This window comes from Pinus tabuliformis, chromosome 4_1 (genome assembly GCF_031772625.1).
Source record: "Pinus tabuliformis cultivar Carrire ecotype Pingquan chromosome 4_1, CPIR1, whole genome shotgun sequence".
Lineage (NCBI taxonomy): Eukaryota > Viridiplantae > Streptophyta > Pinopsida > Pinales > Pinaceae > Pinus > Pinus tabuliformis.
The window spans coordinates 192,600,829-192,672,917 of record NC_142303.1 but is presented as its reverse complement, the minus strand read 5'-3'; positions in this window follow the sequence as shown (position 1 = coordinate 192,672,917).

Below are 72,089 nucleotides of genomic sequence, written 5' to 3'. Positions count from 1 at the left end.
CGCGAGACCAATGAGCGTACGCTGGAAAAGGCATAAGCGGATCGAATCATCCGAGATGGAATTTGAAGCACACCAGAGGTGGTAAGTCATCACATGATTGGACGAATCCTCTCCAGACTTACCTTCGAACTTGGGTATATCACTGGGAAACTTATTTGGCATTGGCGGCCAGAACGGAAGATAATTTATTGGATCGTTCGTTAGGCGCGACAAGTCTGGTAAATCCAAAGCTGCGATAAACAGTAACTGCCGATTAGGATCCCTAAAACTCTGGGTCACAAGACCAGTCCCAGGAAGAGGATATCCAGGATAACTTGGAATAGGAATTGCATTCGGGATATTGTATCCTCTTGGAAAACCAGGATTAATCGGACCATACTGGGGTTGCTAAGGTTGTTGATAAGTGTACCCAGGATATGGTTGATACTGGTAAACTTGCTGTTGGACAGCAGGCCCGTATTGGTACTGTCCCTGGTACAGTTGATAAACAAATTGAGGTTGAGTAGTGACAACCGTACTTAAACCAGGTTGCCCCACAGGCATCTGAACCGTAGTTTGAATCGTGGATCCAGGCAATGGTAAAGATGACTGCGGAGTAGTGGCAGAGACAGTAGAAACCGGAGTTGTCGATACTCCAGAAGCAAGTGTGGTAGAAGGAGCAGATGTTGCAGTAGTTGCAACAGTCGTTTGAGATGGAGTACTAGGTGCAATTAGCGACTGAGTAACTACCGAAGGTACAGAAGTTTGAACATTAGACTGGACCGGTTGCTGGGATGGACCAGCAACTGAAGGTTGCCCAGCTTGAGATGACAACTGTACACTTGGCTGCAATACCTGTTGAACTTGCGATGGATCCCACACTATGTTTATTCCGGGGTATTGACCCATGACAGGTTGAGGATATTGAGACCCATAACCGGATTGAGGGTAGGATTGATAACTGAAAGGCACAGTTCCTGTACCTTGAACATATGATTGACCTTGAGGTGGTTGATAACCTTGAATCAAGTATTGACCTTGAGATTGATAACCTTGAGGTAAATATTGATACTGGGGTTGACCTTGACCTTGAGGTTGATACCCTTGAGGTAAATACTGATACTGAGGTTGACCCTGGGGTACATATTGAGGCTGGGGTTGACCTTGAGGAATGTATTGTACTATGGGTACATACTGTCCTTGAGGTTGCCCCACAGACGCAATTTGTGTACCTTGAGTTTGCCCCCCAGGCGTTAATTGAGGTTGCCCCCTAGGTGGTAATTGACCACTTTGAGGTTGAGAACCGGGAACTGAACCTGACATCATGTAAATGTCTCCTACACCCAACGGTTTATTACCATTGTTTCCAGCTAATAACCCATGTTCAATGGGTTGAGGAGATGCTCCCGCAAAAGTACCAGAAAGTTACTGATACCCGGAGGGAACAGAAGGACCGCCATACAAGAAAGATTCAGGAGATTGAGTGAACATGGATGACTGACCAGACATATTTACAGGAGTATAAATGCCTCCAGGTGGAAAAGGAGTACGAGGTGGAGAAAAACTTATCCCTGAGTTGTCTAAATAATTGGTTAACGAAAGGTACCAAGTAGTACTTCTAGGAGGATTGTAAAAGATAGATTCACGCTCCCTTAGATCAATAGTAGGTTGATCTTCAAGAATAGGGCCGCCTACTTCTTCTTCTGGAGCAAGTTCTTCAATAGCTATCAAACCAGAAGGAAGATTTTCGGTGATGACTCTTTCTACCCTAGGTGAATCAGGAACACTGGAAGTTGGAGTAACAGGTTCAGATATTTCAGGTTCTTCACCTATATCACTAGTAGATGAAAAACTACCAGCAAGCTCAGAAACTGCAACAGCTTCAGGATTATAACCTGTTTCTAGAACTTGGTAATCTAGATGGACTACCAATGACGATTCTCCTTCTTCAGGTGAACCTACTTTACTGCCACTAGGAGTTACAAGGACCTTCAAACCTTCGTAATGACTCGGGACCTCTTCAGGAGGTTCGCCCCGCAATCTACGGGACTTCCTCGACAAATCGGCCACGGTAACAATCTTAGGAGACTTTCCCTGAAGTCTACGGGACTGTCTCGGTAATTCAGCCACAGTTAAAAACTTTTAACTACTGCACACGCAAACAAAGTAAAATCTCAAAGCAAACCACCTAAAGTCTCTAAAGAACCAAACAAATTTGAATCACATGCCTAAATAATCTAGGGCGTCAAACCATACACAAACAGTAGCCTTCCAGACCGAAAACACTAGTTGGAGATGAAACCCAACATCGCCGAATTCAGTACAGAAGTGTTCCTACCCTGGCAACCTGCTTAATGAATAGACCGGCACAAGTTCCTCCACTTTAACCGTCTCGAGTGAAGTGAACCCCCTGGAAAATCCAAGTGAGTCTAGCCGATGTTTGCTCCAGGTACAGTGGGATCTTCCCTCCACCGTCACCTCGGTAGAATCCTAAAGATAATGGTCACTAAGGTTACCAACAACAACAAATGCACCTGGGGGAACAGTCTACACTCCGACAGCACGCAAGGGCAGAGTATCAAGCTCAATCCCCTTGCCGGCTCCTTGACAATAATCCAAGGTTTACCGACAAGTGACCCCTGGCTCCTCGACAATGGTTAATCCGAGGTTTACCGTTTGTAATACGTGCGTGTCTGGCGTCGTTCCCAATGAGGGAGGATTGATCCCCTCACTAGTTCGGACACGAGCTCGTGCTTCTCCTTTAAGAGGAGCTTTCCGAGAGTACAAATGAAACAGTTGGATTTATCCTACCACAAGATGAGCTACTTGTTTGGTTTTGCTGTCTTGGAGAGTTAATTACTCTCCTACTCCAAGACACTAGCTTGATCTATATTGGTGTTTCAGAGCCCTAGTAAATAAAAGTTACTAAATTGATTTTACTTTAAGCGTCAATTTTATGGTTTTTCTTTAAGACAAAAGGTAGTGGAGATGAAACTGATGGTGTGTAGACTCAACCAAAATCCACTAAAAAGATGCACTTAGGATGATTTATACTAATTTTTCTTTTTCAATGAATTCCCTAGCTAAGAGAGTTGGAGAATGCAAATTTGATATAAAGACAACTTTCTTGGCAATGAAAAACAAAGAAACAAACTCTTTATCTTTTCAAAACATACGACACATGACCACTAATCACTTCACGAAAATTCCTTTTTCTTTCAAAGACTCAAATGCTACCAAAGCAAACCTTCCTTCAAAAGATATTTTTGTGTTTTTTCCTAATTAATAAAGCATGTAAAACTTACTTTAACAAAAGTCAAAGTTAAAAAAGCTATGGCAATCAAATCAACTCAATTTCACTCAAAATCGAATCTAAGAGAAAAGCACCTAGAAGTAAATCTAACGAGTCAAAAGCTTACTAAAGATGATTCCTGGATGTTTTACTCAGTCAAAATGTAACTAAGGACTAGTTAATGCAGAACCAAAAACTAGTCAAAAACAAAAATCAAAATCTTTTGTTCTTTTCTTAAGAATAAAATTCAAAGTTCAAATAACAAACTTTTTCGAGATTCGCAAAGAGAAGACACAAATGTAGGTCTCTCACAAGGGTGAATTCTATGACACGACCGACTCCTAAGAGGACTGAACTAAACCAAGGAGATCCAAAGTTTGACAACCTCTAACGCCAAAGTCGCTACAGGACCAGTTAAAAATCAAACCCTAAGGCAAAACCTCTATGAATTTCACTAAACCTCTCGAAACTGATGAAACAAGCTTAGGTGAAGATTTATGGTAGAAAACCAGTGGATTTGGGCAGAAAAAACAAATTAAAAACAAAATCTAAAAGGCAAAAAGAAGAAAATTGAAATTTTCTTAATTTTGACAGGGTACGCAGGCGACCCGTTTGCACAGGTGCGGGTACGCTCTGTGCACAAAGCTACAGTGCGTACAGGTATGCACTGTGCTCAACTCAGAGGCTGCGTACTTCTAGCAAAAGAAAGAAAAACTAAAATCTAATTTAACCCTAAGCTAGCCCACCCAAAAACACAGTCAGACAGCAAAAAACCAGAAAACAAATGACTTTTCTCATATCAAAAATTGATACAAAGGAAAAAACATTCACATCAATGGATTCCCCAGTAGAGTCGCCATTTTGTCATGCGGAAAGAGTCGATAGTGAGGACACAACCGACCTCCCTAAAAGAAAAAGCTTTCTAGTGACAAACAAGACAAATAAACACTACCTTTCTCTAAACATGCATTGAGAATACAAGTAATCAGGGGATCTTTAACATACCTTTAGTCCAACGCTTTGTAGTAGTCCAGCCTCGCCGATCCGGATGAGCTCCTCCTTCTCTTCAAAACCTGCATTCACTAACAAGCCAAAAGATTAAATAGCACCTGATAAACTCATAAAACAATACATATCCAACATACAGACCAAGGAGTATATGAAACAAATCATGAATAACAATCTGTTGAGAAAAATGAGTTCATTTGTATTAAGAGGAAACAAAAGGAACCATTACAACCTGAGCCTTAGTGTTGTGCAAGTCCCTCCTAGGGTCCAGCAAGAGTGTTCCTTTACTTTGATCAGCTCACCCACTCTCAAATAAGGCTAGGAAAGGATGGGAATCTCTCCTCTCAAGCTTTACAAGGGAGTCCTAATTCCAGCAGCATCTACCCTTAGGAATGTTCAGCTTTCAACCTCCCCTCCCTCTGGCCCAATGCCTGTATTTATAGTGCTCTAGAGGAAGTTATTCAGGTCCATCATCAATGGGATAAGCCCCTCTTTGGATGGGATAGCTCCCCCCTTGATGGGATAAGTTCCTCTTTGGTAGGGATACATGAACCATCTGGAGGTGCTTCATACACGTCAAACAAGCTTTTAGAATGCTCTAGAAATGACCACAAGTAACTTTTTGGAAGTGAAACTTGCGCCTTTTGACCTTTACAGGAGTACGCACCCATTGCTTTATAGACAGAGCATACAAGTATGCAGGTATTGTGAACTTGGGGTGCGTACACGCAGGTAAGGCTAAGAGAAACTGCGTACCCAGAGATATATAGATTTTTAATGACTTTCTCTCTTTCTTGGAGTTTGGCATGGAGAGCAGAGGTATGAGGCTTGCCAAGGAGGATAGTATGACAGTTGATGAAGCCATACTAACTGCAAATAGTCATGGTGACAAATTTTAGTGTAACAATTTTCCTGAGCAAGCTTCACCCAGAAAATTGCGCAATCCTTCCTAGCTGGGCTGCTCAGCCCAGAATTTGCACAAATTTGGGCAACAGTCAGCTGCTCTGCCGAAAAATTGCGCAAATCTTCTGGGAAGCCAGCCCAGCTCCCATCAAGAAATGTGCATTTTCTCCTAGCAGTTGCGTAGCCTCTTGCATGTGTAGCTGACTTGACCGGTTCCCTCCTCATTCCTCACATCAACCATGCAGCTCTGACATCCCACATTGCATATAGGAGTTGTTGACACATTCAGCTCAACTGTTTTGGGGTAAGCTCGCTTTCCATGTCTTGTGTCGCATTTTTTGTGCTTTTTGTGTTTCACTTCATATGAACAATGTCTTCTTGATTTCAGTGAGCGCTTGCTGTCGTTTTGATACATACTATCACGTACAAGCACCGTTTCAGTGTTCATTAACATCTCACTATTGTCGCATGCATGAAACTGTTTTTCACAAACAGTTGTCAATTCGGTGACTCACCTCACTCACATGCATGTTGTTCCATTTTTTGAATCTGTCATTCACCATTTGCATGCATGATAATTCACTTATGCTTACACTCAACATCACCATGCATCCGCATTCACTTTCTCTTTCAGTTTCCCATCGGTGAATCTGGTAGCCTTGGCCCAGACTCCGCCTCACCAAGACAACATTGTGCAATCCTGAGAGGGAAGGCTCTATCTTCCTCTCAGGAAATGCACATTTCTGCCCAGTAACTGTCCTCCAGTATTGCATTGCGCAATTCTGAGGGACAGTGGTTGTTGGCCAAGAGAATTGTGCAATGCAGTCACTAAGCCTACAACCATTGCCAGGTGAGATTGCGCATTGCGAAATTCTAGCAGTTAGCACCCCGATTGGTTTGTGCATTGCGTATTTCCAGTAATCAGTCAACCTCCTAGCAGCCCAAACTGTGCCTTGCGTAGTCTTGGAAGTCAGTCTCCCAACCTTCCAATGGAAATTACACTACCTTCATGATCAGTCACACAATTATGTTGCAAGGTAGTTCTCAAGTTCATTTTGCACATGTTCATATTCCTCTCAGTAGCACAGGTAAAATGGTTTCCAGGAGAGAAGATTCAAATGCATTGTTCAGAGCACACTTGGGGATGCATTCGATCAAGTGTCTATGAGCTTGCCTACTCACGAAGACATCAAGATATGACAACAACAACATCACAGTGAGCAGCATCATGAACATCAGCTGAAGGCACCATATCGAATGCAACAAATGCAAGAGGAAGGTTGTTGACAACACGGAGGCGAAACAAAGTTGCAAGCTCCAATAGATCCACTAATGATGAAAGAAACTTTAGATACTCAGGCTATGAGGTGATGACGCAATCACGCGAAGATAGAAAATGGAAAAAAGAAGGAGTTGCATGTGTTGAAGCAGCAACTCAAGGAAGAACATGAGTTTCACAGGTAAGCGAATAAGTTGCAGGAGGAACAGGAACAGTTGGGAGTGCAACATGAACTCATGGATGAAACTATGCCCGTACAAGTTAATATCCATCCCAATAGCTGGCACTGAGCAAACATGGTGAGCGGAGTTGTTGATCGCATGTAGGGGATTCAGCAGAATGCATATCATTATACGCATGCATGCGATCCAACTCCATTCAACACACTCACCAAATCGAAGACAAGAAGAAAGTACGACTGGGCATGAGCATGTAGTTGATAGTTTATGCGCATGACCGCCAGCACACACTGGAAGATTAGCATAGATGCTATGCTTTAGTGTGTTGTCAGTTTGGTGGCACCAAGAAGACCATGCACATGCTAGTAGATGAGTCGGATGAAGGAGCCACACAATGCACCTGGATGCAATGGAGGCAAGAGTTCTCTTCAAAAGGATGTCACCATGGGGTGCATGCACACCATCATGGACAACCAAGCTTGGCATCACCTCACCACCTTCACCATCAAAAGCATGTCAAAAAGTTGGTCTCACCACAACGGACTGAGTGTCAGTGATGTCTTGCATGGATTTCTCAAGCCATTTTGTCTCACATGAGCACATGTGCATTGTAATGTAACGTCATGTCAAGTGGAAGTTCAAGTGTCAATAGTTGGATGTAATAGTTGATGAGCCCCAATTTTTGGTACAATTTGGGCTCATATTGGCCTACATACCTTGCTCAACCATTCATATTTTACCACTTATACATTCATTTCTTAGTATATTCCTGTTGTTTGTAGGAAGAAGGGCGGGCATTATATCTATGTGGCTAATACATGATGATTTCAGGTTCTTGGCATTAAAGAGAGCAAAAGACCACGCAAAAGGAGACAAGGAGACAGAAAAGGTGGCATTGCATGTTTATAGGGAGGTTTTCTACAGCTTTAAATGACTTCCCTCGTGCTTTTCACCTTAACTCCGAGCTCTAACAGCTCTCCCCACCGAGCTCAAAGGCAGCCAACACGTTCTACAGGATCAGCAGTTTTACAGCAGTTTGACTTTCAGTTGGACAGCCAAGCTCCACGAATGAAGGCAGCTAGCTTGATCCTCATTTTGTATAAATATGGAGGCCGTAGCCTTTGTTAGAAGCTTTTTTGACTTTTGGAATTACTATTGTAATCTCTGAGCACGAGTTACAACTCGGTTTTTGTTATTTTGTAAGCCAGTTTTGGCATGACATTAGACTTTTGATTATGAATAAAGGCAAGCAGATTTGGATCTAATTCTGAGTTTTTAAGGGAGCTATAGCTCTCAGGTTAGGGCCCAACCTGAGAGTAATAGACCTCCTCTGTTTTGTAGTGTTATTTGCCTTTCGTTCTAGCACTTTGTTTCTTTACTTTGACATGCAATTCGAATTTATAGTCTGCTGATTTAGTTTTTATGTGATTGAGTAGGATTAGCTTATGGTTACTTTGCTTTCAGTTCTTTAGATCAGAATAGGAGGTTTGTAATCACCGGAGCTTCAAGAAAAAGGTTGTTAGTTTCTTCACTGCCATCTCTGTTTAGGGATTGGGGTGCAGTCTATACCAACCACCAAAAAAAACGCAGTCTTTTCTACTCTCATGCAAGCTGCAACACAGTCGGTTTAATCATGGATCCTTCCATGCACTTTTGCTCTTGAGCCATACTTCATCATTGCAATTCCATGCACGACTTTTCTTCATGATTTACATCACTGTTTATTGATTTAATATCACAGGTAGCACTGGTTAATGAATTCTCGTTTTTGGTGCAAGACGTAAGTCATTTGTTTCATTTACACTCCTCCATATCATTCCACTTCCTTCTTCTTCTTCTTGACCTCTCCTCAAGCCACCTACGCGGCCTCTGTGCAGCTCGTTTACCCTCCAACTCATCCATTGCCACGTAGCTTCATCTTTTTGACCTTTCGTTGCTGCCATCCTTCTATCCACCAACCAACTCTGTGCACTCTCTCTCCATCTTGTTCCTCTACCCCTGAGCCATCACAAGTTCCATCTCCACCTCACCTATCCACCCAAACCATTCCATCCCTTCACCATCACCCAAAACTTCCACTTACAGCACATCCTGTAGAAGTTAGCAGACTTCCTGTAGAATTCCTTAGTTTTCTGTAGGATCCCCTGCAGACATCCTGTAGAAGCCTACAAACTTGGTTGCCGAGCATCCGAATGTTGTAGACCTCTGTGGACTAATGCTAGGGACCCTCTGGGACCTCTCCTAGCCATCCTTACCTTTCCCGAGCTTTCTCTCCCTTCGCACCACCTCTGCACAGCCAAACCCTAATAAGAGACAAATTCATAATCACTCCATCCACTTAAGCAAAAATACAAAAACAATGTTCTTTTTCATAGCAGTAGTTTGAGTTCATGCATTTCACATCAATAGAGGTAATGGCATCCTTTTTAGACATTTGCACTTTCACCATTGCATCATACAGGTTAAACTAGTCAGATTAGGGTTTACTAGGGTTTCCATGCTTTGGTTGGCTTTCAGTTCATTGTTGCAAAGTAGATCAATTTCCCTTGAGATAGCCTTCGTCCATCATTTAGAAAGCTTCTTCTGAGAGCATATAGAAGTTGGCTTGAGCCCTAGCGGACTTGTGCCAGCTGACCAAGAGACAACTGCGACAAGAGCTAGTACTTGTGCATACAACACCGTCGCTTCCAAGTTTGTACAAACTACCGGGTTGATAAAATTAGAGATAGGAAGCTCCAGGAGTTGTAGCATTATTGCTACAATACTGGAGCCCACCATCTTTTTGGCGCCGTTCCCAGGGAAGCGTCAGAGTATTAGTAATTGTTGCTTTTCTTCTATTTTCTTACTCTTGCCTTCTGCTAAGTAGTTTATTTCATTTCCATTCTGCAAAAGTAGCATAGACATTTCCTGCTTTCATATATTAGCATTTCCTGCTTTCATAGATTAGCATTTCCTTTCTGCAAGCGTAGACTAGCATTTCCATTCTTGCAATTTCATTTGAGCAAAGTAGATTAGTTCTTTCCTGCTTTCAGTTTAATTCTGCATCTTTTATAGTTAGTTGTAGATCAATATGTTTCAGTTTTGCAGGTACCAAAGAAAAAAGCAAAAACAATCAAAAGAAAAAGAAAGCCTTTTCCCTTTCATACCTCGTAGGAACCGAGATAGATCAGGCAAATTCCTACCAAACACCCCCACCACATCACTGAGTCACCCTTCTCTCTTCTTTGGTGACAGTGACCCAGAAGAACCTATAGGTGAACATCCAGAGATATACAAAAATCCTATAGTAGAAGAAGAGTTAGAAACCACTCCATCTGAAGCTATGGCTGACAATAGAAGAGAAGATGAGAGAATAGAAGGTGCCTTCCCCATCCGAGAGACCAATGGAGAGATGAAAATGAAGAACATTAGCCCCTCTGCCTTACCTCACTTCCATGGACTGACTACTGAAGATCCTGATACCTTCCTGTTTGAGTTTGCTGTCCTTTGTAGAACCTATGATTATACTGAAGATGAGCAAAAGCTGAAACTCTTCCCTTCAACTCTTAAAGATGCAGCATTGCGCTGGTTCATGGGATTACCTGGGAATAGTATCACCACTTGGGCTCAGATGCAGCAAGCTTTCAATACCAAGTACAGGGATTACTGTAGGTCCAAGGAAACCAAGGGAGAAATCTTTAGGATGACCATGGGAAATGATGAGTCCTTAGAGGATTATGAGGAGAGGTTCCAACTAAACTATAAGCAGGCCAGGTGCACACTTGACCCTGAATCCCTCAAGTTGGTCCTGCTCAGAGGAGTCCCTGAAGACCTCTTAGATACCCTTCACATGTTAGCTGGGGGGGACATTTACTAACTGCCTTATGAGGACATCAAAACTGTGTTTAGAAACCACTCCAGGGCAGCTCGGAAACGAGGTAGAGGAAACGACCCCTCAACTAGTGTCCCTTTCTCCAAACATGAGCTTGCAAATCAATTAGAAGATCTCAAGAGTGAGGTGAGGCAGACCATTGCCATGCAGCTGGACACATTCAGGATCCAGCAGAAGAAAGAAGAAGCTGAGAGAGCCTTGGCTGTGTTCTGCCCTAGGTGCACAAGGAGACACCCTAAGAACGAATGCCCATTGCATTCGGTTGAAGTGTGTTTCGTTTGTGAGGAGGACCATCCCACAAATCAGTGTCCACCCTTACCTGGGTTTAAATCCATGTACCAAGGGACATAAGCTCCCACTGAACCTCTCTATTACCTCAACCAAAGGAGGCCACAAGGATCTAGACCCTATCAGCAGGGAATGCAAGGGGCACCTCAAGCTTATTACAACCCCAACCAATCGACTCCTATGCCTTCCTGGGGTCCCCCTGCTCATCCTTCCTGGTCCATGCCTCCGCCATGGTCTTATCCACCTCAGTACCCCACTCAACCTACTTCTCATTCATATCATTCACATGCCCAGCCACAGCCTCAGCGGAATGCACCTCAGTCGGGGTGGAGGCCCCAATACAACACTCCTCTGTAGGTTTTAACCCTGTACAGAAATTACCTGCATACGAATTCTTAAACAAAGAAAATAAACAATGCGAGAGCATAACCCATAAAACACATATGCACAGAGATTTTTCCCTGGATCCCAAACTGGGACTACCAGCTTGATTTTTCATTATATTCCTTTCAATGTTACAATACATATTTATACATGTCAAAGCATCCAATACCATGGACCAAAAAACCATCGCGTCCAATACCATGTGCGAAAAACATGCACAAAACCATAGTAGGTTCGCCCAACCTAATATAGGGTCCAAAAAAAATTTTCCCGGGGCGCTGCCCCAGACCCCGTAGAGGGGGGCTACCCGCCCCCCTCTAACCCCCCGGAAAGGGGGGGCTCCCGCCCCCCTCTAACCCCCCTTTTAACTACGTAGGTTAGTCGTGGAAAGAATATAACACAACCCAACAATCTCCCACTTGTTGTTTTCTTTCCACAGGGGGCCACAGGAGAGCTTAGTCATTTTTCCAGCCCTGAAACACCCATTGTTTCTCTACACCAAGAGAACTTCTCAGAGCTCACAGATTTTGTCAATGCATCTGCAGTATTCTTCAAAGTGTCCACCTTTACCAACAACACCTTTTTGTCTTCTATCATATCCCTCACAAAGTGATACTGAACATCAATGTGCTTTGTCTTTGAATGATAAGCAAGGTTCTTTGCCAAGAAAATTGCACTTTGGCTGTCACAGTCTATTCTTATAGCTCCATGTACTAACCCCATACTTGAACACAATCTCTGCAACCAAACTGCTTACTTGCTTGCATGAGTGGCCGCCATGTATTCTGCCTCTCTAGTTGATAGTGCCACTACAGATTGTTTCTTACTCATCCAACTGACTGCACCTCCAAATAGGTTAAACACATACCCACTTGTAGATCTTCTCTGATCCAGATCTCCAGCCCAGTCTGCATCAACAAAACCATGAATATCCAACACTTTGTCCAATCCTAGTCTTCCTTGGTAGCACAAACCATAATCACTAGTGCCACGCAAATACCTGAAAACCCGCTTCACTGCTGTCCAGTGCTCCTTCCCAGGTTTTGACATAAACCTGCTCAATACTCCCACTGCATGTGCAATGTCTGGTCTAGTACAGACCATTTCATACATCAGGCTACCGACTGCACTTGCATATGGAACACGGGACATGTCCTCTTCCTCTTCTTGTGTCTTGGGACACTGTTCAGCAGATAACCTCACACCTACAGGAATAGGAACCTTCACCGGTTTACTATCCTGCATATTAAACCTCTGCAGTATTGTCTCGACATACTTCCTCTAGTTTAACCAGAGCTTCCTCTTTGCCCGATCTCTTTTAATTTCCATGCCCAAAATATAGTTTGCAGCACCAAGATCTTTCATGTCAAATTTGGAGGACAATTGGGTCTTCAAATCCTGGATAATTTCTTTGTCATTTCCAACCAGCAACATATCATCCACATACAAGACCAGATAAATAACACGGTCACCAATTAATTTAAAATACACACAATGATCTGCTTTGCTTCTGGTGAAGCCAAGTCCCCGTATAAACGTATCAAATTTCTGATACCACATCCTTGGTGACTGTTTTAACCCATACAGAGACTTCTTTAACTTGCATACCAGTTCTTTCTTACCCTTCACCGCAAAGCCTTCAGGTTGCCTCATGTAGATTTCCTCTTCCAAATCCCCGTGAAGAAATGTTGTCTTCACATCCATCTGTTCTACCTCAAAATCAAAAGTAGCAGCAACAGATAAAAGTAATCTAATAGAAGCTACCTTGGCAACAGGAGAAAAAATATCACCAAAATCAATTCCCGGCACCTGGGAATAACCTTTTGCTACCAACCGAGCTTTGTATTTCTCCACCTTTCCTTCTGCATTAGTCTTCTTCTTGAACACCCATTTGCTGCCAATGGGTTTCCTTCCAGCCGGCAAATATACCAGATCCCAAGCCTCATTTTGGTGCAAAGATGCCATTTCATCAACCTTGGCCTCTTTCCAGAGTTTTCCATCCTCTGAATCCACTACTTCCTTCACAGTTCTGGGATCATCATTAGTAACAGACAAAGCAAAATTTGAACTGAAAGCAGATGGACTATACCTTTCTGGCTGCCTTCTTTCTCGACCTGATCTTCTCACAGCCGGAGTTTGTGGCTCTTCATCTTCTGATTCCTCCTCTGCTGCAGAGTCTGATTCTTCCTCCTTTGGCTCAAACTCTATCTTCTCAGGTTCCTTTGGTTGGACTTCAGATTGAATAACATCTTTTACCTCTCTGAACACCACATCTCGGTTGTACACAACCTTCCGTGTGACTGGGTTCCAAAGCTTATAACCCTTTAAACCATCCTTATACCCAATAAAGATGCACTTTTCAGATTTACTATCCAACTTGGTTCGTTTCTCCTTTGGAACGTGTACATATGCATCACATCCAAATACCCTCAGATGTGAAAGAGAGGGTTTCTTACCAGTCCATACTTCTTGTGGAGTCTTATCCTCCAACGCTGATGAGGGTGATCTGTTGATCAGGTAACGTGCAGTATCCACCGCCTCTGCCCAGAATTCCTGTCCTAACCCGGCACCACTGAGCATGCTTCTTGCCCTTTCCATCAACGTCTTGTTCATTCTTTCTGCGACTCCATTTTGCTGAGGTGTATATGGAGTAGTCTTCTGCCGTGCTATACCACACTTCTTACAAAATTCTTCAAATTCCTTGCTGCAAAATTCTCCACCATTATCTGTCCTCAGCACCTTTATCTTCTTCTCTGTCTGATTTTCCACCAAAGCCTTAAATTCTTTAAACCTGCCAAAGACTTCAGATTTCTTCTTAAGGAAATATATCCATGTATTCCTTGAGAAGTCATCTATGAATGATACATAGTACACAGACTTACCCAGTGATGGAACCTTCACAGGTCCAAACACATCACTGTGCACAAGCTCTAATATCTGTTTCGTCCTCTTACCACCAGAGGGGAAACTCACTCGATTCTGCTTCCCATACACACAATTTTCACAGAAATCAAAATCCAGAGAGCTATCATTCATACCTTATACCATACCTTTACTATGAAGTATTCGAAGGCCCTTCTCTCCAATATGTCCAAGCCTTTGATGCCACAACAGGGTCTTCTCTCCAGAGACCACTAGATTTTCTACTCCATTTTCAGGAACCATAGAACTATTGCACCCATCAACAACAGTGCTACCTTGCAGTTTTTACAGAGTTCCAGTCCGAACTCCCCGCATCAATATCAGTGCTCCTCGAACCATCTTGCAGGTATCTTTCTCGAACACCGTCTTTACACTTGCATCATCCAACTTGCTTACAGAAATCAGATTTCTGGCCAATGCAGGAATATGTAGAACACCCAGAAGTGTTCTAACCCTTCCACCTTGCAACTTCAACTTTACTTTTCCCCGACCAATGATTCTAGCCTTCCTATCATCTCCTAAGAAGACATCACCACCATCGTATTTCTCATACTCGCAGAACCACTCTCTATGGGGAGTGAAGTGAAAGGATGCACCTGAGTCAATCAACCATGCCTCATGATCTACATGTGTACTTGAAGAAGCCAAGTACACATTCTCACCTTCATCTGAGGTGGTTTTCGCCTCTGCAGAAGGAGCATCATCAAATTCCTTTCCTTTATCAGGAGCTTTAGATTTACAATCCCTTCTGAAGTGCCCTTCCTTTCCGCATTTCCAACACACCACCTTTGTAGGTTTTCGTGGAGATTTAGATCTCCCTCTAGATTTAGATCTCCCACTCGATGACTTATTTTTGTTTCTGTTCTGGGACTGTCCTCGTACAGACAAGGCATCACCATTCTGGTTGTCCATATTCTTCCGTCTCATCTCCTCCGTCAACAAGGCTGAGACTATTTCATCAAACTGCAAAGCAGTTGCATTGCTACCTATTGCAATAACCAGACTATCCCACGAATCTGGTAGAGAACACAATAGACTGATGCACTTATCTTCATCTGAAATTTTAATATCAACAGATAATAATTGACTTACCACAGTATTAAACGCATTCAGATGCTCTGTCACCGAGTCTCCATCTTTCATCCTCAGGTTATACAGCTTTTTCCGCAGGAACAGTTTATTCACCAGAGACTTAGATTGGTACAAAGTCCCTAACTTGACCCACAAAGCCTTTGCCGTAGCTTCCCAAGATACATTCAGCAATACTGAATCTGAGACACACAATCGTATTGTGCTCTTTGCCTTCCGATCCAATTTCTTCCATTCTTCATCGGTCACTCCCGATGGTTTAGTACCCGGATCTACCGCGATCCACTGATATTTATCGACCAATAGATCCTCCATATTGAGTTTCCACAACTCAAAACTCTGACCATTGAACTTCTCAATCTCGATCTTTCCACTGCTCGCCATCTTCTTTCACCACCAGAATCGATCTCGCAGATCTCCCACTGAATAGGGTCTACCACAGGCCCGAGCGAAACCCCTCAGCAACAAAGGCGTCCCCTTGAATCCAAAACAACTCTGATACCAAATGTAGGTTTTAACCCTGTACAGAAATTACCTGCATATGAATTCTTAAACAAAGAAAATAAACAATGCGAGAGCATAACCCATAAAACACATATGCACAGAGATTTTTCCCTGGATCCCAAACCGGGACTACCAGCTTGATTTTTCATTATATTCCTTTCAATGTTACAATACATATTTATACATGCCGAAGCATCCAATACCATGGACCGAAAAACCATCGCGTCCAATACCATGTGCGAAAAACATGCACAAAACCATAGGTAGGTTCGCCCAACCTAATATAGGGTCCAAAAAAAAATTTCCCGGGGCGCTGCCCCGGACCCCGTAGAGGGGGGCTACCCGCCCCCCTCAAACCCCCTGTGACCCCCCCGCTGCACAATCGGCGCAACGAATATAACACAACCCAACATCCTCTTGCCATCTTGCCTCCACCACCAATTCAACCTCAGCCATTACCTCCTGCTCCTCGAAGGCAACCTCAAATGCCTGCTCAACCGAACCCCAACAATAGACAGGCCCAGCAGGTATACACTGGGGAAACCTCATGCCCTACCTATGCTGTGGATATCCAGGAGATCAATCTTCAATCTGGAAAGACTCTACCAGATCGCCAACCTCCTCCCCCAGAGGATGAGGAAGATAAACAGGAAAGTGAACCAAAGGCTATTCCACCCTTTCCTGAGAGACTAACAGCCACCACACAACCCAACCCAGAGGAGGATGAGCTTTTGGGTGAGCTCAAGCAGTTGTGTGTGAAAATACCACTTCTCCAAGCCATCAAGGATGTGCCAATATACAACAAACTGGTTAAAGAAAAGTGCTTCAAACGCCCAGGCAAGCAGGCAGAAGAAAGATGCTTCAACCATTAATGTCATAAGACAACTGTCTGACCTGATGCTAGGACAAGTCATCTGCCCAAAGTACCTAGATCCTGGAAGTCCTGTAGTAGATGTCCACATCAATGGCACCATCATACCTCACACCTTGATTGATCTGGGGGCTGCCATTAATGTGATGACCAGGGATACCATGCTCAAACTCAATCTTCAGGGTTCCTTGAGGAAGACCTCGACAGTACTGCAATTAGCAGATCGCTCCACCGTGACTCCCGAAGGGATTGTGGAGGATGTCTTGGTCTCTATCGACTCTTGGGAATATCCTGTAGATTTCTTGGTTCTGCAACCCAAGGCAAAGCTTACTGGATATCCTTTCATTTTGGGAAGGCCTTGGTTGGCCACTCCAGATGCTTACATAAGTTTTCGTGCAGGAAATATGACCATCAAAAATGGTCCTATGTCCAAACAGCTAGTCCTATACCCTCCTGCCCAACCCTCCTTAGAGCATGACTTACCACTCTGGTTAGAAGAAGGTTAGGAAGACGAGGTGTACTCAGCACCTCTGTGCACCTTAGAGACCACTAGAAGAGACCCCCCAACCGAGGATGACTTGATTGAGACCTTGATCCAGAATCCACCTTCCAGTGCACTATCCTTAGAGAAATTGGTGGAGGATGCCCAAGCTAGCACTTTAGTGGATCTTTGTACAACCAACCCTGTCACTCCCAGAGTCAAGAATGTGGAGTTCGGCCCTGAGAGAACGTTGAAGATCAGCTCCTCCCTATCTCCTTCCCAGGAAAAGGAGCTGTGTAGCCTGTTGGCCAGTCACCTAGATGCTTTTGCTTGGAGCTATAAGGAGATTAAAGGAGTCCATCCTTCGGCTTGTACCCATCACATATACATCAAAGAGGATTGTAAGCCGGTTAGGCAACCCCAGAGGAGAATGAATCAAGCCCTTAAGGACATTGTCAAAGAATAATTGCAAAAACTGTTGGATGCCGGATTCATCTACCCCATCTCAGATAGTGAATGGGTGTCCCCTCTGGTGTTGGTTCCCAAGAAAAATTGGAAATGGAGAATCTGTGTGGACTACCAGGAATTGAACAAAGCTACCAAGAAAGACCATTTCCCTCTACCTTTCATAGATCAAGTGTTGGATGGATTGGCAGAAAAGAAGTTCTTCTCTTTCCTGGATGGGTTTAGCGGGTACAACCAAATCCAAATCAACCCGGAAGACCAAGATAAGACCACCTTCACTTGCCCTTGGGGTACCTTTGCCTATCGAGTTCTTCCCTTTGGGCTATGCAATGCTCCTGCTACCTTCCAGAGAGCTGTCTTGAGCATCTTCTCGGAGCTGGTCCATGATGCAGTGGAAATCTATATGGATGACTTTACTCCTTATGGGGCCAACTTCCAGGAAGCATTGTCCAATCTGGGAAAAGTCCTAACCAAATGCATTGAGATGAACTTGTCCCTTAGTCCTGAAAAATGTGAATTCCTAATGATTGAAGGGACCGTGCTAGGCCATACCATTTCTTGCCAAGGGTTGTAGGTGGATCCTAACAAAATTGCTCTCATCAAGAAGGTCCCACCTCCTCAAAAGGTAAGGGATGTTCGGAGTTTCTTGGGATTAGCAGGATACTACCGGAGATTCATTAAAGATTTCAGCAAGCTAGCCTCGCCATTGTTTGGCCTGTTGGCAAAAGATGTGGAGTTTAAATGGACTGACGATTGTCAGAGGGCTTTAAATGAATTGAAGGACAAGTTGGTGTCAGCCCCAATCCTGAGAAGTCCAAACTGGGCCCTACCTTTCCACATCCACACCGATGCCTCAATCAAAGCCATAGGTGCAGCTTTAGGACAAGTTGAGCAAAAACTTCCATATGCCATTTACTTTGTTAGCAAAAACTTGTCCAAAGCTGAGCTGAATTACACTGTAACCGAGAAAGAATTCTTGGCTGTGGTCCATGCACTGAACAAGTTCCGACATTATATTACTGGCTATCAAACCTTTGTACATACAGACCATGCTGCAATTAGATATTTAATGAATAAACTAGATGTGATTGCTCGTATTATTAGATGGTTACTTTTGTTGCAGCAGTTTGATTTGACCATTGTTGACAAACCAGGTAGAGAAAATGTTGTTGCTGATTTTTTATCTACATTGGATTTGTCTGCAGATGAGGATGGAACGGTGGATGACCAGATGCCCGATGAACATCTGTTTGCTATTTCAGTACTCTCTCCATGGTTTGCTGATATAGCAAACTACCTTGTTTCAGCACAGTTCCCCCCGCACCTATCTTCCAGAGAGAAGAGAAGAATCATCAGAAAAAGTGCCTCATTTACTTGGATCGGGGGCAATCTGTTCAAGCTTGGCCCTGATCAAATCTTAAGGCGTTGTGTAAGGGAGGAGGAAGTCTTTGATATCCTCCTCGCTTGTCATGATGGGCCTTGTGGAGGACATTTTGCAGCAAAGAGAACTGCCTTCAAGATCCTGCAGGCAGGCTACTATTGGCCCACACTTCATCAAGATGTCAGAAGATATGTCAGTCAATGTGACCAATGCCAAAGAATGGGGAAACCGACCCAAAAGGATGAGATGCCTCTCCAACCTCAGGTGACTCTTGAGCCATTTGAGAAGTGGGGTATGGACTTTGTGGGCCCAATCAACCCTCCTTCGAGGTAAAGGTCTTACAGCATTGTGTGTACTGACTACCTGACAAAGTGGGTAGAGACCAAAGCAATCAAAGCAGCAACAGAAGAAAAGGTGGCCGAGTTCCTAAGAGAAAACATCTTCTATAAGTTTGGCTATCCAAGAGAGCTGGTCACTGATCAAGGGAGCCAGTTCACATCCAACCTGGTTGAAGATCTACTAGCTCATCACAAGATCAAGCATAGGACTTCCACCCCCTATCACCCTCAAGCAAATGGGCAGGTGGAAGTCACCAATAGAGCATTAGAAGGGATCTTGACTAAGGTGGTGAGCAGCAGCAGAAAGGACTGGGCAAATCGCCTGGTTGAAGCCACATGGGCTTACAACACCACTTGGAAGACCACCACCGGCTTCACACCTTATGGGCTGGTCAATGGGAAGAAAGCTTTGATGTCCATTGAGTTTGAATACAACACTTTGAGGATGGCAGCTCAGCTGGACCTAGATCTCAGCCATGCACAACAAGAAAGGCTATTGTAGCTGAATGGCCTAGATGAGCACCGAATGCAGGCCCTCCTTCACTCAGAAGTGGTTCAACTTCAGAGAAAGGTGTGGCATGACCAACATCTCCATGACAAGCAATTTCAGCCGGGAGATTGGGCTTTGTTGTATGACTCCAGATACAAAGATTTCAATGGGAAGCTGAGAACCAGATGGCTAGGGCCATATTCAGTGGAAAAATGTCATGACAATGGATCTGTGCTTATTAGGACCATTGATGAGGAAGCCATCCCCATGCTTGTCAATGGGCATCGATTGAAGATCTACAGGAAGCCTCCCTCAAGACAAGAGTTCATCAAAACTATGGAGAAGGCAGTGTTGGTCATAGAGAAGGGTTCTGCCTCTGCTTTGGGCATACCCTGAAGAATCTAAAAAAAAAATTACATAAAAAAAAATATAAATAATAAAGATCCTTGGGTGAAAACCTTTCTGAGGCGCCCAAGGCAGGTGGTAGGGGTGAAAACCTCATTGAGGCGCCCCTATTGTCCTTTCAAAAAAGAAAAAAGAAAAAAGAGATTGGAAAAAGATCCTTGAGTGAAAACCTCTTTGAGGCGCTCAAGGCAGATGGCAAGGGTGAAAACCTCAATGAGGCGCCCCTGTTATCTTTCAAAAAAAAAGAGAAAAAAAAACAAAAGAAAAACAAGGTCACCAGATTCATTATGTAAAATTGCATGCAGGTGTTCTATGGAGGAGAGGAAGCCTCTCAACTCAAAGCCAAGGGTCCTCATCATGTAGCAAGGACACCTCACCAGCACCTCCTCCAAGAATCCTCATTTTCTCCAAGGTATGTGCAATTTTATTCCAGCTTGAGTCCTCTACAGGAAGACGCAGATTTTCTATAGGAAAATGCAGAGTTTCTACAGGAAGATGCAGATCTTCTACAGGAAGGTGCAGACTCTCTACAGGAACGCATCCTTTCTACAGGAAATGCTGTATTTCTACAGGAAGCTTCCTGTAGAAGCTTAGAACGGGCCAGAATTCATTTCATGAGGCGATCTAACGGCTAAGGATCGGTTTGGACGCATGCATGCCACGATTGTCAACCATGCACATTGTTGTTATCTTGATCCACTGTCCTTGTCGACATGCAACCAAGTACCTGCACCAGCAAAGCAGATCGATGAGTCTCGAGGAAAAAAGCAACCTGTAAATGGAAAAAGTGCTAGAGATCTCACACCATATTCATCACAGTCAGCCCGAGGCTCCGAGAGCATGATCGCGAGGCCATCCATCGTCGTGCAGCATGCACCCAAGGAGGAAGAACTGTTCCAAGACATCCCGCGGGAGTCCTGTAACAGTTAAACCTGCTAGAGTGGATACCATTCACCGCGTAGGCCATCTGAAGGGAAACGTGGGCGCATGCAACTGAAGCATCCAATCCATCGACGACAGCTCATGAACATGGACCTCCGGGCTGTGTAAGTCCGCCAGCAGCAGGTAAATCGACTCATCAGCGTCCAAAGAGCCGAAACATCGTGTACAGCCACGCAGGTAAGTGTCTCGACCCTTCCTTCCATCAGACTGCATGAATGTTACTTTGATTGATTGCTTAGGTGTAAAGGTGAATGGGTTGAGCGGCAGTATGGTTAGTTGGCCGACCACGTCGGCCAGTTAATGGTCTAGTTGGATGTATGGGTGGCGGTCGTAACAAAAAGAATGGGCAGCACGCACATGAGAGAAATCCCGTCGAGGAAACGAGTTCAATAGGAGAGGCGGCGGCAGATCCACGGGAATTGATGCGGCAGCAAGTGAACGCACAGTTGAATGATGGGGTGACGTCACCCAACGGTCCGGCAGGGATAGCTCACCCCCGCGCCACAGATTCCGCCGAATTTGAAATCTAATCGGCTAGATCGTGTTCATGCATTTATCACCCACCGGTTTGAACTCGAGCGGCTATCCTGATCCTTCTGCAGTATGATACGCCGAGCCTTTGGCTATCAGGGCGATTGAGAAGCACACCCAAGGCGCAGACCGACTGCAGTCTCTCCCGAAATTCGCGCGCTGCATTCTATAGGAGCGTTGTCATTCTACAGGAACGCTGCATTCTAAAGGAACACTGTCATCCTACAGGAACGCAGTCTTCTACAGGGAAGCGGGTGCCTCACGTAAAAAGGTGGCCAATTAAAGAGGTAACCCTAAACTCTTCATGCAACTGGTTATTAAAGGTGGCAAGATTGTCGTCCACAGTCCCGTCATAGAAAAACGGTGAAATTGTTGTCTGATGTGCCTATACTGTCATTCTACAGGATGTCGAGTAATTAAACTGTGTGAGTTCCTCAAGAATAAGTTTTGTGGGTTATGTGCATGACATTCTACGCTCTGTCTCAGTGAACCAAAATCTCTTCCACAATCACCACCTCTGGTTAAGAAACTTGTTTTATCATGCCGGGTGGTTTTATAAGACGAGAACCCACTGATTCAACCAAATTAAGGGAAAACCAGGAAGTGGTAGAGCTCTTCACACGGGTTCAATGGATATCTTTTTGTGACAAATTTCAGGGGTACGATGATGAAGTGGCAGAAGAATTTTTGCAGGCTCTGAAGCCGAAATCCAAGACACTAGCCACAGTGAACTTCAGAGGTCTAAGCCTCAAGCTCACCCCGCAATATATCAGTCAGATCACTGAACTTCCGATGGGTTTGCCATGGGATAGGGAAGAAAGAAAGTTGAGCCAGCAAGCCAAGAAGGAATTCTTTCCACCTGAGGAGGAATTCTCAGAGGACAAAAATGGGGTGCGAAGAACCAGCTTGCTGCCACCATGGAATGAAGTCAGTTTGCAAATCATGAAATATATAACTTGTGAAGGCCGTTTTAGCATCGTGTATGCATATCACTTTCGGTTGCTCACTGAATTGAGGCACCGGATTGATCTTCCTGTAGAACAAAAACTGAGCATCCCTTATTTCGTGTTGCAGTCTCTAATGGAGTGTGCCACAAAGCTAAAAGAGGGCATACCAGATCAGATAGCCCACCATGGGTTGATCAAGCTTCTTGTGGAGGATGCGCTGCATTCATATAAGGTTCCCCTCTCGTGGGAATTATTCCGGAATTTGACTAGAGATGGAGACATTAAAATGTTGATTGAAGAAACGGGTTCCTCTAGCAGTGAGGAACAAGAAGCAGTGGCCGAGGGAAAGAGAGAAAAAGGCCAGAAGACCCCGACCACAGTGCAGAAGAAAGAACAAAAGAAGAAGCATGAGGAAAAGGATGACAAAGAAAAAGGTGGCACACCCATCGTGTCAGCAAGAGAAAAGAGGCTGAAGAGCAGAATGGGCAAAGCTGAGGTGGTCCACGTCAGCCCAAGTACCTCATCAGCACCTGCAACCAAAGCAAAAAGAAAAACCCATGCGGCTAAGCAAGAAAAGGTGGTGACACCCGTGCCTACAGGAAAGCAGAAACATGCTTCTACAGGAAGCCCGAAAACAGGGACAAAGGCTTCTACAGGAAGCCCGAAATTGGCAAAAGGGGCTTCTACAGGAAACCCGAAAATCATTGAGAAACAGGCTTCTACAGGAAGCCCGAAGACAGAGAAAGGGTCTTCTACAGGAAGCCCGAAAATTACCAAAACAGGCGCTTCTACAAGAAGCCCCGAAAAGGTGAAACCCAAAGATAAGAAGGTGGATATTCTGGCACGGGAGGCAGCAGCTGTATTAGCTGGCCTCAGCACGCCACCTAAGCCAAAAGAAAAGAGGAAGAGGGAGACCCCTCTATACTTTAAAGCTCGAAGAAGTGTTAGGATAAAGACGGGCAAGCCACAGCCTCCATCCAACAGCCCGATTTTCATCGAAGATACACCTGCTTCTCCCAAGGAAAAGTCACCCTCCAGGATCACAGTCACCTACAAGAAGGGGAGTCCAAAGAAAAATACGTGGCAAGAAAGGTTAGACCTGTTGACTGAAAAAACTCGGCTACAGGAAGCTGAAAATGTTCTACAGGACACTCTGGCCCGGCTACAGGAAACAGAGAAGAGGGAAGGAGAAGGACCCTCATCACCACCAAAGGAGGGTGAGGTAGAGCCACTTGAAGAGGCAGAAGAAGTACATATACCAGAGCCCAGCCCTCAGCCTAGTCTGAGTTCATACTACACCTTTTTAGAGGCGGGCAAAATCATACCGCAGAAATTTACTGTACCCTTATTTTCTGCATTAGAGGAAGAAAGAGTCTGTTCCCACACATGGATGCAGATCGCCAAATCAAAGGGTGTGGCGGACATAGGCCCTTTACAAGAGCAACTCAAGGAGGTCAAGAGTGAATTCACCATGGCTAAACATGTGGCTAATTGCCAACGTGTGCTTCTACAGGAAGAAAATCAGAAGCTGAGATTGCAGCTATAGGAACTAAGGGCAGGGGCAGGAACATCCTCCAAAGACATCACAAAAGAACAACAAGGCAAAAAGGAGCTGACCACCGGTCTTGAAGAGCCAATGACACTTCTACAGGAAGCAGAACAACAAACAAAAATTGAAGTGCAAGCTCTAAAAGAACAGCTGCAACAAAAGGAAGCACAATTGGCCTGCATGGCCAGTTGGGCCATGGAGGCAATACAGTGCAGACAACCTGCAAAATCCTATGGATTGTACTTAAAAGATCAATGGCTGCAGTTCCAAATAAACACCTTGGCACAAAGAGGTATTTCACATATCCAAAACCCACAACAATGTTCTGAATTGTGCAGTACCAGTTCGTCAGAAGACAAAGACAAATTAGCAGAGTTTTACCTCCACAACTTGGCTTTGCCTAATGAAGTCTCCTGGGATCCCAATATTGCCTTGGGTGATATGCAATTGATGGCGTTTGCTTCATCGTTAAACCATGAGGATCAAAGAGCAGCTGAAGCAAAATCGGTCATGAACCGAGAAGTGAGCGAGCCACTGTTCATTCGAGCAGAACCAGAGGATCTGGTGGCACTCATCTCAGCCCACCAACAGTTGGCTACTGATCCCACATCTTCCTTGAGATTTATGGACCAACAGGCCCAAGCCATAGCTCACTTCGAAGACATGGAAAGGTTGTTAGGAGAAAGTGCTACCCAAGCATGTACGCGCAGATGGAATACCTTGGCACACAGCTTGAAAATCCGAGAGTACCATACCCCCATTCGGATGAGGGAAGCTCTGGCAAGGGTTGACCTTTACAAGAAATCCATGCAAAGCCTCCAGGCCAACTGGATTGGCCTTAAACTCAGCCCACCACTACTGCTAGAATTAACTGAAGGCAATACAGAGGAGGATGACAGTCAACAATGGGAAGAGGTGAACAGGAAAGCAGGGTTTCATATCAACAAAGAGGACACTACCACAGAGCCTTGGGATGCAAGGGAAGCAGTTAAAGCGATGAAGGATGAAGATTTGGACTAAGTTGCTCAAGGATGAGCAAATAGTTTAGCTGGGGGGTGATGATGAGCCCCAATTTTTGGTACAATTTGGGCTCATATTGGTCTACTTACCTTGCTCAACCATTCATATTTTACCACTTATGCATTCATTTCTTAGTATATTCGTGTTGTTTGTAGGAAGAAGGGCAGGCATTATATCTATGTGGCTAATACATGATGATTTCAGGTTCTTGGCATTAAAGAGAGCAAAAGACCACGCAAAAGGAGACAAGGAGACAACAAAGGTGGCATTGAATGTTTATAGGGAGGTTGTCTACAGCTTTAAATGACTTCCCTCGTGCTTTTCACCTTAACTCCGAGCTCTAACAGCTCTCCCCACCGAGCTCAAAGGCAGCCAACATGTTCTACAGGGTCAGCAGTTTTACAGCAGTTTGACTTTCAGTTGGATAGCCAAGCTCCACGAATGAAGGCAGCCAGCTTGATCCTCATGTTGTATAAATATGGAGTGCGTAGCCTTTGTTAGAAGCTTTTTTGACTTTTGGAATTACTATTGTAATCTCTGAGCACGAGTTACAGCTCGGTTTTTGTTATTTTGTAAGCCAATTTTGGCATGACATTAGACTTTTGATTATGAATAAAGGCAAGCAGATTTGGATCTAATTCTGAGTTTTTAAGGGAGCTATAGCTCTCAGGTTAGGGCCCAACCTAAGAGCAATAGACCTCCTCTGTTTTGTAGTGTTATTTGCCTTTCGTTCCAGCACTTTGTTTCTTTACTTTGACATGCAATTCGAATTTACAGTCTGCTGATTTAGTTTTTATGTGATTGAGTAGGATTAGCTTATGGTTACTTTTCTTTCAGTTGTTTAGATCAGAATAGGAGGTTTGTAATCACTGGAGCTCCAAGAAAAAGGTTGTTAGTTTCTTCACTGCCATCTCTGTTTAGGGATTGGGGTGCAGTCTATACCAACCACCAAAAAAAACGCAGTCTTTTCTACTCTCATGCAAGCTGCAACACAGTCGGTTTAATCGTGGATCCTTCCATGCACTTTTGCTCTTGAGCCATACTTCATCATTGCAATTCCATGCACAACTTTTCTTCATGATTTACATCACTGTTTATTGATTTAATAGCACAGGTAGCACTGGTTAATGAATTCTCGTTTTTGGTGCAAGACATAAGTCATTTGTTTCATTTACACTGCTCCATATCATTCCACTTCCTTCTTCTTCTTCTTGACCTCTCCTCAAGCCACCTACTCGGCCTCTGTGCAGCTCGTTTACCCTCCAACTCATCCATTTCCACGTAGCTTCATCTTTTTGACCTTTCGTTGTTGCCATCCTTCTATCCACCAACCAACTCCGTGCACTCTCTCTCCATCTTGTTCCTCTGCCCCTGAGCCATCACAAGTTCCATCTCCACCTCACCTATCCACCCAAACCATTCCATCCCTTCACCATCACCCAAAACTTCCACTTACAGCACATCCTGTAGAAGTTAGCAGACTTCCTGTAGAATTCCTTAGTTTCCTGTAGGATCCCCTGCAGACATCCTGTAGAAGCCTGCAAACTTGGTTGTCGAGCATCCGAATGTTGTATACCTCTGTGGACTAATGCTAGGGACCCTCTGGGACCTCTCCTAGCCATCCTGACCTTTCCCGAGCTTTCTCCCCCTTCGCACCACCTCTGCACAGCCAAACCCTAATAAGAGACAAATTCATAATCACTCCATCCACTTAAGCAAAAATACAAAAACAATGTTCTTTTTCATAGCAGTAGTTTGAGTTCATGCATTTCACATCAATAGAGGTAATGGCATCCTTTTTAGACATTTGCACTTTCACCATTGCATCATACAGGTTAAACTAGTCAGATTAGGGTTTACTAGGGTTTCCATGCTTTGGTTGGCTTTCAGTTCATTGTTGCAAAGTAGATCAATTTCCCTTGAGATAGCCTTCGTCCATCATTTAGAAAGCTTCTTCTGAGAGCATATAGAAGTTGGCTTGAGTACTAGCGGACTTGTGCCAGCTGACCAAGTGACAGCTGCGACAAGAGCTAGTACTTGTGCATACAGCACCATCGCTTCCAAGTTTGTACGAACTACCGGGTTGATAAAATTAGAGATAGGAAGCTCCAGGAGTTGTAGCATTATTGCTACAATACTGGAGCCCACCAATAGTCATAGAGTAGATGAAGAGTCATGAGGGTAGATGAACTGTCAGAAAGGGGAATGTCAAGGGTCACCCCACCCTTTGCTATAAATGGAACCTCGTAACTCATTGTATATGCTTTTGGTCAGCCAAGCTTGGATAGGAGTATCTTAGAGAAATCTTGGACAATATTATAATGAGCCTTGGCTTCTCCACTGCACAGAGCTAGTACATCTCTTTGTAGGAGTGGGTGGTTGTGCTTACAATGTTCCACTTTTGGAACTAGTGGTTGGACATGGATGTATTGTATGACTCGAACTTACATTTATTAATATAACAGATCCAACACGTTTCATGCATATGCGTATTATATTATATTCTATCTGGTTTTACTCTAAATGATATATTTATTGTTTTCTTACACATGCATGTATGGACTATTTTGTATAAGTATGTATGAATCTTTCTGAAATGTGTTGTTGGTTTAACCATCACTTTGGATTACTTGCTAACTTGCTTTCCAGCTTGTGATGCATCTTTGTTCATGTGTTACCTTCCAAAACAATTACTATTACAGGTTTCCAAGGGGTGCACTCATCTCAACCCCCATGTGTTAGAACCTTTCATGCACCTTCCTTGGCTTGTTACAGTTGTCACGCCCTTGCTACCAACAGAGACATCTTACTTGCCATTGTGCGAAATTATGGACCCACTACTGGGACTCCTACACAAAATGGTTTGAGGTCTAATTGGGACTTCTTACCGGGGAGATCCCCTTACATGTTGGCGGGTCTAGCACCATCAATAGGACTAAGGTACCTTGTATCATCATCCAATAATGTTGCATATGGAAAAGCCAGATAATCTTGATCCAATATCATTCCTCTTTAACTCTCCATGGAATCAAAAGGATTTGTTGGTTGACTTGATCACGTAAGCCTGGAATTACCCAGGTCACAGATCTCTAGTATACGTTTGGGAATCAAAACTTTGAAATGTTAAGAAATCACTCAAGAAGTAGATAAAGGATTCATGGAAACCTCCTTGTTATAAAAGGAAGGATCTGGTCAAGCAATTGGCAGATCACTAACGGCTATGTGAAGAAACTTCTCTAAAAGATTAACACTTGCAAAAGGAAAGGGAATTGACCCGAAATATTTTTAAAGTAAGAGGACAAGAAGAGAATATTTGGCATCTCAAGTCGACGAGGATGTCGCTAAAATAAGGGAATTCAAATAATTCATTCTTTCATAAACAGGTTAAGGCGAGGGAATTAAGAAATTGAGTTAAGGAAATAATCTTTGAGGCAAGATCAAGAGCCTCCACATTTGAAGATACAGTTCATGAGGAATTCATTCAGTTTCAAACTTTATATAGTGCGTAATAGACTCTTATGGATCGAGTGCCTGAGTTTCTCAGGGTTATTCCAAGTGTGATCTCGCCCCTCTAAAATTTGAATCTTGTAAAGGCAATAAACGATGATGAAGTTCTTGAAGTAATTTGGTTTCTTGACCCTGATAAGGATCTGGGACCTGATGACTTCTCAATATGCTTCTTTTGCTCCTTATGGCATTTGATTAAAAAGGAATTTCTTTGAATGTTAAATCATTCTTAGTGAAGAAGAAATTGGGAGGAGCAATAAACTCCTCCTTTCTAGCTCTCATATGGAAGGAATAAAATCCTGTCAATTTCTCTCCTTTTCGTCCCATTTCTCTTTGTCATTCCTACTACAAAATTTTAGCTAAAATCATTGCTAATCGATTAAAAAAATTGTTACCCCCCTCATTTCTGAGAATCAAGGGAGTTTTACACAACACATGTTCATTTTGGATAACATCATTCTCATACAAGAATTTATTCATTCCAATAAAGAAGCAGGTGATGAAGGCATGGTAATTAAGTTGGATATGGATAATGCATTTTATTGGGTAAATCAATCCTTCCTATTTCTTATTCTTGAAAAAATGGAATTTTGTCAGGAATTATTCAGTGGATCAAGGCTTATATTTGGGCCCCTCGGATAGCCTTGTTGGTCAATGGTCATCCTGATCACTTTATCTTAGCTTCAAGAGGCCTTAAGTAAGGTTTCCCCTTTCTCCCTTATTGTACATTGTCATGAAGGAAAGTCGAGTAGTCGAAATATGAAAGTAGCATGGCAAGAAGGGAATCTCTTGGGTCTGTGTATTGCACGAAATGTCAAAGAGATCAATATCTATTTTGTTGATGACATTCTCCTACTAGGTGGTGCCTCTCAAATTGTTGCTTCTTAGTTTAAAAAAATTATCGACTCTTATATGATCTTATCAGGAGGGTTGGTAATCAAAAGGAAAAGGAAATTGTTAAGTTGGAATTGCATAAAGACTGTTTTGCAACAAATATTTAGTGTTTTGGATTTTCTAGTGGTTAAGGATTGAAAATATTTTACTTATCTTGGCATCCCCATATCGATAGTTCCCTTGAATGGATAATATTGGGAAGCAGTCCTTCAAAAGATCAAGAAAATGATTCATTTGTGGGGAGCACATTGGTTGAATATGGCTGGAAAGATTGTACTCATAAATTCAGTGCTTTCCTCCGTCCATTTGTATGTTGGGTTAGGTTTTCTTGCTACGAAGAGTATCATTCATAATATAAGTAGCATGATTGAAAGTTCTTATGGAAAGGAGGAAATAATAATGAGAGTTGTTTCCACATAGTGAACTGGAACATAGTTAGGTTGCCAAAATAATTGGGAGGATTGGCAATAAAATACCATGAATACATGAACCTAGCATTGGCCAAAAAATTGGTTTGGCGACTACCCTCAAACTCCAAAGTATGGTGGAAGAAAGTGTTCTTAAGAAAATATTTCCATAAGAACCATTTTCTCGGGCCGAATATTGAATCTTGAGAATGACATGGAACAAATATCTGGAAGTTATGTAGGTAGCAACCCCGTTAATTCTGGAGCACCTTGGCTGAAAAACTGGGAATGGTAGAAACATTCATTTATGGAAATATCGGGTTCCTTCTAGCCTATTGGCTAACAGAGATCAAGGAATACAATATATAGCATTTTGGATGGAAGAGAAAGGTCTTCATAGCTTGGATGATATTTTAGTTTGCAATGACGTTGGTGTTTGGAAAAGATATAAATTCCCCAATTGCCTACCACATCTCTCCTAGTCGTGGCTTGTATTTATCCAATAATTAAAAGGATCTGCACCAGTGGATTCTCACTGCCTATATCATCGAATCTTGATAGGAGGTAAGAAGATCTATCACACATTCTAATATCACATGCAATAATTTTTTGAAATCAACTCTCTTTGGGTTCTAAACTATATGAAGTTTTAATCAACGTCGACTTTTAATTTGGCAGCGCTCATTGTAAAGATATAAATAAAAAGCGCCTAATACTTTGATCATTTTTTAGTTTCGGCCAGCCAATTGTTAATGGTATTTTTTTCAATGATAAAAATATATAGATTTTTGGGCAAAACATTTATAATTTTGGACAAATATAATTGGTCTTTAAAGCTATTGATGCTCTCGAGTTTATTAGTAGGGTGAAAACTCTGTTTTACAAAAAAATTGGGCCCAAAGCCTTATTGCAAGTTTTCAACCCAGTTATCACCTAAGTCTACAAACACCAAAGCTAATACAACACACATAAAATCCTATCGTTAATCCACACCAAAGGAGTCCATCATCTGTGAACTACACATGGAAAAGCATTATGAACAGTTTTGTATATAAACACCAAAAGTTCTTCCTATTTCATTGAAGTGGATTTTATCATTCATCAAAAAGGAAAGGAAACAATTAACCAACAAACGGTGCCTAAAGAAAAATATATGGATTTTTATCATTCATAAAAAAGGAAAGGAAACAATTAACCAACAAACGGTGCCTAAAGAAAAGTATGTGAAAATTCGAATGTTGTTTGTCCAAACCATAACGTCTAGTTGTTGAAGGAAAGCATCCAAATGTTCATTTGACTCCCAATATTCATTCCCAACAAGATAAACAATAGGGATATTGTTAAAGTATTCAGGTGTAAAGGTATCTAAGTGCCAAGGGTTTTGAATGCCATCAAAACACCACAGTAAAGGGATATATTCACCAATATTAAGCCATGAAAGTGTTCAAATTCCAAACGTGTCCTCTCGTGGGGCATCGAAGTGGAATATCTGGTACGGTTTACGAGTAAAGCAACTGAGTTTTCAGATGTCGAAGTAAATGAGGATTTAAAACAACGTATAAAAATTTCAATTCTATTCATTGAAAGGAAGGAAAATCAGTTCCAGTTTTTGTGCCAACACAAAAACATGCACGCCTTATTTCTCTGGATTTGGTCACATACTCAAATGCAGACGATGGAGAGATCTCAATTTCTTTGATGTATCAAAGAAAATTTGACACATTTTATTGTAAAGGTTAAATAATCTACTTTGAGTCCTGTGTTGATTCATGGAATTAGATATTTACATAAAAATCTTTGTTTAATTGAAAAATAATTGGTCACTTAGTCGTTTATTATAGGAGCAAGTAAGGTCTGTGTTGCAAACAATTCGATGGGTTGGAAATTGTCTTTGTCAACGGTTGTTGTCATGGGGACAAAATATTATGATGGACGCAAAAATTCACAGACAAACTATCATATTACTAATATTCTACAATTTTGGTCATATAATAGATGTTGGTCCTTTAAACCCTGATGGAAATAAAACAAGACTTGTCAACTGATCCACATGGAGCAGTGCAAAAGTTTTGCAAAAAAACCCTAAATTTTAAAAGCACCCTAAACAAAATGAATGTTCTTGATATCAACACTGGTTACCTTGGCAAAATGAGGATGGTTGAGATGATTTTCAAGAGAGGGAAAAGACAGATTCCCTATTCGGGTGTAGAGCAATTTTTTTTCCATGGCAAACAATATTTGTTGCAGAAATGAAGTGTTTATTTAATTTAAAGGGGATCGTTGTCAGATTATTTTTTGGGAGGATTTGTATTGTTGTTCTTTCTGCAATCCTATAAATACATCAGATACAAATTTAATCTATTCTAATGCAGAGTTGAAAGGTGTTCTCAACTTTCCAGAAAGAGAGATAGAGCATCCAAAGGGAAGTCCCAAAAGTTAAGAAAATCCAAGGTATATTTGCTTGGATAAGGTAACTAGTCACTATGGGGTTATCAAAAATCAATAGATGGTGAACCGAAAGCAACATTCAGTTTGTTATTTGAATTGTGATGGTTGACAACCTTTTAGCTCATGATGCTCATGGTTACATTGTTGCATATTATTAGAATAATTGCAGTCTCAACAAGAGCATGTTACACATAACAAATCTCTATTTTGTAGAGGTTTGAACTCAACAAAATCTAGCATGCAAGGATATATATGGGAGAATATGGGAAAGAAAAGGATCAATCGAATGAAAGTCATATCTACACCAACATTTCCAGGAAGTCAATTGAAGATTGCCTCTAGATTTCATGGAGAAAGATCAGTAATCAAAAATGAAGTGCAAAAGTTTTTTCATGGCACAAAATCAAAAAAAAAGAATTATTTGAGAATCTCCATATTTTTAGTGAACAGGTGGTAGTCTAAAGACTTCATTGAAGAGACAGGATATAAGTAAGAAATGATACATGTGGCATATTAAAGAATCAAATCAATAAAGCCAAAGATTAATCCCAAATCCAAAGGGATTTGACTCCAACAGGATATAAGTAAGAAATGATACATGTGGCATATTAAAGAATCAAATCAATAAAGCCAAAGATTAATCCCAAATCCAAAGGGATTTGACTCCAACAATTAGAGCATATTGCAACTGATCCAAGATTTGATTTATTTTTAGTTTATTCCCAAGATTTGATGCTTAGAGATTAGAAAATAATTAGATGTAATTTGTTTTTAAGTTTTCATTTGTAAGAGATAGGGGTTCGGTTCAAAGTGAACTCTTGAGCTACATTGTGTCAGTTTTTTACTATTGAAAGAAGGGCTTTAGGTAGAATATTGGACAATTTCTTAAAGACCCTTGTGATGGCATTTTATTGTCTATTTTTCTCATAAATGTATATCTTCTTGTGTATTTCATGATTTTGTAATCTCTTCAATATTTGAATGAGCGTATATGATGTAAAATTAATCTTGAGATGATTTATTTCATTGCATTCAAATATTATCACCTTGTCTCTCTAAAATTAATGCAAAATTCTTCCATTTTTTGATGCCCTGTTTTAATGGACTGTACTCCTAAATTATGCTACCATACTATAACAATTTTAATTTCTAATTGAATGTTATTTACCTTGCCTTTGAGAACTAATTTTTCATCAGTAAAGCCTTGAAACCTTCGATTGATATCTTATTTATGACTCCATGGCCAATGGATTTTTGGTTAACCTTGCCAAACCCTTTTAAAGAGCCACACATACATCTAATCTAGTCACTGTACTAATTGAATGACCAATTGTTGAAGTAACACTGGATAGTTGAGTCATAGAGAGAGTCATCTTTGTATTGGAAGGGCCGACTTATGATTTCCAATATTGGCTCAATGTTACCTCTGGGTTTTCCTTTCACAACTGGTAAAATTATGAGTTATAACATTTTGGCGCCATTGTCAGGGAGGTCAAGGTTTCAAGTAAATTACTACAGAGAATGACAATATTTTAGATCTGATTGTTGGAGGTGAACAACATTAAGGCACATGATAATGGTTGTGCATATTTTCCCTGGCGACTCCATTGTCAGCGACATCTAGAGATAAAATTACTAATGGTGACTCCATTGTCAGAAGGATTCATTGCTCAAGGATTTCGCTAGGGACCCGCTGGACTAATGAGGGACTTAGATGTTGCTTCTATCATTTCAAGGTATGTAGGTTTGTAATTAAAAAAAAAAAAAAAATTCCCTAATCCTTTACCCAAGGATGAATATTTTTTAAGGAATGTTCCAAAGTTTGGTGGAGATGATTTGAGTTTGACTTTGAAACATGTCTCAAATTTCCATGACTTTACTGATTCTCTTAAAGTCGAAAATGAAGATGTATTCATAAGACTATTCTATGATTCATTCCAAGGAAATTGCAGAAGTTGGGTTGAGTGTTTTCCTGCTAAGTCTATAAGATCTATTTCAGCCTTTTGGGTTATCTTTTTGGAAACATGGATGGAGAAGAAAAAGTTAGTGGCAAACGAGTTGTTTCCATTCAAGGTTTTAGAGAATGAAATGATATGTATACCAATGATGAAGTGGATGAAATTTTTTCTTAATTTTCTTTCTTCTTATTTAAAGTCATGCATCTATAGCTTGGAACCTAAGATTCAATTTTTAGAAGATTTTTCCAAGGACATTGAGATAGATCTTGAAGCTTTAGAGGCCCATATAATACCCCAAGTTCTTTAAGATCAAAGTCATGCTTTTGAAATTTCTTTCTAGGAGAAACAACAAGAGATATTGTTGGATTTCGATATTTTTTTTTTGTAAGCTTGGTAATTCCTTTTTCTATTGATATTTCATGAAAATAAGTATGTCTTTAACAAAAAATGTAGGTGGCCTCAACCTGCCCGCAGGAAACCAGGTTTGTTGGCCACCTGTCTGCATCAAATGTTGTCCAGAATTTAAAAAGACTTTTCCTTACCATCCAGGCTACATTGGCAACTTTATCTATGATATAATTCTTATTAAAACGGTAAATCCTAACCTTCATATAGACAAAATTCTACTGAAAAGGCTGCTTCAATCATCTAATGAGTCCACCAGGGTTGGGGCTTTCATGCTTGAACCGGGGATTTCACTTCTCTTCATATCCTAAAGGCTCTGTTCAATCCTGTTCACCGTGAGGTTGTTTTGATACATCTACAATTGGACAGATTGGATCTCCCTTTGCAGATCCTTCATGCTTGGCTCAGCTGATCTATATTCCTCCAGTTTTTCTCTTTCCTTATAGGTTGTCATTGCACAGGCCATGATGTTTTTCATAACCCAATACTGCTGAATTGTTTGGTGGAAAAGCATTTGGTTTCCTCTGGTATTCTTGGGATCTTTAACCATTTTTTCTCATTCCTTTGCCTCGATCTCTTGATTTGTTATGTTATTGTTTAGTTCTCTATCCCATTCGGAAATTACTACTTTCACCTTCGACGGTGTTCCTACGATGTATGCATTGATCAAGTTCTGCATACTCTCCCTTCCAACTTTCCTGCCTCTTTTACTCGGTCCTCTGCTAGAAGTCGATTCCAATCCTTTCATCCTTTTTCCGGCCTTTCGCATTCCTCTGTTTACTTTCTTTCCCGCTTGGTTACCTTCCTTGTCCATCCTGTCCTCCTTCCAGCTTTCTTCCTCCTTTTTCGAGTGGCGCACCTGTATCTGGGCTGGAGCACAGTTTGAGTTCCGAGACTCCAAAATTCTTTGCACTTTGCTTGTTATATTACCTAAAATAGAAAATAGGAGAATAATGTAAGTCAACATCATTTTAAACAGACTAACCTTAGGTTTACCCCCTTCCGAATGGGGCTTCACTAGCGAGAGCTTTTTCAATCACTCTGTGCCCGGAGACCTATGGAAACCCCTGTTAACAACAGGATTTCCCCCTCCCTCCTCAAAGAATTGGAGACTAATGACCTCCCTATCGTTCCGATGGTTTCTATTGGAATTTGAAGAGCCCAGTTACCCAGTGCCAATGAGGCTTCTCTTCTTCTCCATTCGACTGTCATTGTAGCCCTACCCTATGTATCACCACCCAAGCCACCCAGTGAATGCTTCTCAGGAGGGATGAATGTAATTGCAACCCTACCCTGGGTCCCGACAAAGGAGCTGAGCAGGAATTTTCTCATACCTATTTCCCTACCCTGATTGCAACCTTAATTACTGCCTCTATTCTCGTGGCCCTTCTCCAGGTCCAGGCTCGGCTTAGGATGGAGGATTATATACCTTGTCAACAAATAAAAGGATGCTTCTAACCCTCCGCACTTAACTAAGACACCTTCCTTCCTGAGCCTCATGCTCAACCAAAACAGCTTGATAGGTTTATTCCTACCGCCACTGTGGAAACCCCAAAGGATGTTCCAGTAGGCCGCAATACCCCGGGACCTATCTACCCTGAGACCAAGACTAGGGTTCCCGAACCCCCTTCCCCAGTTGACAATCCTGACAAATTCTCTCCAGGATAACAAGCCAGAACCCCAAGAGAAACAAAAGGTCTCGACAGTGGCCGCATCCAGGGGTATCATTTCCATTAACCAACATTCATCTTCTAAAAACATGTTTTCCATATAGTCGTGAGTGAGAGCCGAGAGGACATACCAGTTCTTGCAGACAAAAACTGGTCGCAGCTCGATGTCCTCCAGCCCTCCACTTCCACCACCTTCAGTTGCACGTCCTAACTTATCTCTCTGCATGCAAATGGATCTTAGCCTAACTGTCTTCCCTTTTTGTTTTCCTGGCCACCTGCCTCGCCTACCGCCCGAAGGACTCACCACGTGCCTTCGTCCTCCGTCTGCCACCCTTTCTCCCGTATGATTTTCTCGGGTTGGGGTTTCCCTGACATCCCCGTTATTTCCCTTCATTAATCCTCTCCTACCATCGACTTCTCCTACCGCAATTTTACTCCATCTACTTCGCCACTTGCTTACTACCATTTCCTTCCTACCTCTACCATACTTGACACTTGGCCTTCTTCTCTCCCCTCTACCCACTTGCACAACTGTCTCTACCTTATACTTCCTGCTGCCCCACTACCCTCTACCTACTCTTGCGGCCTCATGTCGGCTTCTTCTCCCTCTACCCTTCAAGCCAACTGGGTGGCCGATCCCCCCTCGGCCCACCATGTCCTATTGCCTACCTCTCCTTCATTTACTCCCTCTCGCCTTTCACACCCTGATCAAGGGTGCTGGCTTTCGAGAGAGTCTAGAGGTCAAGAGGTCTAAAATATCAGCAGGAACCAGGGGCATGATGCCTGAGTGGCTGAGATGTCTCCTGGGGGTGTTGTTGCTGATATAGAAGGTATGGTTGATGTGTTTCATCGATTACATTTCCTTAAGGTCACCAAGGAGGTTGAATCCCTTCTTAGTGGCCTCTATTGTCGCATGTTTACCTCGGTTGTTTAGTTACTTGGGTAGATGTTGGAGGAGGGTGGTTACATCCTCATCCCTTCTTGAGAATGCATCGACAATAATATTCTAGTTCCCTTTTTTGTAGATGATTTCAAATTCATAACCCAACATATTTGTGATCCATTTTTGCTACTATTTTGAAGATAATATTTGTTCCAAGAAGTATTTAAGACTATCATGATCTGTTTTTATCTTGAAGTGTATTCCCATTAGGCAGGGGCACCATTTCTTCAGTGCCTGTAGTATTGCCAACATTTCCTTCTCATAAATAGTTTTTGTAAATACTTTCCCTTGATTTGACGACTTTGAAAAACAATGAATCTTTCTTCTTGCATTAAAACAACACCAATGTCATTTCTTGAGGCATCACATTCCACAATAAAGGTTTTTGTGAAGTCTAGTGTCGCGAATACCGAATCTTGGCACATTGCCTCTTTCAGATGTTCAAAGGCCTTAGTTGCTTCTGGAGTCCAAAAAAATGCACCTTTCTTCAGTAATGTTGTTAGAGGTGATGCTATCTTCCCATAATTTTTAACAAATTTGCGATAATACCTTGTCAACCTGAGAAATCATTAAAGATGACTTAATGTTGTGGGGATTTTTCATTCCTTGATGGATTTAATTTATTTAGGGTTTGCCTTAACACCCTCATGGGATACAATATGACCCAAATATTCCACTTCCTGTACCCCGAAGAAACATTTGGAGGGTTTTTCATACAATTGTTTCTCCTCCAATAGTTTGAGCACCATGTAAACATGTTGAACATGATCTTTCCAAATCTTATTGTAGATTAGTATATCATAAAAAAATACTAGCACAATTTTCTATGGAAGGGTTTGAAAGTGGAATTCATCAAACATTGAAATGTGGAAGATGCATTGGTTAGGCCAAAAGGCATGATAAAAAATTCATAATGAACTTCATGATTTCTTAATGTTAATTTCATAATGTCTTATGTCTTCATTACAATTTGATGATATCTTGAACAAAGATCTAGCTTGGTGAAGTCAATTGCTCCATGTAGTTCATCCAACAATTCATCGATGATAGTTGGGAAACTTGTCTTTAACAATGAGCTTGTTGAGGTCTCTATAATCCTAACACATACACAATGATCCATCCTTCTATGCACCAATACTACTAGATAAGAGAAAGAACTTTGGCTAGGTTGAATTATACCTGCCTCTACCATTTCTACAACCATATGTTCAATATCACTATTTTGGGCATAGGGATATTTGTAAGGTCTAATGTTTGGAGGAAAACTTCCTAGAATAAAATCAATAACATGGTCATGATCATGAATAGGTGGGAGACCTTTGGGAGTGTCAAATACCTTAGAATGATTTTCAAGGGCACTTTGGTGATTTGGAGAAATGGATGAATTAGGTGTATGAACATATAGTGAACACAATTGTGAATTACCCCTCATTGTTCCTTCTTCAAAATATTTGTCATGCCATTAGAGTTGATTATCTTTGCAGGTTTCCTTACGATACGCCTTAATTCAATTTCGTTTCCTTTTGAGAAAAATTTCAAGAAAAGTTCTTGAAAAATAAAAGCTATCATCCCCAAATACTGTAACTATTGGACTTTGAATACAACATCCACACTACCCATTGGAATGGAAACCATTCGACTATTCAATGCATATTCCCCCATGCTTAGATTGATATTATGGCACTTCCCTGAGAAATTTATAGTTCGTCCATTATCAACTATCATTTGACATTCTAATGTTGGATATAGTAAGCAATTCAAATCCTTGGCTATCTTACAAAGAATAAAATTATGAGTAATGTTATAGACATATTTGGGCACTACAACCCAAAACTCATATGTCCATAAACTAAGGGCTCATTAAGTCCCTAAAAGTGTTGTTTCATACCCTAAAGGATCATGGTCAGCTGATTACATCATTTCCCAGAAGTTCCACCTGAAAAACTACTCAGAACTGGCCAAAACTGGACCATACAGACTGCTCCATTGGCAAGGTGCGATGCATACTGACTGCCTAACTAGCTAGGTGTGATGCATACTGAAATGACCTTCTGTGGGGTGCGATGAGCGAGAATAGACAAATGGCAAAGATAGTTTGCAAGGTGGATGAGATGGAATCTTCCAGAAAACTTCTCATGTGACACTTGCCTCTCTGAATTCGCCCAAGGATGAGTAAGAGATCAATGAAATCTCCAAGTGGAACGAAGAACTAGCAGTGGAATGAAACTAATCAAAAACCCAGAGCTGGCTCACACCCTTGCAAGAAATCTATAAATGGATCCCTCATTTGAGAGATCTAGAGGCTGGAATTTTGTATTTTGTAAGGAAGTGTTGTTGGTTTTGTTGGTGAGAAGAGACATTGCATTGTTGGGTGATTTGCTTGTTCATGAGGTGAAGAGGTCTTCTACAACTGGGAGGATGATGCTGGATCAAACAGCTAGGTTGTAATCCTCTCTTACATTACTATTAATAAAGTTCTTTGAGTTTTCCTCCATATAATCTTGTATTTGTGAATCATATTGTTTATGAATGCAATTGTATGGTCAATGTGTTTCTGATTCTACATTGTTTATGATGTTATAGATAGAGATTCTTTGATAGTTTTCTATTACTTTGACTCTACAGGTACTCTTTGAAGTGGGACAAGTAGGAGAGGAGTAGCAAATTCTATCAAGAAAAGGAGAAATCAAGCTAGGATCAAAGCGGAAGATCCAGGTTGGTCCTCTTTTCTTCTCTTCCATCTATCACACTTAAAGGAACTCTTGAAAATGTTTCATTGTTTGTTTCTAAGATAGCTACCAGTCTTAGTGGGACTAGCAGTTCGAATCGCCACTAGTTTTCCCTAAAACAAGTACTACCTAAATCGATCACTATTACCTTTTTCTTCTTGATATATCCTTCTATCTTGAGAGTTTGAGTGGTATTCCCGTCAATGCATTACAATATATGGCCAGATTCATTTCTTCTTTTTCAACCCCTAGGATTGGTTCTTAGTGTATATATTCTTCTTTTGATGTTTCTTGATCCTTTTCTTCCTCCTCTTCACAATCTATGTAAAATAATTAATTTTCAGCACACTTATGACCTTTAATGTATTTGTTATCAACTGTAACAAATCCCTTTTTCTATTTTTTCCTTCAATTTTTGTGGTGTCAGTCTTGTAAGTTGTGGGAAGCTAGGAGTGACAACAATTCCATCTTTGTAGTTGTGAGTGGTAGACCTAATAGCTGCCACAATTTTGCTTTCAACTGTTCTTGACACCTTGAATGCATTCTCTAATGACTTAGGTTCCCAAAGATGAACCTCATGCTAGATGTTATCCTTTAAAGTCCCTATGAAGACATCAATCACATGTTCCTTTGAAATATGAGTTACCTTGATATTCAATATTTGGAATTCCTCAATGTTCTCCCTAACTTAACCCTTTTGTTTGAGATTTATCAGTTGGCTATAGAAGGTATTGTTTTCCTGTATCCTCGTAATGTGCTATCAATTCCTCCATAAAAATTATCCAAGTGACGAGTTCTTTATGAGAAAAAATCCATCAATACCATACAAATTGATTGGGGTCTAAATATATATATGCAATGCACACCTTTTCTGCGTGTTGCACATCATGTAGATCAGAGAACCGCTCCATCCACAGTATCCATGTTACCGGATTCTTGCCATCAAACTTCCTCATATCGATCTTTGGAATATGGTTGGTCTTCAACTTAGAGTTAGAGTCTCTAAATTTATGATTCACATTCCTTTTTCTTCCATCATGAGTTTCATGGAATACCTTGTCACCAATAGGAAGCCTTTCTTGTAGCAACTTTATCAAACCTTCCTTCACCCCTTCGATGTATGCTTTTAAACCTTCCATGTCCCATTTAAAACATCATGTCCCCTTTAATGTTTATTTTTATGTCTACTTTGAATCTCTTCATCATCACTTCTATTTCATCTATGGTTTCTCTTTGTGAAAACAGAATTTGTTGCACTTGGTCCAGTAATTTTGATATATCATGTCGCATTTCTTCTTCTTCATGTGTCATAATAGATATTTCTGAGGGCTTGATGGGTGTATACTTTTTTTTTTATTAGGATGAATTTTGGAATCAATCAATGATATCTATGCTTTATTATTCTCTTTGAGTTACTTCAAATTGATTTTTCAAACAAAATTTATGCAAATTTAAAAATACACACCTTTCAAGAGCTCGATTTTTAGTTTGTGATAAGGATGACCTTGAAATTATTATATCGGTGTGATTTCAACCTCCCTAGGTATAAAATTTCATCCTGAGGTATCCCTCTATGTATTATTTCCAACTGCACTAGTTAGACTGAGATTGGATTCTTCAAGATGAAGTTATTCCAAATCTCCCACAATGACCTGATTAGGGACTAGTTCTATAGACAAACTTGTAAAGTATGCCATGTGTCATTGTTTTAACCTTCAAATCTGAAATTGATACATGAAAAACTATAGTCCGTGCACTTTCATCTACATTTTATGAAATTCATATCTAATGCACGAATAGAAATTTATGACAACTCCCCCACATAACTTCTATTTGACAAGGAATTCTGGAGCATGTAGAAACCCTAACTTCCTTGGACCATATCTCTGAAAATATAGCAAACCAAGCTCTAATATTTTTACATGATGTTCATCAAGATTTTGAATCCATGTGGTTGAAATTTCAACTTCTTAATACACACACAAAAAAAAAGAAAAAGGTTATAGCAAAAATGCCAAGATAGCTTGTTTGAAACAACGAAACCCTAGGATCCAGAGCTTTGATACCAAATGTTATGTAACCAGATCTGAAAATGAAAGAAAAGATAGATAAACTACTTGAAAATAAGACTCTTTGAGGGGGAAGCCTTTTTTTATATCACATAATGGAAAATTCTTAGATGATTGAAATGACAAGACCTCCTTGGTATATATAGGAGTCTAAGGGGTCAAAATATAATTAGGACCTACACAACAATAATAATGTAAGGGTGCAATAGTGGGGTATTATGGGGCATAACAATAACAATATGGAGGCTACACTAGTATTATAGTGACCTAACAAAATAACTTACTCAAACCCATGTATGAAAAACAAATGTCAGCCATACTACAATTAGTTAAGAAATGGAGTCCATACCTAATAAGAAGATACTTCAAAGTAAAAACAAATTAGGATAATTTGAAGTACTTGTTGGAGAAAATACTATCTTTAGAAGAGAAACAGAAAGGGTAAAGAAAATATTGTGGCAGATGTACTCTCAAGGAAAGAGGAACACATAAATGGCTTACTATGTGTTATTTCCATTCCACAATTCATCTAGATGGAAGAAGCAAGGATATAATGGAAACAAGATGATAACATATGTAATATCTTTCGAAAACTATCAAAGGACCCCGTTGTAGTAGAATAATTTACCCATAAAAATGATTTGCTATGGTATCGAGATTTCTTATACTTATGAAAAAATGTCAACTCAAATAGAAGGTCCTATTGGAATTACACACTTCTCCTATAGGAGGAAATTCATAGTTCTTGAAGACATACGATATGATCAATAAAGATTTTTTTGGAAGGTGTTAAAGCATATGTGCAAAAAATTGTGGTATAATGTGTGGTATGCCAACAAAATAAAGGAGAGACTATGAAGACCACAAGACTACTTCAACCATTAGCCATACCAAGCTAGCATTGGGAAGAAGTTTCACAAGATTTGATTACAGGTTGACCCAAATCTCAAGGAAAGAGTGTCATTATAGTAGTGGTAGATGGAATGACAAACTATGCCCACTTTTGCTGTCTTTCTCATCCTTTTAAAGCAAGTATTGTGGTAGAATAAATATTGGAAATAGTCGAAAAGCTACATGGAATACAAAATATTATTGTAAGTGACAGATATCCAATGTTCAATGGAAAATTTTGGACTGAATTATTTTATCGTTTGGGTACTCAATTGGCTTGCAACTCATCTTACCATCCTCAATATGATGGGTAAATTGAGATAGTGAATAATTTTTTAGAATAAAATCTACATTTCTTTGCATTTGATAAACAAACATAATGAGTCAAATGGTTTCCATTGGTAGAATTGTGGAATAACACATCCTTCCATACCTCATAAAAATGTCACCATTTATGGAACTTTATGGACATCATCGTCCATGCATCACATCACCCTTGAAAGGGACTATAAAGGCTCAAGCAACAAAGGACCACATACAACACCACCAACAAGTTCTCAAACTATTGAAGGATAACTTGGTTATGGCACAAAATAAGATGAAGCAACAAGCTCGTCAACATCACAATGAAAAGGAATTTGAATTGGGGGATTGGGTGTTTTAGAGACTACAACCATATAAACATATGTACCTCAAGCAACAAAAGAAGAACACTAAATTAACTATAAGGTATTATGGTCGCTATAAGGTGTTACATAATTGCCTCCATCTTCACTTGTACATCCAGTCTTCTGTGTTTCTTTCTTAAAGAAGGTAATCAATGATACTATCCTAATTAAAACTATCTACTAATGATTAATGAAGAGGGGAAAATAATACTAGAACTAGAAAAAAAATTGAAAACAAGGACTAAGTATTTGAGAAATCGAGCAATTACTAAGTACCTTGTCAAATTGAAGAACCTTCCGAATGGAAGAAGCAACATGAGAAGATGAGTTTTTCATGTAGAAACACCTACATATAGTCAAGTTTTAAAGACAACACTTCTTTGAAGGGGCGGGGCATGTTAATACCTATATAAGCTCCATGTTAATCGAAAAAACCCTTGTTAAGCCCTAGATATTGAGTGATCACATTTATATTGTTATATTGTTATGTAGGCTAGAACCCCTCATGATCCCATTTCATTATAATTGCACCCTCTGTCTCCTATATATACAGTAAGGAGACCTGGTCTTAAGATAATCAATTATTGTCTTGCTCGTTATATTTATTGTAAAAGTAGGCTTCCCCCTCAAAGAGGTCTGTAATTATCGGTTTCTTATAATTTTTAAGGCATAAGGATCAGAAAAAGATCTATCCCCTCAAAGAGGTCTATAATTATCGATTTCTTATAATTTTTAAGGCATAAGGATCAGAAAAAGATCTATCTCTTCGGGTCTTATTTATATTTACATTCAAGGAACATCGTATTACAAATAAAGCATTTGTGCTTGATGGGCCGCTATAGTGGCCATCCTACGAGCCCATCAATAGCACTATTTTTTGCATTTTCATTCCAAAATACACATAATTTAACCTTGTTTGTTGTATAATATGGTTGTTTTGTATATCTATCATGAGTTGAGCAAGGTTGTTTTAATGATTTTGCATACTCACGGTTTTACTTAATTTTTGGTGCAATTAGTGTATTGATATGGTATGAAAATATGGAATACTTTTTAACCAGAAACCCTAATATAAATTAGGTATTTCCTTTTCCCTTTTGAAGTCAGTACTTGGCCCACAACAACTTCAGTCCACTCATAGATACCTCAACTATCTTGGAAACTGAATATGTTTAAGTAGAGTTGATCCTACAAACCAGGTCCTATAATTTTGGGATTCAAGGGAGAATTAGTCCACATATTAAAGGGTTGGTCTCTTCCTTCTATGCATAAAATTGATTCTAGACATAGCCTCAACAATCATTATATTATTGTAATTTTTCTTCCCAACCTCCTGGAGCTCTTGAGAATAGCTAATCTCAACTAAAATATCCATTACTTGGTAATTGTCTATGTGTGTCGAAGGTTTACACACCCATCCTTCAACACATCCATATCTCCACACATTCACACTTTGATGCACTCCATAACCTTTCACATTTGTTATTATGTACGTCCATTTTTCCACGCATGTAACATCTTCGCACATACCATATTATAAAAGTCACTCCTTTGTTTATACCTCATACTTAGTGAAAATCAATTGTTTATTCCTTTCGAGGCTAATTGAAAGTTCAATCAAGAAAGTTAGATTTCTAAGGTGAAAAATAGTTGATATCATACTATATGGATTATTATCTAGCACACCCTTTTAAAAGACTCGCCACAAGCTATTAACTTCTCGTTATCATTCTCGCATGGGCGCATGAAGCTGGTACATGATGAAGTGATATACTACTAAATAACACTGTAACTTGAGGTTTTAATAGCTAAGAGTTTAATTGAGGCCTCATTCATGTCACATATATCTAAGTGCATTGAATAAATAACCAATATGGAAACTAAAAGGAAGAAGGAACTTGTTTGTGGGGATACAATGAATTCATTAGCATGACAAGATGAAAACTTCAATCAGTCAGTTGTGTACCTATGGAATATGAATTTTTGTCTAGAAGAGAAACACGACAATACGATTTGGGGTACAGGGTTAACTACGCTACATTTGATCTAAAGGTATTTGAATTTGAATAAATCATTTGTTGGTATGTCAATATTTTCAATCTAATAGCGATATTAAGCTCAAGCAAACGAAGAACCTAGTTCTGTTAACTATGAATGTTTTCAAAAATATGTTGAGGTTGTGAGAAAAAAATAGGGAGCTTAAATTATTTGAGGTCAAGACCTTTCCCGCTGCTCAAGGTGGAAAGATAAATATCATTTAGGACTTCATGCTACATTTTTCACAAATTCCATCTAAGTCTCTTACATTGATATCTCTTTATTGGTGAAAATGTGTAATGATTTCTTTTGGCCATCACCTACGTTATGGGGTGTGTATCGATTGTTAACTTCCCCATGTTAATTTTGTACATATTGTACTTCTCTTTCATGACGGATATTATATTTGACTAGATGGAGTCTATCTCAATGAATTTCGTTTTCAATTGGTTAATGTCGACAAGATTGAAATATTATTTACAACGACCTATCTAGTAATGGAAATTGTTTTGTACAATTTGTTCCATGTATTACTCCATAAAAACAATATGAACCATGAGATAGAACTAGTACAATTATGGTACCTTGTTCTATGGAAACACAAGGCTCCTTCCAATTGTTTCCTTGTTCAAGATTTTTTTTTCCAGAGATTTTATGCATATGCTAACAAGTCATCAACCCCAAAGAATATCTGTAGAAGCTCAAAACTTTCTTTGAGGAAAATAGTGCATAAAGAAAGGGAGAACCATGCATATACTAGGCTATATGGTTATGAAGATAAACCATTGTTTCTACCTATATTTGTTTCTGATAAATACTTTGCTGCAAAATTTTGCACACAATATCATTCATAGTTTATTTTTATTTTTTTTTTATAGAAAAGGTAAAAGCAATTTATCTCACTACCATTCACAATAGGAGATGTTACAATGAAGAATTTTCTGAATTATTGAAATATTTTAATCTGGATGAAGCTAAACCCATACAAGGATTTGATCCTAAAAGAATTTTCTCAAAGAATTTGGCATTTGTAAGTATGGAAATATATTCATAAGGATTTTGGAAGAAAGTGTAGAAAATCAAGCCAACACATAAGAGGAGAAGGATACAACAATGCTAGTTTAACATATAGTAATGGAAGTGCGTACCAACTCTGGAGAAGGGACCAAATAAATAGGGGAAAAAAGCACTAATGCACAAACCTCCTCAACACCACAAGTTCCTCCTCAACTCAAGGAAAATAAATACATAAGATAGTAAAACGAGAGAGTAATGAAACACATTCTAGTGGAGGTGATGGAGAGGAACCACCCTCCCGAGTCAAATTGGAAAGGTCTCACATTGTCACTTCATCCAAAAGCAAGAGTCCTAGCAAAAAGGTGTTGCAACAAGCAGAAGGACCCATGGATATGGAGGTAGATAGCATGGTAAATTTTAGGGGCGAATTATAGCCCAAAGGCGAAATTTGAGGGTTTTTACATTTTAAGAGGGCGAATTTTTTATTAAAAACCCTTTTCATATAATTAGCCCCAATTTTATTTAAAAATAATTAATTTTTTTATTTTAGCCCAAAATACAAAATGGGCGGATAAACTAACGGAACCTTCATTTAGCTCGATTCGTTGGTTTTGGGAAATCGTATTCCCTTAAAATCGCTGAATTTTGATATTTGCCCTGGTTTGGAAGATTAAAATGATTTAATACCTTACATTGGGCGCAATTTTTTTAATACCATGGGCCGATACCACATGCCCAAAAACCATCTCTCATTTCACAATCAAAATATTTATAAATATTTTATTTGAATTTAATTTTATAACATTTTTTAATTAAATCTAAAAGCAAAAATATTATAATTACTTTTAAGATATATCTAAATCCCTTATCACATTCAAATATATGAGATATAAATAATATTTATAAATTAAGATCCATTTTACCATATAAGTTAGTCTAATAATTTTGTAACCATATTTAAACTTTATTAATAAGCACATAAAAATTTAATACTTATAATATAACAATTTTTTTAACCATGGATATTCACCCCCACTTTACCATGGACATTATTAAGTTGTGAACATGCTTTGTTACAATACCATGGGCCAATACCATGACTTATCAATACCACATGCCCAAAAACCATCTCTCATTTTACAATCAAAATATATTTTATAGTTTTTTTTTTTGACTTAATCAAATTAAAAATTAAAATATTTTGACTCAATGAAATTACATAAAAATAAGCCCACGGGGCTTTGGATTGACGGTGAATGGGTGCGATGTTAAGGCACTCCTTGCGATACGTGACCGGTTCAAATACCCCGTGGGTACTTAGGTTAGTCTTAGCTAATAAAAAAAAAATTACATAAAAATAGAAATTACATTCAAAAAATAAAATTAATAATCATAATAATTAATAATTAAACAAACCTAGATCCATTTTAACTTTGGATCTATCTAGAAATTTGATAATTAATAACCCTATGTTAAAATGAAAAGTCTATGTTATTATTTTATGTAAAAATTTTAGGTTATTATTTTTTTAATCAATTTTTGTTAAGGTAAATTTGAAATAAAAATAAAAATAACTCTATGTAAAAATGAAAATTCTACATTATTATTTTTTTATTATAATAAGAGATATTGTTTTGTCCATTACTGGTTAGATCTCTCAAGCTTAGAGAGGGATGGATCTTGGCTCGTGTATATCTAAAGAGAGGTATGCTATGAATTCTTAAAGTAGTATACTTGGATTTTCAAAATGTAAGATTTTTTTACATAGGGATATCTTAAAGTAGTATACTTGGATTTGCATAATGTAATTTTTTTTACATAGGGATATCGTTTACTTTTGATTATGGTCTTGCTTATTAAGTGCCCATATTCTAGTTTTGATGAGTTTTGATTATGGTTTTGATCAGATGTAATGTCTATGACCCTTTCCTATTAAGTGTCTATATTCTAGTTTTGATAAGGTGGAGCGTCTATGACCCTTGTCTATTAAGTGCCCATATTCTAGCTATCATTTGGGAGGTTTTTTTATTGCATCCAACGATTTTGTCTTGTTCTGTGAAGTTACCAGTGGTTTTTGAGCTCCAGGTTTATGATAACCCATGGTATTTCCCATGATATTCATGTGGAATATAGTCTTTTTAAAGGGGGAATTAAACTAGCCTAGATCCATCTTCTCCCTCTTCCTCTTCCATGCGTCGAAACCATCAGTTTTGATTCTCATTTCCCACTAGCTAGGTTTTGATTCTCATTTCCCACTCACTAGGTTTTGATTCTCATTTCCCATTCACCTTAACTAAGGATGGATCTAGGTTGGTGTGTATCAAAAGAGAGGTATATTGTGAATTCTTAAAGTAGTATACTCTGATTTGCAAAATGTAAGTTTTTTTACATAGGCATATAGTTTATTGGATTTGCAAAATGTAAGGTTCTTTTTATATAGGGATATGTTTTACTTTGGATTATGGTTTTGATCAGGTGAAGCATCTATGACCCTTGCCTATTAAGTGCCCATATTCTACATATCACTTGGGAGGTTTGCATAGGTTGATCATGATTGTGAAACCCTATTCCAAAAAAAAGACATCTATCCACTTAATTAATCTTCTTTTTTTCATTTCAAATTGAAATAAAAATCAATAATATGAAAAATATCAATTATGGGGCTAAAAAAAGCTAGAAGCACTAGTAGTTGTTGGGAGATTTCAGGTTTTCTAATATATGAGAAAAATGTTTTTCTTGTTGCTTTATATTTTATAGTTTGTGTACAGTAAAATATGGTATATTAACCACTTAGTCACTTTCTATCTTAATGGTTAATTTTTTTAAATTCATTTAAATTATATAAAGGGAAAGAGATTTGATAATTATAATTACAAGTTGTCCAAATTTGTGAGTGAATGATTATCTTCACTTTCAATTTCTGAATTGAGATATAATTAAATTTGTAATGGTTTATTTATATAATCATCACTCAAACATGATATTTTTCCACAAGGAGGTCACTCACAAAACATAATATATATATATATATATATATATATATATATATATATATATATATATATATATATATATATATATGAAAATTAACCATCATGCAATACAATATTATGTTGACTCCCTTAAATTAAAACATAAATTATTATTTTAGTATGATAACTAAATTATTATTTTATATGTGTCCTTAGAGGTATCCTCAAGTGTTGTTAGATTCTAGCTAGTTCATTTTATCATGTTAAGGAAACAATCTTAGTACCTAAGGTGACCATGTATATTCATTTTAAAATTTAAATATTTTGTAATAATTTTTGTCAATATAGACCATTTTAAAACTGAAATTCACTAAGCAAAATCACAACAACACTTATCTATTAATCTCTCTCAAAATTACATCTCTCCCTAGACTTTTGTAATTAATATACATTTAAAAAATAAATATTAAAAACTGAAAACTAAATCTCTCCTTAGTTTCAAATGTTATATAAAATCTTTTTTAATTAGTACACATTTAAAAACTAAATATTCAAAACTTATTTTTATTCACAGCGAGCCAAGTTTTCCAATGATGGTCTAAAATCCAAAACCCTAGTAGAAAAAAAGATTCCTTGCCACATGATAGGCTTCTTTGTGCTCAGATCGCTGGGAGGATGATACTAAGATGTAAAATCTGGCAATTCAAAAAATACTATAAGATAAAGAATAAATAAGTTAATTACATTATTTTTTTTGAGTTGAATTGCAAGCCACAACCCTCGAAATTTAACAGAACATTACTTAAATCATGATCAGGCTATTTACCTGCTCGCAAATAGTAAAATCTCATCTTCCTTCTTATCTCTTGCGAAGATATGTAGGGCTCTATATTTTAAGGATGTCGCTTTGAAATGTTGAGCATTTTTGCAGTGCAAAAACCTCTACTTTGATTGATGCAAGGGGTTCTCACTTATTTTCGACTAGGGCTTTGCGTTTTGGGGTTTCATATTTATACATAGAATTCCAAGGGAGATGCGGGCTTATTATCATTGTTTTGCTTGGCCATACGAGTTTTAAGGCTGATTTCTATTATAAACCTTTATGCGCTATAACCTTTCATGCTGATTTTCACCATGCAGATTTTATTAATATGTTCTTTTAGTATGTAATGTTGGATTTTTTATGCTTTTTAGTACTAAAAAGTTTTTGGTTTGGGAATATTGTTGATATAGTTGGGGCATACTTAATGATGGACATGGCTATACCTGTACAATTTGTTACAACAAAAAAATGGGAGAATTCTATCTCCAATAATCATATTTGTTCATCTCCATCTAAAGATAGGTAGGATGAGTAAAAAAACATTTCACAAAATCTATGCTCTACAATAGCTACCTGGCAACTATTTTACAAACTAATTATATAACAAGATACATAGATATATCATTCCTAATTTTTCAATAGGCCTCAAAGGAAGTACCCAAACTCAACGAGCAAGGATTGTAATCCCAATGCTTTGTTCCATTTAAATTCTTGTTCTCACATTTCTTTCCCAGATTTCCTCCCTCTCATGACTGGCATAAAGCTTAATGTTTGTTTAGCTACACTTGCATAAGTGAGAGTTCTAATGTCTACCTTTGCTACCCCTAGGCTGAGGGAACATCTTCCCTCAATATCTCTAATCATTATTCCTCCCATGGATTATTAATTTGTTGTTTCACCATTTTTCCCTTGTATTTCTTCTCAATTTTTCCATTTTCACCTTTTTTATTTTTTGCACTTGTCTTCTTGATGTCAATTTTCTAAGGACTTATTGTGGCTCATTTCCCACTCCTCACTCATATATGTATATTCCAATACATGAGAAATATATTTATATTCCATATGAGTAATATACATATTCCAGTCCTCGAGGGATTGCTTAAAAAACAAGGCTCATAGTCATTACAAGAAATACTCATTACGGGTCCAACACATTGTCACATGTAGGATTTCTCCCTACCACCTACGCTAAATCTAATTGACTTTCCATGAGAAATATCTTTATACTCCATATAAGGAATATACTTTTTTTGGTTCTTGATGGATTGATTAGCAAGGCTTCAAGCCATTACAAGAAATACTCATTATGAACTTTGTTAGCCCTTTACAAGGCCTTTATTATTGAGTGAAATATTAACCAAGATCTTACAAGATTTTATAATCCAATGAAATATTCTCCATGATTTTACAAGATAATATAATTTGGTGAGAGATTCGCCAAAAAAAATATATATACATATTATATTATTGATAAAATCACCTTCCATTTTTCCTATGTATCATGGGGATTCACCCATTTATTATATATATAAATTTAGGGGGGTTGTTAAAATTTTCCTTATATCTAAGTGCCAGGGGTTTTGAATGCCATCAAAACACCATGCTAAAAGGAGATAGTCACCAATATTAAGCCATGAAAGTGTTGTAATGTAAACATGTCCTCTCCTGGACCATCAAAGTCGAATATCTATTCTTGTTTACAAGTAGAACAACTGAGCTTTTAGATGTCAAAGTAAATGAGGATTTAAAACAAAGTATCGAAATGTCAAAGATATTACTTAAAAGGAAGGAAAATTAGTGCTAGTTTTTGTGCCAACACACAAACATGCACAACTTATGGCTCTGGATTTCGTCACATACTTAAATGCAGATGGTGGAGAGAAATCTCAATTTCTTCAACGTGTCAAAGAATATATGACACCTTTCTTTGTAAAGGATAACTACTCTACTTTAATTCATGTGTTGATTCAAGGCATTGGGTATTTAAATGAACATATTTGTTTAATTGAAAAAGAATTGGTCACTCAGTCATTTATTGCAAGAGAAATTAAGGTGTGCGTTGCAAACAATTTAATGTGTTGGAAGGTGTCTTTGTTAGTACATTTGGTTGTTGTCATGGGGACACAGTATTACGATGGACACGAAAATGCACACATAAACTATATTATTACTGATATTCTACAATTTTTGGCATATAATAGATGTTGGTCCTTTAAGCCCTGATGGAAATAAAACAAGACTTTTCAATTGATCCACGTGAAGCAGTGAATTTTTTTTTCAAAGAAGGCCTCAATGTTGAAAGCACCCTGAAGAAAATGAATGTTCTTCATATCGACATTGGTTACCTTTTCAAAATGAGGAGGGTTGAGATGATTTTCAAGAGAGGGAAAATGTATAACTTCCCTATTCCGTTGCAGAGAACTTTCATTTTTCATGGCCACCAATATTTGTTGTAGAAATGGAGGGTTTCTTTAAGATCTACTTGAACTTAAGGGGAACCATTGTTGGATTATTTTTTTGGGGATGATTTGCATTATATTTCTATTTGGCACCTTACCAACACATCAAATACAAATTTGATCTGTTCTAATGAAGAGTTGAAAGGTATTCTCAACTTTCCAAAAAGAGAGACAGAGCATCCAAAGGGAAGTCCCCAAAGTTAAGAAAATCCAAGGTATCTCTTCTTGGATAAGGTAACAGTCACTATGGGGTTATCAAGGATCAATAGATGGTGAACTTTAAACAACATTCAATTTGTTATTTGAACTATGATGGTTGACAACCTTTTAGCTCATGATGCTCAATGTTACTTGTTGCATATTATCAGAATAAAAAGGTCTCAACAAGAGCATGTTACACATAACAAATCTCTATTTTGTAGAGGTTTGAACTCAACAAAAATCTAGCATGCAAGGATATATATGGGAGAATATGGGAATTAGAGGATCAATCGAACCCAACATTTCTAGGCAGTCGGTTGAAAATTGCCTCTAGATCGCATTGAGAAAGATCAGTAATAAAAGATGAAGTGGAAAAGTTTTTTCATGGCACAAAATCAACAAAAAAGAATTAGTTGAGCATCTCCAGATTTTTAGTGAATAGATGGCAGTCTAAAGAATTGATTGAAGAGGCAGGATATAAATAGGCAATGATACATGTGGCATATTAACGAATAATATCATTAAAGTCAAAGATTAATCACAAATCCAAATGGATTTGACTCCAGCAACCAGAGCATCTTACAACTGATCCAATATTTGGTTTTTTTATTTTTATTTTTATTTTATTCCTAGAAATCATAGAATAGTTTGATGTAATTCGTATTTAAGTTATTGTTTGTAAGGAACAAGGGTTCGGTTTTGAGTGAAATCTTGGGCTACATTGTGTCAGTTTGTTAATATTGAAAGAATGTCTTTAGGCAGAAGATTGCACTGTTTCTTAAGGACCCTTGTGATGACATTTTATGGTCTATTTTTATAGTAAATGTATATCTTCCTATGTATTTCATGATTCTATAATTTATTCAGTATTTGAATGAGTGTATATGATGTAAAATTCATATTGATATGCTCTATTTAATTGCATTCAAATATTATAACCTTGTCTCTATAAGATTAATGCAAAATTCATCCATTGTTTGATGCCTTATTTTAATGGAATGTACTCCTAAATTTTTCTACCATACTATAACCATTTTTATTTCTAATTGAAGATTATCTACCTCGCCTTTGAGAACTACTTGTTCATTAGTTAAGCATTGAAAATTTCAATTGATATCTTATTTATGACTTCGTGCCTAATGGATGTCTACTTAATCCTGAGAAACCCTTTTAAAGAGCCACACATACATATGATCTATCCAATGTATTGATTTAATGACCAACTATTGAAGTGACACTAGATAGTTGAGTCGTAGAGACAACCCTCTCTAGATTGGAAGCACCAACTTATGATTTCCATTATTGGTTCAATATAAACTCTGGGTTTTCCTTTCACAGTCAGAAAAATTATGGAGTGATAACAAATTCAAGGAAAGGCATGAAATTTTGATTAAACATCTCCCTCATCCCCAACATTCTAGTATATGGAGTAATATATGGACTAAAGATGGGCTACCTAAGATAAACATTTTTTGCTCGGAGCTAGTTCACAAGAAGATTTTTCCTACAGAGAATCTGAAAAACAAGAAAGATACAAGGCCCCTTATGATGTGTTGTTTGTGAAGAGGCTAAAGAGGATATCAATCATGTGTTCCAATAGTGCTCCTTCTCCTCTGAAGTTTGGAGAACTTCCTTGCATCCGATCAGGAAAATTTAAAATATCCCATAAGATTGGTCTGAAATGTTCGAAAGATGGAAATTTCACTATTCGTTGTGTCACAAATCTAACTTGACAATAATAATATTTTGGGTTTACATTCCTAAATATGGATGTTGAGTAATTTGGCTCTCTCGTAATTAGGAAATCTTCAAGAATATAAAGTCGAATACAAGGCTCAACAAGCATGAAATCCACTCAATTACTTTTTGAAGTCATATCTTCCAAGGTGTTCAATTCGAAGGATATGGAAGATCTTTCAAACAATGAAAAATAATGGCTTAAATTAATTAGGTCTTTTTATCATGATGGTAGCTTCAAGTCTCATAGAGATCAACCTTACTTTCTAATTAGAATGACAAGAGATCAATTTAAGGAATGGTGTGTCTCCCTAGGAAAACATCAAATCTTCTCTGGTGGAGCTTTGAAAGATAATCTAGGGGAGGAAGGAGCGAGAGCGGTCCTTTACTGCCCCGATGGAGAAATATAGAGGAAATTTGCTTGGGGGTTAGGAAAAACATCAAATAACTAAGCAGAAGCCTTAACCCTTTGGTAAGGACTAGGCATAACGATATCGAGGATAATTTGACAATTATGTGTAGTTGATGATTCATTGATAATTCAAAAGCATCACAAACTCATCGAAATCTTAGAAGAAAATTTGTTGCTGATACACCTTTAGATTGGGATGCTAATCAAGAAAGTTCATGTTATTGAATTCTTCCATGTAAAGAGGGAAAATAACCAAACAGCAGAGGGGCAAGCTACTAAGGGTGCAAACCTTTAGCAAGGAGTGATAATATATGATCAAAGTGATTCATCTATATCCCATATCCCATGAAATTTCATTTAGTATGAAAAGAGCCCCTCTCATTAACAATGCAAAAGGTGTTAAGGTCTGACAAATCATTTATGATAAACATCAATCCCAAGAGGAGGAAGGATCTTGAAGGGTGACATTCTTGTAAGTAGGACAGTAGTGTTCGACTTTCCGGACAGAATTTTCAGCAAGAAAACGTCATGATAGAGGACATGTGGATTCCATTTTGGCTTGAATTTAATCCTTACTTCATATCAAGGCTAGTAGGTACTCCACTTGATCTGGAGAAGCTAATTCTGCATGTGATTGTGCGAGGAGTGACAGTTATAGGGATGGCACTTTGAGATACGAATGCTCAAAGAAGGGAAGTTGACTATCAATGCACATAGTCCAAATTTGGAGGCGGCATGGATTATGGCATGCATTATAAAGGCAACTTGAAAGGAATAAGAATGTTGTTGGTTCGTGTTTGAGGTCGAGCAATCTACATCATGGCATCCCTAGATAGAAATGGTATTCATAATGCTTCAAAGGATCAGTTGGAGGCAATCAAGTCAAACTTCTAAGCTCTTGTTACCAAGGTTAGTGATCAAATAGTCTCAGAGGTTCATTCCCATTTCATTTAGGTCTCTTGGCTACTGGAAGATCTGTGTGGGTATGTTGAATTTCTTTATCTCTAGGTGTAAATTTTTGCCACTAAGATGGAAAATTTGACTTTCAAAATGGATAATATAGAAGTCCTTATGGAAACTACTACGCTGGGTGTCCTAAAATAAGTCTTTGGAATTTCTTAAGCCCCATGTCATGGAAAACAAGTAGTCTCGCACGATTTTGAAGAACTTGGAACGACAATGGTGCCCTCCCTTCAGATGGAAATCGATAAGGAAGAATTAGTTGGAAGCCTAGTGTTGAGAATGTAGGCAGTGGGTAGTACTTTTATGTAGTTAGTTGTCAAAACTTTGAATGTTTTGTAACTATGTAGTATTTGGTGGAGTCTTCTGGAGACTTTGCAAGACAAATGTTGTTAGAATTATAATTATAATTAAGACAAGGCAATATAGATGTAGGATGTTTTTTGAATAAGTTTGGAACACTGATGAAGAAGAACATTTTTTTATTGTAAGGTATTGACCTGTTTTCGAGTTAGATTAATATAAATCTATTAGTTTCTTTAAAAATGAAATTTAAATCAATTAAAACAAAAAACGTAACAAATTATTCCACTTAAAAATTTAAATAAAGTTTCTAGAATTTTAATTTAATTATCAATGATTATTATGTGGGTAGTTGGAATTCAACCTCTATATTCTAAAAGGTTCTTCACTTAAATAGGTTCTTTTACAATACCATAGGTCAATACCACATACCTAAAAAACCATAACTTATTTTATATGACACTTGTTGATTTGACATTTTTTTTAATTAATAAATTTAATTAAAAAGTAAAAAAAGCATAACTACTTTTGGCATAAATCTCAACCTTTAATTAGTAACTACTATGAATAAAATATTCCATAAAAAATAAATCTTTACCATCCATTTAATAATTATTGATAATTAAATTAAAATTCTAAAAACATATTTCAAAATAAATATACCTATTAATATAATTATTTTTTTATAAATAATAATCATTTAAAAGAAGTTTTCTGTTTAGAAGACATTACGTTTTGGGTTAATCGCCTCGCTAATGGGAAAGCTAAGGGCATTGAAGGTTACCAAGTGGAAATCTTAAAAATTGGAGGTCATGTCCTCATCCCCCACATCCACAAGCTTTTCAATCATGCAGTCAAGCAAGGGTTCCCTAAACCTTGGACTGAGAGCCTCATTATCCCTATTTTTAAAAGTGGGGATACAAATAACCACTCTAATTCTGAGACAATTATGATCAACCCTCTCTTAGTCAAGTTATATGGTAGTATTTTGGAAAAGAAGTTAAGCATATGGCTTTGAAAGTGAAGGTAAGCGGGCTAAAGGCCAAGTCGGTTTTAGAAGGCATCACTCAACAACAGACCACCTTGTTACACTTAGGATCATTGTGGAGGAATGTCATAATGATAAATCTAATTTATTTTGTTGCTTTGTGGACTTTAAAAGGCTTTCGATACGGTTCCTAGATACAACCTTTGGAATAGATTAGAAGAGCTAAAGCTTCCTCTTGAGTTGAGAGCTGTCGCTATAAGGTTATACGAGAATGTATTTGCCAAGCTAAAGAGCAAAGAGGGGTGGTCGAAAGATATTAAGTGTAACGTCGGAGTTAAACAAGGTTGCCCCCTCTCCCCTACCCTATTTGGCATTTACATCAATAAGCTCGAAGGCTATTTAGAGGAAGCAGGATGTGATAGCACGATCTTAGCTGGGATAGTTGTCATCCTTCTTCTCTATGCTGACGATATTGTTCTTTTGGAGAGGTGCCCATCTGATCTTGATAAGCAACTCAGACTTCTTAAGGATTTCTGGTCTACCATGGGTATGACTGTTAACACTGACAAAACAAAAGTTCTGATTATCAAATCCAAGAAGGACACTTACACTAATTTTATGTATGACAATAATAACTTGGAGGAAGTGTATTCTTACAAGTACCTAGGAATTGATATTCATCACAAACTCAATTGGAACCATAGAATTGAGAAAAGGATTAATGGGGGCTGGAAAGCTTATTTTGGTCTTGAAAATAATTGTAAAACAACAAACCTCGTAATGTGGGATAAAAAGAAGTTCCTCTTTGAAACTTTAGTCACTCCTGTTATCTTATATGGCTGTGAGGTTTTGGGTTGCAGCATCTCCAGAGAATCATGGAGAAAGATTGAGAAAATCCAGAAGCATTTTATAACTTATAACCTGAAAATTAAAAGTAATACACCATATCCTATTCTCCTTATAAAAGCAAGTCTTTCCCCTATTGAGAGCCTAGCTATGATTAGGTTTCTGCTGTACAAGCACAAACTCAATAACATAGACGATCATAGACTTCCTAAGCTAGCTTTAAATTCCAGCCAAAACCACTAAGGCTCAATCAAGGGTGGCATGAAGACACAAGGGCCTCGTTAAACTATTGGGAGATTAACAAGAATGATGCATTGCAAAACATAAATAACATTAAATATACTGTTACTTCTAAGTTCAAAGAAAAAATGTGGTGTGAGAAAGATTTAGCGGCTAAAAGAAAATTAAGTTATTATAAGAAGGTCATCAACCCCACCCTAGAAGATCAAAAGTATCTCTCTATTTTAACTAGCTCAAAGACGAAAATTAATATAGCAAAGATTATAACGAATTATCATGAGCTCCATAGTGAAACAGGTCGTTGGGCAGTTCCTAAAACGCCATGGATGGAAAGGATCTGCCATATATGTGAGAATAGGAACATCGAGGATGAAAACCACTTCCTGGTAGAGTGCCCCGCGTACAATCTTTGTTACAATACTGACCTTCCTAGCCTTTTACAATGTCAAAATTATAGTGAGCTCGGGAGGCTTCTCTCCAAGCTTTTTGAGCATAAGAATAAAATCTTAAATCAAAATAGATAATTTGTTTCTTTAAATCTATGGTCTCAACAAACGTTAACCACCATCATCATTATCATCAAAATAAAATTATAATTTAATTATTTTTTATAATTTTTTAAACATACATATGGTGTATATCTTTTATATATATAAACATTACGGCATTCATGTCCAATCCCTAGTTAAGTCTTGGATTAAGTTTCGCTCTTCCCGATTATATGAAAAGCCGGTATCGAAGGATACGAACTTCCACTTTCGTAATTAATATTCATTATGAAATTTAACCTCCATCTATTTTCGCTTTTGTTTTATGAGAGATGGAGAAGCCTTTACTTTCTGTACACGTCTCTCTTATGCCATTTTATTTTTAAATCCTTGTAATCTTTACACATTATCCAACTACTTACAAATGTCTTATACGTTTAAATTAAATTATTGTAATTATTTAACTATATATAATATCAAATTTATAAAAAAATTAAATATTATTTTATTTTTAATTATAAATTATAAATTATTTTATTAAAACAATATTAAAATTAGTTGGTTCGAAAAATTTATCATAATGTGATTTACGTTGATTTTTTTTTTTTATAATTATATATAATTATATTCAATATTTAATACTATATAACAAATAGTTATTAATCATCCACAATACTTATCTATTTACATATATCTCAATTTTTTTTTTTTTTTTTTTAATTTTACTTGGCATGTTTCCATTCACATATACTTTTCACTTATATTCTATATATTACATAATTAATATTTACTGTTAACTTTATTTTATTTAAACAAATTCATTTGCTTGAAAGATAAAATAAATATGATATGATGATGATGATGATGATGATGATGATGATGATGATGATGATGATGATGATGATGATGATGATGATGATGATGATGATGATGATGATGATGATGATGATGATGATCGGACCTACAATTTTCTTAGTTTTTAATTATCTGGCTCCTCGTCTTTCTTGGCGAGATTGGTGCTATAGCTTTCTTTTTTTTCTCTACCTTCTTCCAACTTCCTTTATCTTGCATCTCTTTCATCTCTACTGGTTCTTGGGAAATTGGTGTCTTAACTTCGTAATCTATTGTGTTCGCCTTTTTGAAGATAGTCGGAGAAGAAATTTTGTCTAGGAGATCTGCTTTGTTGTTAAATGAAGATTTATTTTGTGCGGTATTCAAATCCTCATAGCTGTTGATCTGTTGGGCGGGGCTTTCTCCTTGCTTGTCTTGAGAGTTGTTTCTTTCTTTCCCGATCTCTTGTGATTCAGAGTTTTCTCTAGAGTATTCTTCTTTGATGACATTGTAGTGTTCTTTTTGTGCTCCTTCCCACCATGTAGATCTGTGGTGGTTTGTTCTAGCAGAATTTTTCTGAGAAGCTTTTGGGCAATTTTTGGCTAGATGGCCTGTCTCAAAGCAGGATCGACATCTGAAGAGGACACTTTCATAATCGAGTTTCTGGTTCCACACATAGTCTTTACTTGTTAGGTTTATTTCAGCTGGGAATCCAGCGCTGAAGCCCATTTTCACACAAATGCGTGCCTAGGTGGTTTTGGCATATTCCTCTGTTTCTGGGCACCTGCAGTAAAATTTCCCAATTGCATTTCCAATGGCTTTTAGTGAGGAGAGATTCCAGAGATGCAAGGGTAGGTTTGGCAATCTCACCCAAACTGGTGTTGAGGTTATGACTGTTGTAGAGGGATCGAATGATGGGTTCCATGGCTTCATGAATAGGCCTGATTTTTCCCAAAACCAAGGGCCGGAATCTAGAATACATTCTCTGCTTTCAGGATTTTCAAAATCTACTATAAAGAAACCCCTAGCACAGGGGTAGATATTAATTTCATCAGAAATGACAGGATTCCATACCTCTGAGATCCAATTGTGAAGAGTTGTCAGCCGCGGCCAAAAACCATTGAACCGGCAGATTAGGGCACTTTCGGAAAACTTCAAAGCCTCATCGAGTGAGGCTTGGACCACCTCGACAGTTGGAGCTGGGGCTTCACTGACAATATGGACAGGAGCTTGCCCTCCATAAGCGGATGAGCCAGTAGCTATTTTCGCGAAGCTGAGAGCCATATTTTACTTGCTCGTAAACCCCAGCCGTAGAGAAATAAGGCAGAAGATAAAATTAGATCTAGATCTAGCCGTAGAAGATTAGATCTAGAACCTAGCTGCCTAGATCTAGCTGCAGAAGATTAGATCTAGAACCCAAAATGTGCAAACAAACTTATTCACTCAGAATTTCAGATGCCGGTGACTAACCAAATCTCACCTAAACAGCGAGTGCGGATCAGAATTAAGAACCTCTGGATCATCGCACCTCAGCGGACAGATCGGAACGCTCTGCCGCCGCTGCACAGTTGATGGTTCGGTTACTCAGTATCTAAGCTCGCCCTTTGCATTTTGCGCAGAAGGATCACTGAAGAAGCCACAGAAGGATCACTAAAAAGTTTAAATGCAAGCCTTTGTTCTTATGCAAGCTGCAGAAGGATCACCGAAGCCGTAGAAGGATATAACTGCCGCAGGATCACCGAAGCCGCAGAAAGATCTGTTTATAACTGCCGCAGGATCACCGAAGCCGCAGAAGGATCACCGAAGCCGCAGGCGACTTCACTCAGCCAAAGCATTATATTTTTCATATAAATTTATCAATACAATTTTAAGTAATATTATAATTTTTTTATTTAAAATACTTTTTTTATTACATAGATAAATTTAATTTAAAATTTACAAATTAAACAACTTAAACTAAATTTTTTAAAAATATCTCTCAATTTTTAATTAAATAACAAAAAAAAATACAAACAAACAATTTTTTTTCATATTAATTAAAGCCCATACTTACATAATTCTTAATTTCCCATTATATCTCATCTTTTTTTTCATATTAATTAAAGTCCATACTTACATAATTCTTAATTTCCCATTATATCTAATCTTTTTTTTCATATTTCTTAATTTCCTATTATATCTAATCTTTTTTTTCATATTAATTAAAGTCCATACTTACATAATTCTTAATTTCCTATTATATCTAATCTTTCACACATTTCCTGTAAAATAAATTTCATACCTTCAATAAATTTTTAATTCTTAATCAGTGACAATATGTACCCATTGGCATTCACATTCACACATCTCCTAAAATATAAAGTGAGTCTTATACTATACTAGTCAAGGAATATGTGATTTTTTTTATCACCCATACCATTTATCAATTACATATTAGATAGGTAGTTTGAAATTTTGATTTAAACAATCGAGGCAAACAGGTGTCAAGTAAACGTATCGAGACATTCATTATAAGAGGCTGCATGGGTTATCCTTTCTCCTAACCCTTTATATAATTCTAGATTTATCATGAATTAAGAGATCAATTTTTTTGAAATGCACTTTTGTTTTTTTCCCAATTTAAGTTTTGTATTTATATTTATTATAAACTAAATTTTTTTAGCAATGCATTCAAAGAAAATTTGCTTAAAAAATTTAATCATTTTAAACACTGGATAAATCTAAAATTATCATAAATTTACACTAGTTTATAATAATCTATATATTAAATTATTTTAATTGTTCTAAATAATTTTCTTATTTTACATATCAAAACCATGCCAATGACAAAAGTTTAGGTTGAAATATTTGAACTATGAGCCAGATTGAAATAAGTTTTATTTTTAAAATATCATTTTTTAAATATAAGCATTTGTGGAATTACATCAGTCTCATGTTTTTTAGATGTATAAAGTATCTCACATTTATTTATGGTCCATGATATCGGAATTACACATTATCTCCATATTTAAATGTAAGAAGTACTTGACATTTATTTATTTATTGAATAAGTATTTATTTATTTTTAATTATTATTTTTATATATTTTAAAATTTAGAGTAGATATTAAAATATTAAAATATTTAATTATTATTAATATATTTTTAAATATTTCATGTCAATTCTATAATAAGTATTGAAAAAATTACACATCTTTCTTACTCAATATCACGATATCTAAATGTTTAATCATCAAAATTTGTTTTACTTTAAATTACTCTATATATTTATTATAAAAAATATTGACATATTTTAATTAAAATGAACATTGAAATATTACATAGTATTAATTGTTATTAATAATTATTTTGAATAGCATGCATCAAAGAAATGACACATCTTCATCATATTAGAATCAAAGAATATATATATATAGCTTGAGTAGGCCTAATGGTTAAGAGCATGTGTTCCCTCCTAAGAGGTCACGGGTTCAAAACTAGAGGGGGTTAGAGTATGTATATCCTCGTAGACTTAGCAGTCCCTTGTCCCACAAACAAGGGGGTCTCATACACCAATTTGGTGTCTGGCTTGGTTGTGACCTTAAAAATGGATATTATTATTATTATTATAAACTATTCTCAATTATTTTCATATATATTTGTCCCACAAGCAAGGGGGTCTCATACACCAATTTAAAAATGGATATGATATTATTATTATTATTATTATAAACTATTTTCAATTATTTTCATATATATTTTAATTTAAAATGGACGTTGAAATATTGTATTGTTATATATTTTTAAATACCTTATTTCAATTCCATGAAAATCATAAAAAAAAATTATATACCTCTCTTTCGCTATAACATTAATATTGAAATATTTTAATTAAATTAACAATGTTTTTTTTATAATATTCATTTATTTATTAATAGTTATCTTAAATATCATGTTTCAATTTGGTGTGGATTAAGGAAGAAATTGCACATCTTCCTCATACTAAAATTTAAGCAGTGCCTCTCTCTCTCTCTCTCTCTCTCTCTCTCTCTCTCTCTCTCTCTATATATATATATATATATATAACTCAAAATGAACTTTGACATATTTATTTATGATTGATGTTGAAATTGTGGTATTTTCAACCCTATATTAACCATAGAAGGAATTAAACATCTCTCTTGAACTTAGTTTTAGAAATCACCTTTGAAAACAATTATATATATCTATCATTAATTTATATAGATCAATTTTTTTATATAATGTAAAATTTGAAAAAATATTTGCACTTCAAGAGATTTGATTTGTCCCAACCCATGATAAATGAGGAGTTATAATAAATCTATATTGTTATCACATGATTTCTAAGTATCCACTGAGTTTCAAAATAAGGAAAATAGTTAAAATATTGCTTAATTCATGGAATTATTTCTTATTATGTTAAAGTTGTGAAGAATATTACTAGTAATGGGATGTAGCCAGAAAATACATTTGATCCAAATGCATTATTCAATTCATTCCACAATAATTGGATGAAGAAGGTTCCATTTGGTTGTAGCTAGAAGTCATTCTTGCCCATCAAGAGAGGAGTCTTTGTCAAGCCATTATTCAATACATTTTAATACAATGGAAGGATTCACCACTTGAAGATATTACTTGTGAGCCCACCAACAATTTGCACCACTTTCGACATCTCAAGATTTGAGGATAAGGCTTTTCTTTACACACAAGAGTATGTTTGGGACCTAGCCTCCTGTTGAAGGCACTAGATCTACCAACATTCAGGGGATCTCCCCGGTATGAAATCCCAACTAGGCCTCACATCGTTTGGTGTAGGAGTCCCATCCAGTACAATGGCCTGATCGCCATTATCTTAAGCATATGCCTTATCTCTGACTGTTCAACACATGAGAGTGATATACTTAGTCTTCAAAAAGCAAGGTACATGTGCCTGGTGGGTGCTTAGTGTAACTTTTGTCTAAGTTCCTTCATTGCAGAGGGGGGGGGTGAAAGTGATTCTCTAGTCGAGAGGGAGTAGTCCCAACTCAGGGAGAGACACACCCAACACAACAGGATCTCCACAGCCTCCAGCAAAGTAGTCCACATGACTACAACAGTCACAAACACTAAGGTAAATGAATAGCATGTACAACACCGAGTGGAGTAGTCCACATAGATGCAATGGTCATTATAACAACTATATAAGAATGAATCTGTCTAGTGTCCAGCAGAGTAGTCCATGTGGACGAGACAACAATAACAACCATTACAACACATCTTCAACAATATATGCACTAGAATAACCGAAGTAGTTCAACTATCCTAGTACAAGTTAAGCAAACATGCATTACAAGCATTTAAAGAATAGTCTTACAAACGAATACAATGCATGCATGAAAACGTGCTAGCCTGTGACAAGCTTATGAATTAAGCAAAAGTTCCAAGACACATTCATACACCATACATCAATAGCCCCAGTAGTGGAGTGTTGGAGCCACTGCTCGCTCCTCAAAGAAAATATCATAGACTCTCAAGGCTATGTGGGAGGAGCCAAGGTGAAAAGTCCTTTGCTCATACAATGAGGGGGGTATTTATAGCCAAGCGGGTATAACTAACCCTTGTGACTCTTTGACTTCCCTCATGACTGTTTGACTTCCTATGACTTTTCCACTTTACGTGACTCTTCGAATTCAAATGTGGGTCTCTTGGACTTCCACTTTACATTAAATTGATTACAACAAGTATGTCCCACAGTAGTGATGTGGCTGAGACAACTCATGAAACAACTCGACATGAGACTACTGACATGTATTGGTTTATTGTGGTGTTTTTTTCGAGCGGTTGTGTTGCTGAGTGATGATATGCTCTTGATGTAACAATTCTTCACCTCCACATGGAAAAGTGTGCAGGGTCTTCGATGACTTTGGTATTTTCTTGATGGTGCATGTGAATGTGTCCCTTTCGATTGCTTGCTCAATGTGCTTCATATGTTCATTTGACCATGAGAAAGTATTCTAGCATGCGCCTCTTTTCCACCCCGTTCGTTGTTGCACCATGTTTCATCGATGTACCTGTTATCACCGCAAGAAACTCTCCTAAGTTGTATATCAGAGATGCTCGGGAACATTACAAACTCAAAAAAATGTTGGAAAATGGTGGATGAATGGAAGGAATGATGCATATTCAAGCCAGATAACCACTTCTACTATGCTTAACCCCAGACATGGGTGACTAGACCACAAATTACTCACAGTTTGAGGAATAGGTGAAGATGGAGAATACTGACCACAACAACAGATGCATAGGACCCTGTGATGGCCGATTTCAACCAGTTAAAAGGTCTGTAAATCTATTTCCTAATGCATAGATAGGATGAGAACTCTTTGGCATTAAAACAACAGAAACCTGCATACACATTCAATGATACATACTAGATTCTAACAAAGAGGTGGGATGACAGCCCCACTAATGCTAAACATCAAGAGCACATGAGAAATTCATAACAGGCACAGCCTCGAACAAAGAAGAAGTGGAAAGTGAGCAATTAACAACAAAAGAAGCTTGCATTAGCTGAAAATGAAGACCAGACACTGCAGGTATCACAATAGTTACAGTCTCTAGAAGTTGAACCTTACATCAAAATAACATCCATCCCCATGATTACATCTGTGTTCTGGGTATATATAGAGTATGTTTACAAAGTTATTCTGCTATTCTATGCGTGGAGGGTCATAGCTGACCACCAACCACATTAACTCTCTGAAATGGGCCTCTGCTATGATCTGTTGGCTTTAATGGACAGATCTGATATTTTCTGATACTCTGTTGTCCTTCCTGAGCAAGTGAAATGTTGTCTAAGAGGAGCTCCATAACTAATTAATGCTTTGATCAGCTTGAGTTTGTCCTTCTCTTTTCTGGCCATGTTGGTCCTTGATTGCAGTGGTTGAAGAGTTAATACAGACAATGCTGGGACTGGTAGCCGACCACCTCCGCTTTCCGAGAGCACAGAACAATCTATGGGCATGGACAGAATGACGGAGGCAGACTGAATCGGAGGAACGAAGCTCAGCCGTCGGGTCATGAAAATCAACGGCGGAGATCGTTTGATGAGGAGTATCGGGAGGTAACGTGGATGGGCAAACGTGGGTCGTTGGATCGCGCGGATGAACGGCTGAGATTGCATTGGAGGGAGCTATTGGGAGGAAGTGGGCGGAGACCATTATGAGCCGTCAGATCGCGGTCGGGCAGATTTGACAGTGATCGGGCACGAAAGGTGCGTGGAGACTAATGGCCAGGGGAAATTGGTTTCGCAGGTGGGCAGTATTCCCCGCACCACTTATGGGGGTTTGTAGGTACACGTGCATGGAGGAGCGATCCAGTCTTTACGCGACACGTGGTGGAGGAAAACCATTTTCCCCGCGGATTAATGAGCACGTAGGTTGCGGTGTCGGGAGGAGAAACTACCGTCAAATCTGTTGATGGACAATCAGACGATGGAAGGTGAATGATGTTTAACGTGCGGGAAAAACAACAGCGACCATTAGATCTAAACGCGGTAGATCAACGGTTGCGATGGGGAACGAAAGCGCCAAGGTTATATGGTCAGATCATATGGTAGGTAAAGCTTAGCGAACGGGGCTCAGAGGAAATACGGGACTAAACAGGTTTTCCAAAGGTAAAATAGAGGTGAAATAGAGTGTTTAAATGGAGAACAAAGAGGTTTCAGGAGAAAAACAAAAATGGCAGGGCTGGGAGAGTATGAAGAAATTGAAGGAGGAGAAGGTAGAAAAGACCGCTGCAAGCTTTCTTTAACCATAAACAACACGACTGAGCTGTCTTTTATCCCCCAACTGCTGAAGTTTGTAGCAGAGCTAACACTGACTCCTTTTGGGGATGAGATCCTCCCTATGAGGTCTTAAGAACTGCAGACCAATGACTTCATACAAAACTAGCTTAAAAACAGTGCCTAGTATCCATTGGGCATGGAGTCAAACTAAGTCTACACTAAAACCTGTAAAATAAAATGCTTACAATCATTAGGGCTTGAGAGCCTTGAACAACATAAATATGCAAAAACTGGCCATCTACTGGGCCATCAAAACTGTTTCTCCTCTTCTCAGCCAGTTCATCAAAGAGTAGAAAAACTGGATTTATTTGATCCTCTACCTCAAACAGTTTAGGAAATTTGAGCTTAATAGCTAGATATGGATCAACTTTCATCCCCTCTCTGCATACTCTCCTCCTTGAATGCTCTTTATGGGAGCCTTTGTACACCTGCTGAATAATCATAGCCATTGTGTACTTCTTTGTGTCATGTATGCCCTGCACCATTAATATGAATGGGAAACCAATGTATTCTTGTGTGGAGGACTCACAAAGATCACCTGCTCCTACATCTTTCTTAGAACAATCCACATCCAAGGAAGAGTTCCAAGACTGTGCACCCTCTTCCTCTGTCATCTGACAAGCTGCCTTTTCAGTCTGTGTGGAGGCCAACTGAGCAGGTTTCAGAATATCAAGACAGATATTATCCACATCAACCTTGAGCATTGAATTTTTTCCTGCCTCAGAGTTCAGGGGGCAACTTTGAGGTATTTTCACTTGAGCAAACAGAGGGACAAAAGATGATGGGGAGCTTTCCTCTCCCTTCTTGATCACTGGGCAAGGGCCAACAACAGGTTGGCTGATTTGCAGATCTGCATAGCCATGTGAAGGTGAGCTGACATCGAGCACAGATTCTTGGAGGATGAAGGGGTCAGCTACTGATTGTTGTTGGCGATAAGCTTGTTGTTTTGAAGGTACAACAAATTGAAAAGAAGTGCCTCTGGATAATGCTTCTTCACATGCAGCTTGGGTTAAGAAGGGGGCATTGCCCTTATCTTCCAAACCATGGACCTCCTCCTCTTCTTCATACTGCACTTCTTCCATGAATATATTTTGAAAAAGGGTCTTCACCCCTTTGTCTTCGTTTACATCTCTGTTTCTTTGCAAAATCTACAATTTCTCCTATGTTCCTCTATATTAATTTGCCTTTGAAAGAGTAAAGGAACAAGGAGCTCTTGCTTCCTCAGAATATTGCTCAGCTTTTAGTTCGGAAACTTCAGAGGCTAAAAACTCTATCATCCTGGCTAATTCATCTATCTCAGGATCATAGGATGATGAGGATTCACCCCCCTGTCTTCTCCTTTCAGCATCACCTTCGAGTCTTTCTTTAGCAATGATTTTTGCTTCTATTTCAAAGGCTGCACTTTTCATATCAGCCAAAGAAGTACATCTTCTTTCTCTTAACAACAAGCAAAATTGGGAATCGAACCCATTGGCATAAGTAATCATAGCAGAAGTAGGGGTAGGCTTTATTTCACATGGTATTTTGTTGTACATATGGTTGAATCTCTTGTTGAAATTAGACAGCAGCTCACCCTCCTCCCTCTACAAGTTCCCAAACTTAGTATAATAATAGAGAAGATCTTTATTGTCTCCTTAGTGCTTTAGGAACACATCATCTAGAGCCTCAATATCTGCTATAGACCTAGGGGGGAATTTCTGAACCATTTTATAGCCTCCCCATCTAGGATTTGGACAAAAACCCTCATCCACACATCCTCTTCATTGATATCTAGGTTATCAGCATAGCTATAAAAGGCCTCAAGGTGCTCTTCAGTTGATACTCCTTTTCTACTAGTAAACTTGGGCATATATTCTTGATAATCTCCTGCAGGCATGGCATTCAAAGGGATAGGAAAGACTAAGGGTCCATACCTAGTAGCAATGATTCTTTCTATCTTTGTAAGAGCTTGTTGACCTGCCATGACTGGGGTATATGAAAGGATACTGGTAGACTGAGTGGAATGAATCAATGAAAAGGATGACAAAAATAGAGGACTATGAAGGACAACATGGAAAGCTTCTTTCTTTGAACTGGAATCTGAAAAGGAAATGAATGACTAAGGAGCTTTATGAATCTCTGAAGGTGACTTTCACTAGCAGAAATGCATGGAATTTCTAAGGCTTACGTATTCTTGATGCTCCTTTCTACGATACTTTCTTCTACTTAACGATCTTCTCAAGGTCAAGCACTAATTCAACTGGTGATTTCTATAGATATCTCTGAGCATGCCTCGCAAACTGAGCCAGAACTGCAATGTGGAGTCGCCAAATGTTGGTCTTCCTCCAGTGGAGTCGCCAGATATATGATTACAACCAGAAATGTGCCAAGACCTTGTCTATCATCAAAATCTAGAACTGTGTTGTTCTCCCAGGGAAGCTGAGCTTCAATCCCCTCTCCTCGGCAACAACGCCAATTAATGTTATAACCCCAAGAAACTCTCCTAGGTTGTATATCAAAGATTCTCGGGAACATTACAAACTCAACAAAAATGTTGGATAATGGTGGATGAATGGAAAGAATGATGCATATTCAAGCCAGATAACCACTTCTACTATGCTTAACCCCAAACATGGGTGAACACCCCCAGACTACAAGGCTTTAGACCACCAATTACTCACAGTTTGAGGAACAGGTGAAGATGGATAATATTGACCACACCAGCAGATGCACAGGACCCTGTGATGGCCGACTGCAACCAGTTAAAAGGTCTGTAAATCTATTTCCTAATGCACAAACAGGATGACAGCTCTCTAGCATTAAAACAACATAAACCTACATACACATTCAATGATACATACTAGATTCTAACACGGAGGTGGGATGACAACCCCTCTAATGCTAAACATCAAGAGCACATGAGAAATGCATAACAGGCACAGCCTGGAACAAAGAAGAAGTGGAAAGTGAGCAATTAACAGCAAAAGAAGCTTGCATTAGCTAAAAATGAAGACCAGACACTGTAGGTATCATAGTAGTTATAGTCTCCAGAAGTTGAACCTTACATCAAAATAACATCCATCCCCATGATTACATCTATGTTCTGGGTATATATAGAGTATGTTTACAAAGATATTCTGCTATGCTATGCGTGGAGGGTCATAGCTGACCACCAACCACATTAACTCTCTGAAATGGGCCTCTGCTACGATCTGTTGGCTTTAATGGACAAATCTGATCTTTTCTGATACTCTGTTGTCCTTCCTGAGCAAGTGAAATGTTTTCTGAGAGGAGCGCCATAACTGATTAATGCTTTGATCAGCTCGAGGTCATCCTTCTCTTTTTTGGCCATGCTGTTCCTTGATTGCAGTGGTTGAAGAGTTAATACAGACAGTACCGGGACTGGTAGCCGGCCACCTTCGCTTTCCGGGAGCACAAAACAGGCTATGGGCGTGGACATAATGGCAGAGGCAGACTGAATCGGAGGAACGAAACTCAGCCATCGGATCACGCAAATCAACGGCGGAGATCGTTTGATGAGGAGTATCAGGAGGTAACATGGATGGGCGAACGTGGGCTATCGGATCGCGTCGATGAATGGCTAAGATTGCATTGGAGGGAGCTATCGGGAGGAAGCGGGCGGAGACCATTATGAGCTGTCGGATCGCGGTTGGGTAGATCCGATGGAAATCGGGCGCGAAAGGTGTGTGGAGACTAATGGCCGGGGGAAAGTGGTTTCGCGGGTGGGCAGTATTCCCCGCACCGCTTACGGGGGTCTGGCGGTATACGTACACGGAGGAGTGATCTAGTCTTTGCGCGACACGTGGCGGAGGAAAACCGTTTTCCCTGCGGATTCACGAGCGCGCAGGTTGCGATGTCGAGAGGAGCAACTACCGTCAAATCTATTGATGGACGATCGGACGGCGAAAGGTGAATGATGTTTAACGTGCAGGAAAAACAAAGGTGACCATTAGATTTGAACACGGCAGATCAGCGACTGCGATGGGGAATGAAAGCGCCAAGGTTATATGGTTAGATCATATGATAGGTAAAGCTTAGCGCTCGGGGCTCAGAGAAAATATGGGACTAAACAAGGTTTCCAAAGGTAAAATAGAGCTGAAATAGAGTGTTTAAACGGAGAACATAGAGGTTTCAGGAGAAAAACAAAAATGGCGGGGCTGGGAGAGTATAAAGAAATTGAAGGAGGAGAAGGTAGAAAAGACCGTTGCAAGCTTTCTTTAACCATCAACAACACGGCCGAGCTG